The sequence below is a fragment of the Salmo salar genome, chromosome ssa02, assembly GCF_905237065.1.
Source record: "Salmo salar chromosome ssa02, Ssal_v3.1, whole genome shotgun sequence".
Classification (NCBI taxonomy): Eukaryota; Metazoa; Chordata; class Actinopteri; order Salmoniformes; family Salmonidae; genus Salmo; species Salmo salar.
The window spans coordinates 47690608-47762696 of record NC_059443.1 but is presented as its reverse complement, the minus strand read 5'-3'; the positions used below and the strand labels follow the sequence as shown (position 1 = coordinate 47762696).

At 42.9% G+C, this 72089-nt stretch overlaps 3 protein-coding genes across 8 annotated transcripts; 2 read left to right on the top strand and 1 right to left on the bottom strand.

Moving 5' to 3' along the window:
* Positions 1-13623: 13623 nt before the first annotated feature.
* On the bottom strand, positions 13624-33514 carry serinc2l (serine incorporator 2, like). 2 transcript variants are annotated; one of them, XM_014169511.2, is made up of 10 exons: positions 33414-33514; positions 29249-29410; positions 25055-25242; positions 21658-21737; positions 18448-18585; positions 17879-18048; positions 17578-17668; positions 16946-17096; positions 16426-16635; positions 13624-16096 (listed from the first exon to the last, which is right to left on the bottom strand). In XM_014169511.2, exons 1-10 carry the CDS (start codon positions 33450-33452, stop codon positions 15958-15960), a joined length of 1368 nt encoding a protein of 455 aa, XP_014024986.1. In that variant the 5' UTR covers positions 33453-33514; the 3' UTR covers positions 13624-15957. The 2 variants fall into 2 exon arrangements, with proteins under 2 accessions (XP_014024986.1, XP_014024995.1); XM_014169520.2 differs by having other exon boundaries at positions 25055-25109.
* A 19039-nt stretch (positions 33515-52553) lies between these two features.
* stmn1b (stathmin 1b) lies at positions 52554-55822 on the top strand. 3 transcript variants are annotated; one of them, XM_014169486.2, is made up of 5 exons: positions 52554-52990; positions 54361-54404; positions 54649-54815; positions 54981-55172; positions 55374-55822. In XM_014169486.2, exons 2-5 carry the CDS (start codon positions 54389-54391, stop codon positions 55431-55433), a joined length of 435 nt encoding a protein of 144 aa, XP_014024961.1. In that variant the 5' UTR covers positions 52554-52990; positions 54361-54388; the 3' UTR covers positions 55434-55822. The 3 variants fall into 3 exon arrangements, with proteins under 3 accessions (XP_014024961.1, XP_045561036.1, XP_014024971.1); XM_045705080.1 differs by lacking the exon at positions 52554-52990 and adding an exon at positions 53032-53077; XM_014169496.2 differs by lacking the exon at positions 52554-52990 and adding an exon at positions 53185-53469.
* A 2753-nt stretch (positions 55823-58575) lies between these two features.
* paqr7b (progestin and adipoQ receptor family member VII, b) lies at positions 58576-68387 on the top strand. Of its 3 annotated transcripts, XM_014169451.2 has the most exons (3): positions 58588-58774; positions 62648-62677; positions 64314-68387. In XM_014169451.2, the coding sequence occupies exon 3, from the start codon at positions 64320-64322 to the stop codon at positions 65382-65384; it is 1065 nt and encodes a 354-aa protein (XP_014024926.1). In that variant the 5' UTR covers positions 58588-58774; positions 62648-62677; positions 64314-64319; the 3' UTR covers positions 65385-68387. The 3 variants fall into 3 exon arrangements, with proteins under 3 accessions (XP_014024937.1, XP_014024926.1, XP_045561027.1); XM_014169462.2 differs by lacking the exon at positions 62648-62677 and having other exon boundaries at positions 58576-58774; XM_045705071.1 differs by lacking the exons at positions 58588-58774; positions 62648-62677 and adding an exon at positions 62777-62961.
* Positions 68388-72089: the final 3702 nt, after the last annotated feature.

Sequence of the window (72089 nt, the reverse complement as noted above, 5' to 3'; positions counted from 1 at the left end):
GCACTGAGGTGCAGTGCCTTAGACCGTTGCGCCACTAAGGTCGCTACAACGTAGAGTTAAGCTTAATGCCTATTTTCACAAACCTCTGTTCCTGTGTTGCTTTTGCGCATGTATACTCAGTGGTTGAAAACATACAGAGGAATACATTAAGGCATATTCTTTTCACCATAGTAAACCGTGGGGCAGGATTAATGACACTTTATTAAAACTGTTAAAGAGCAGCAAACTAGTCAGGTCTAGTAAATCATTTAACATTTTGATTTATGTTATCTTCCATAAAGGGGCAGACTGGGACAAGAAATAGACCCTGGCATTTCTAAATCTGCCAATTTCTTTTAATTTGAGGCCTCCATTATAAGCCATATAATTATAATTTTGATTTTAAAAAACCCAAGTTAGACAGGCCCGCTGTGATAAAAATGGACCAGCCCATCTGGCATTTGCCCAGAATTTTTAATGGCCAGTTCTCCCCTGCGTCCATAGTCAAACTGCAGCGTACATTGCCCACTGTTCTTTGGGCCATTCTTTGGAAGTAAAACTCTCCTCTCTTCTTTCTCTCTAACTCAGACTCTGAGACTCAAGAAGTGTGTGTGCATGCATGCGTGCATGCACGTTGTATGCCCAAACAGTGATTGCACATTTACAGCCTGTGTGACACAGAGATAGTCGTCAAAATAACTATGTAAATGATAAGAAAGGACCTCTGTGTGTATCACAATTGCAAATGTACATCACTTTCATTTCCTGTCAGGCAGCTTGCCTCTCTTCCCTTCATATCAATGGGACCTTAAAGTGTAACCCATGCTCCCCGTAGTAGTTGGGCACTGGGCAGTGGCCACACACTAATACTCCATACTAGGGGACTTCAGGAAGTGTGACCCATGCCGTGCTGTGAGGAACATGGTCAGTAAAGGTAGAGGGATGGCCCCTCAGGGGGCCAACCAGACGTTTAAAGGTCAGTGGACATCAGAGCTCTTAGGTGGTGAGTCACGGCATGCTTGCCCCTGTCACTTCATGTCAAATGGTGCCATGGTGACGCAGACAAGCCATGGGTGTGAGGGGACGCTTGCTTGTTTTTTCTCTCGCAGTAGCGTGCAGTCATGATATTTATATAAAAAATACCTTTGTGCACTATACACTCCTGAGCCATGTTAAGTCTATGCATCTGCATCATCTAGCGTGTTCCGCCTTCATTCCCTCAGTTGACTCCAGAACCTCAACAGAAAGAGATGGGAGGGAAGGACAGAGAGAGGAAGGGAGAGAAACAAATAGAGAGAAACAGAGTAGGAGGGAGCAGAATAGACAGAGCAAGAGACGGTGGGAGGAGCAGAAGCTGGTGCAGGAACACACTGTGGTGTGAGCTCTCCGTGCTACTACAATAGGACTCTGACAGGCTTACGTAACCAGGCTGGCCTGGCACTCAGCTCACAGCAGACGCCAGCTGCACTGCTTGTTATATAACTACATTAGCCGCTCCTCTGAGCTGGCCAGAGCATGCGCACAGCACTCACTGCCTGCCAGCACTAGAGAGAGATCTGTACTGCAGCCAACACACACACACAGGCGCACACACAAACGGGATCTACAAGGGATAGGAGTGTGAAGGATGGAAATACAGAACCAATGGAAATATAGTATAACCATAAGTATGAAATTAAAATGTATGACTTGGTACAACTCCACTTGATACTCAATCAGTATGCCTTTAGCAGAGCCCATGGTGGATGAGTTACAGTTTTGGACCAGTCCTACTGCGCCTCCCTGTCAGAGTGAATCTAGATGAGGGGGCCTGACACAGACCCTATCTACCAGGCAGCCCCCTCCCACCTCCTAACCTAGCACCAGGTTCCTCATCCTAGAGAGGCCTATTTGGGATCTAAATGTTTCCAGCATAGATATGCCAGCAGGGCCTAAACTGAATTAGCTCCCCCCCTTTGCAGTGTAATTCAATGTGCCTGGATCCCACACTTAAAATGAAATTACTCATCAGACAGGCTTTCCCAGTCATTCTGAAATTAGTGGTGGTCAGGGGTCTTATCCAAATCAATATGATATGGCTGGAGACTATGAATTATCCTTAGGAGATTATTGTTAATGGACCTGTTTTTCTGTAACATCGAAATGGAGTTCACGATGTGAAAAATTCCAACTGACTATCTTGCACAATGAATGAATGTAAAGGGTGTGTACTGGCGGCAGAGAAGTCAGGTGCAGGAGAGCAAAAACTGTGTTCCAACGAAGCAGTTTAATAATAAAAACCACTGTAAAACTAGAACAAGCAAACAATGGGTAACAAAACCCATCACACACCAGCATACGTGCACAAGCACTTACAATAAACAATTCCGGACAAGGACATGGGGGGAACAGAGGGTTAAATCCACAACATGTAATGATGGAATTGAAACCAGGTGTGTGGGAAGAAAGACAAAACAAAAGGAAAATCAAAAGTAGATCGATGATGGCTAGAAGACTGGCGGAAGTCGTGACAATGAATCCAACAGGAAAGGGTTGACATTTCAAAAAGACCGCAGAGGAGAAAACTCTGACGAAGATCCGGGATCTAATGAGGTGAAACATTATGAATGTTTAAGATAGCAATGTAATGAATAGAGCAAACAATTCCCTATGCTACCTTACAGAAAAATGTATTTGTTCTTTAAAATATACTGGAGTATACAGTGGGGGAAAAAAGTATTTGATCCACTGCTGATTTTGTATGTTTGCCCACTGACAAAAAAAGGATCAGTCTATAATTTTAATGGTAGGTTTATTTGAACAGTGAGAGACAGAATAACAACAACAAAAAATCCAGAAAAACGCATGTCAAAAATGTTGTAAATTAATTTGCATTTTAATGAGGAAGATAAGTATTTGACCCTCTCTCAATCAGAAAGATTTCTGTCTCCCAGGTGTCTTTTATACAGGTAACGAGCTGAGATTAGGAGCACACTCTTAAAGGGAGTGCTCCTAATCTCAGCTTGTTACCTGTATAAAAGACACCTGTCCACAGAAGCAATCAATCCGATTCCAAACTCTCCACCATGGCCAAGACCAAAGAGCTCTCCAAGGATGTCAGGGACAAGATTGTAGACCTACACAGGCTGGAATGGGCTACAAGACCATCGCCAATCAGCTTGGTAAGGTGGTGACAACATTTGGTGCGATTATTCGCAAATGGAAGAAACACAAAAGAACTGTCATTATCGCTCGGCCTGGGGCTCCATGCAAGATCTCACCTCGTGGAGTTGCAATGATCATGAGAACGGTGAGGAAACAGCCCAGAACTACACGAGAGGATCTTGTCAATGATCTCAAGGCAGCTGGGACCATAGTCACCAAGAAAACAATTGGTAACACACTACGCCGTGAAGGACTGAAATCCTGCAGCGCCCGCAAGGTCCCCGTGCTCAAGAATACATATACAGGCCCGTCTGAAGTCTGCCAATGAACATCTGAATGACTCAGAGGACAACTGGGGAAAGTGTTGTGGTCAGATGAGACCAAAATGGAGCTCTTTGACATCAACTCAACTCGCCGTGTTCGGAGGAGGAGGAATGCTGCCTATGACCCCAAGAACACCATCACCACCGTCAAACATGGAGGTGGAAACATTATGCTTTGGGGGTGTTTTTCTGCTAAGGGGACAGGACAACTTCACTGCATCAAAGGGACGATGGACGGGGCCATGTACCGTCAAATCTTGGGTGAGAACCTCCTTCCATCAGCCAGGGCATTGAAAATGGGTCATGGATGGGTATTCCAGCATGACAATGACCCCAAACACACGGCCAAGGCAACAAAGGAGTGGCTCAAGAAGAAGCACATTAAGGTCCTGGAGTGGCCTAGCCAGTCTCCAAACCTTATTCCCATAGAAAATCTGTGGATGGAGCTGAAGGTTCGAGTTGCCAAACGTCAGCCTCGAAACCTTAATGACTTGGAGAAGATCTGCAAAGAGTGGGACAAAATCCCACCTGAGATGTGTGCAAACCTGGTGGAGAAACAAGAAACGTCTGACCTCCGTGATTGCCAACAAGGGTTTTGCCACCAAGTACTAAGTCATGTTTTGCAGAGGGGTCAAATACTTATTTCCCTCATTAAAATGCAAATCATTTTATAACATTTTTGACATGCGTTTTTCTGGATTTTTTTTGTTGTTGTTCTGTCTCTCACTGTTCAAATAAAGCTACTATTAAAATTATAGACTGATCATTTCTCTAAGTGGGCAAACGTACAAAATCAGCAGGGGATCAAACACCTGCTCTTTCCATAACATAGATTAACCAGGTGAAAGCTATGATCCCTTATTGATGTCACTTGTTAAATCCACTTCAATCAGTATAGATAAAGGGGAGCAACTGCAACTCGCTTTTGGCTGGGCTCCCTGCCTGTGCCATTAAACCCCTACAACTCATCCAGAACGCCGCAGCCCGTCTGGTTTTCAACCTTCCCAAGTTCTCTCACGTCACCCCGCTCCTCCGCTCTCTCCACTGGCTTCCAGTTGAAGCTCGCATCCGCTACAAGACCATGGTGATTGCCTACGGAGCTGTGAAGGGAACGGCACCTCCATACCTTCAGGCTCTGATCAGGCCCTACACCCAAACAAGGGCACTTCGTTCATCCACCTCTGGCCTGCTGGCCCCCCTACCTCTGAGGAAGCACAGTTCCCGCTCAGCCCAGTCAAAACTGTTCGCTGCTCTGGCACCCCAATGGTGGAACATGCTCCCTCACGACGCCAGGACAGCGGAGTCAATCACCACCTTCCGGAGACACCTGAAACCCCACCTCTTTAAGGAATACCTAGGATAGGATAAAGTAATCCTTCTAACCCCCCCCTTAAAAGATTTAGATGCACTATTGTAAAGTGGTTGTTCCACTGGATATCATAAGGTGAATGCACCAATTTGTAAGTCGCTCTGGATAAGAGCGTCTGCTAAATGACTTAAATGTAAATGTAAATGGGAGGAGACAGGTTAAATAATGATTTTTAAGCCTTGAGACAATTGAGTCATGGATTGTGTGTGTACCATTCAGAGGGTGAATGGGCAAGACAAAAGATTCAAGTGCCTTTGAACGGGGTATGGTGGTAGGTGCCAGGCGCACCGGTTTGTGTCAAGAATTACAACACTGCTGGGTTTTTCGCGCTCACCAGTTCTGTGTGTATCAAGAAATGGTCCACCACCCAAAGGACATCCAGCCAACTTGACAACTGTGGGAAGCATTGGAGTCAACATCCCTGTGGAACACTTTAGACACCTTGTAGAGTCCATGCCCTCACGAACTGAGGCTGTTCTGAGGACAAATGTTTGGTATACTCAGTGTATTTCCTTCTGAACAGTTTGTATTGTTGCACCCTTCTGAATAAACCCCTGTCCATACTTGATCTAAATGGCAAAAATGGGAGGAGAGCTCCATGGGTTAAGCTTTGCTGGGAGAGTCTCTCTAACTACAGTAGAAAAGGACAGACAGAGTCACTCTCTGGGGGCGCAGTAACTAGGAAACACAGTCTGTAATGAACAATGCCATGAGGCTCAACCAAGCACGGTGGGGGACTACCACGGAATGGTTCGTTACGCTTTCTATCGTTCGCCTACAAATTACACCAATTATCCCACGAGGAAATTAAGGTGGGATTTATGCTGGTGAAACTAATGGCTACAGAGGGAAGGGAATATGGAGAAGCTCTCAGCCCATCTGAGATGCATTGTCATTGAGAAGACGGTTCGCCTGTACACTACAGCTCTACTAGAGTTGACATTTTAGATAGATGGAGTTTATGAGGTGATGATTAATATGTCAAGATGTTTGTGTGTGTCTGATATCTATTCTTTGGTTTAGTTTAGTTTTTCTGTGAGCGAAAGCAAGCGAGCTAGAGAGCCAGGATGAGCCATCTGAAGCTGAACTGAGTGGGAGTTTTATTCTGTGCAAGCTACGAGACGAGTACATTTTTCATTAGGGAGAATGAGGGAGACAGAAAGGAGAAACATTGTGGAGGTTTGCAGGAGGTTCCAGAACTTGAGGACATTTATTTTTAAAAACATTTGTGTGTCTTACGAGACTGAAGCATTTAGGAACGAAAAGGCCATAACAGGTTTGTAGAGGAATAGGTTATATGGTCCAGATAGACTATCCCGCAGCTATTCACATCAGAGACTGTCTGCAATGACTCTGTGTGCTCTGAGAGGGTGAAATGTAGTGAAGTGACAGTCAACAGGAATTTGTGTTTTTGTACAAGTTTGTGTATACGTGTGTGTGACAACACAGGACCTGACAGACCCCCTGCACAGATACATTACATTACATTTAAGTCATTTAGCAGACGCTCTTATCCAGAGCGACTTACAAAATGGTGCATTCACCTTATGATATCCAGTGGAACAACCACTTTACAATAGTGCATCTAAATCTTTTAAGGGGGGGGGGATTAGAAGGATTACTTTATCCTATCCTAGGTATTCCTTAAAGAGGTGGGGTTTCAGGTGTCTCCGGAAGGTGGTGATTGACTCCGCTGTCCTGGCGTCGTGAGGGAGCTTGTTCCACCATTGGGGTGCCAGAGCAGCGAACAGTTTTGACTGGGCTGAGCGGGAACTGTGCTTCCTCAGAGGTAGGGGGGCCAGCAGGCCAGTGGTGGATGAACGCAGTGCCCTTGTTTGGGTGTAGGGCCTGATCAGAGCCTGAAGGTATGGAGGTGTCGTTCCCTTCACAGCTCCGTAGGCAATCACCATGGTCTTGTAGCGGATGCGAGCTTTAACTGGAAGCCAGTGGAGAGAGCGGAGGAGCGGGGTGACGTGAGAAAACTTGGGAAGGTTGAACACCAGACGGGCTGCGGCGTTCTGGATGAGTTGTAGGGGTTTAATGGCACAGGCAGGGAGCCCAGCCAACAGCGAGTTGCAGTAATCCAGACGGGAGATGACAAGTGCCTGGATTAGGACCTGCGCCGCTTCCTGTGTGAGGCAGGGTCGTACTCTGCGAATGTTGTAGAGCATGAACCTACAGGATCGGGTCACCGCCTTGATATTAGTGGAGAACGACAGGGTGTTGTCCAGGATCACGCCAAGGTTCTTAGCACTCTGGGAGGAGGACACAAGGGAGTTGTCAACCGTGATGGCGAGATCATGGAACGGGCAGTCCTTCCCCGGGAGGAAGAGCAGCTCCGTCTTGCCGAGGTTCAGCTTGAGCTGGTGATCCGTCATCCACACTGATATGTCTGACAGACATGCAGAGATGCGATTCGCCGCCTGGTTATCAGAAGGGGGAAAGGAGAAGATTAATTGTGTGTCGTCTGCATAGCAATGATAGGAGAGACCATGTGAGGATATGACAGAGCCAAGTGACTTGGTGTATAGCGAGAATAGGAGAGGGCCTAGAACAGAGCCCTGGGGGACACCAGTGGTGAGAGCGCATGGTGCGGAGACAGATTCTCGCCACGCCACCTGGTAGGAGCGACCTGTCAGGTAGGACGCAATCCAAGCGTGGGCCGCGCCGGAGATGCCCAACTCGGAGAGGGTGGAGAGGAGGATCTGATGGTTCACAGTATCAAAGGCAGCAGATAGGTCTAGAAGGATGAGAGCAGAGGAGAGAGAGTTAGCTTTAGCAGTGCGGAGAGCCTCCGTGACACAGAGAAGAGCAGTCTCAGTTGAATGCTCAGTCTTGAAACCTGACTGATTAGGATCAAGAAGGTCATTCTGAGAGAGATAGCAGGAGAGCTGGCCAAGGACGGCACGTTCAAGAGTTTTGGAGAGAAAAGAAAGAAGGGATACTGGTCTGTAGTTGTTGACATCGGAGGGATCGAGTGTAGGTTTTTTTCAGAAGGGGTGCAACTCTCGCTCTCTTGAAGACGGAAGGGACGTAGCCAGCGGTCAAGGATGAGTTGATGAGCGAGGTGAGGAAGGGGAGAAGGTCTCCGGAAATGGTCTGGAGAAGAGAGGAGGGGATAGGGTCAAGTGGGCAGGTTGTTGGGCGGCCGGCCGTCACAAGACGCGAGATTTCATCTGGAGAGAGAGGGGAGAAAGAGGTCAAAGCACAGGGTAGGGCAGTGTGAGCAGGACCAGCGGTGTCGTTTGACTTAGCAAACGAGGATCGGATATCGTCAACCTTCTTTTCAAAATGGTTGACGAAGTCATCCGCAGAGAGGGAGGAGGGGGGGAGGGGGAGGAGGATTCAGGAGGGAGGAGAAGGTAGCAAAGAGCTTCCTAGGGTTAGAGGCAGATGCTTGGAATTTAGAGTGGTAGAAAGTGGCTTTAGCAGCAGAGACAGAAGAGGAGAATGTAGAGAGGACTGAGTGAAAGGATGCCAGGTCCGCAGGGGAGGCGAGTTTTCCTCCATTTCCGCTCGGCTGCCCGGAGCCTTGTTCTGTGAGCTCGTAGTGAGTCGTCGAGCCACGGAGCAGGAGGGGAGGACCGAGCCGGCCTGGAGGATAGGGGACAGAGAAAATCAAAGGATGCAGAAAGGGAGGAGAGGAGGGTTGAGGAGGCAGAATCAGGAGATAGGTTGGAGAAGGTTTGAGCAGAGGGAAGAGATGATAGGATGGAAGAGGAGAGAGTAGCGGGAGAGAGAGAGCGAAGGTTGGGACGGCGCAATACCATCCGAGTAGGGGCAGAGTGAGAAGTGTTGGATGAGAGCAAGAGGGAAAAGGATACAAGGTAGTGGTCGGAGATTTGGAGGGGAGTTGCAATGAGATTAGTGGAAGAACAGCATCTAGTAAAGATGAAGTCAAGCGTATTGCCTGCCTTGTGAGTAGGGGAGGAAGGTGAGAGGGTGAGGTCAAAAGAGGAGAGGAGTGGAAAGAAGGAGGCAGAGAGGAATGAGTCAAAGGTAGACGTGGGGAGGTTAAAGTCACCCAGAACTGTGAGAGGTGAGCCATCCTCAGGAAAGGAACTTATCAAGGCGTCAAGCTCATTGATGAACTCTCCAATGGAACCTGGAGGGCGATAAATGATAAGGATGTTAAGCTTGAAAGGGCTGGTAACTGTGACAGCAAGGAATTCAAATGAGGAGATAGACAGATGGGTCAGGGGAGAAAGAGAGAATGTCCACTTGGGAGAGATGAGGATTCCAGTGCCACCACCCCGCTGGCTCGATGCTCTAGGGGTATGCGAGAACACGTGGGCAGACGAAGAGAGAGCAGTAGGAGTAGCAGTGTTATCTGTGGTAATCCATGTTTCCGTCAGCGCCAGGAAGTCTAGGGACTGGAGGGTAGCATAGGCTGAGATGAACTCAGCCTTGTTGGCCGCAGACCGGCAGTTCCAGAGGCTGCCGGAGACCTGGAACTCCACGTGGGTCGTGCGCGCTGGGACCACCAGGTTAGAGTGGCAGCGGCCACGTGGTGTGAAGCGTTTGTATGGCCTGTGCAGAGAGGAGAGAACAGGGATAGACAGACACATAGTTGACAAGCTACAGAAGTGTTGTTTCTTGTATTATTGTCTCCTGTGTCTTTAGAGAACTGTTTCACTTTGATATCCTTTTTTCTTCTGTCCTGATTTTCTCTTTCTTTTCTTCTGTTAACTAGATATTCTTTGTTGTTCTTCGTTAGCTAGCTAGCTTCTTCCAAAAGAGTCCCTAGCAACTGCTTAGCAACTGGTAAACAATTCAGCTTGCTAAGATAACTACAATTTTATGAAAAATAGTTATTTTTCAAAAGCCTATCTTCTTTGTTTGTTGCTTGTTTTTTCTCCTATTCAGTCTTGCAGTTTTCTTTTGCTTTTTTCCGATGTACTTCACTCTAAAAACCATGTAAATAGTTTTTTTTCTCTGAACAGAGCCATGTGTCAAGGTCAATGTGCACTTACACTGAGTGACGACACAGAACTTCTACTCTGCCAAACACTGTGTTCACTCTGTTTTCCAGCCGTACTGTAAGTTCAACAGAGAGGGTAGGATGAGCTTCTGCCTAACAGCCCTCACATAAGTAACCTTACACATACCACAGCTTATCCAATCTACAGTTCAGCTTTATCCAAGCAAAACGCTCTTTTCATACCTCGTGTGTCTGTCTATAGTCGTCTAGCCTTGATTATCTGGCCCCACTCTTTACTTATTTGGGAACTCTTTTCCCAATGTCAGCCTGTGACACAATGCATAAACCTTGTGACCAGTTGAAAGCTGAGGGAAGCCAGCCAGGGAGAGGGGCAGTGACGAGAGGCAGAATGTCCTAAGGACTCATAGGCTGTGCCAACTGGAGTCTGTGATAGGAGCAGCCAAAGTCAACATGCCCCGTCTGCCAGTGAGACCAGAAGGAAATAACACAGAGGCAGGCAGCTGCATGGAGCCCTGTCTCAGTCTCTGGTTGGAAAATAGAGCACCAAGACCAGCCAAATCTCTATATCCATCATCTAGTGAGCCAAATGGGTTAGATCTACAGTACTCTAGATAGACCCACTTAAAATCTTACAATCTAAAACACACAACACACTACTGTGTTTTATGGGAATATTAATAATGCTTTGTTGGCAATTAAAGTCTTACAGTATGGGATAGATTTCATTCTCAGATGCTTTGGTGGCAATGAAAAGGCTATGAGAAGGGAATGTCAATTTAAAAGGCCCAGTGCAGTCAGGTTGGAATAATACTGTGAAATTGTGAAAATGTAATGTAAGAGCTGTTTGAAGAGAATGCCTGAAATTTCAGCCTGTTTTGGTGGGATGGAGTTTTGGCCTTCCTGGTGAATTAGTTAACAGACAAATAAGAAAGAGAGTTCCAAACCTCTCTGCCAATAACAGCTAGCTTTCAGTTTTACCCTCCCCACTCAGACCACTCACTCACTCAGTCCAAGAAAAATTCTTGCTTGAGAAATTGCTAAGAAGCTATTTTTGTTTCTTTTAGACCATTTTAAAGCTGCAATATGTAACTTTTTGGGCGACTTGACCAATTTCACACAGAAATGTGTGTTATAGATCTGTCATTCCCATTGAAAGCAAGTCTAAGAAGCAGTAGATCTGTTCTATGTGCGCTTTTTCTAGCTTCCTCTTCAAAAGTTTTGTTTTTGCGTCTTTTACTTTCGGTTTTGTATACCAGCTTCAAACAGTTGAAAATACAATATTTTTGGTTTTGGAAAATATATTGCACAGTGGTAACAATGATTCTCTACAATATACTTGCTTGTTTTGTCACGGAAATGCGGCAAACTATTCGAATTTTTGCAACAAACAGTGCATCTTTAATTGAAAATAATCACAGCAAGGTACTTAATTGTTACCCAGAAATGATTTGAAATCATAAGGTGAATGCACCAATTTGTAAGTCGCTCTGGATAAGAGCGTCTGCTAAATGACTTAAATGTAATGTAAATGTAAATTTGATATTGAGATTAAAAAAAAAAAATCTGTATTGGACCTTTTATGTTCTTTACATTTTCCAGTTTAGTTTGTCAATATTTTTTTTCTTCCATAAACGTTATTTTTGGTCTCTACATTTAGAACTTTCACGTAGAAATTAAATGCAACAAATGCTTGTCATAGTGCGTTTCCATTGAACTGTGGTGTCGATGAAAACAGCTGGACGTAATGACATCACACCTTAGAAAAAAGGTTTGCGCAAAAAAACTAGAATGTGGAATAAAAATGTGCTTGAAGTGTTCCCATTATCCTACTAGGCAAATTGCTCATTAATAAAGTGGTGACAGCCTGTATGCCCTCCCACCTATCTGTTTCATGTCTCAGGTAGCCCGCAAAAACCTGCATGGATAGAATGCAAGAATCTTCTAATATTTGCCATATTCTAATATTTCTCACGTGCCTACTTATTGCCATAGTAACTTGTACTCACCTAGATCTAGAGCTAAAACAATTTGATGGTGAAACTTAAAATTGCAATTTGAAGTAATTCAGACATTCTTGAAAGTCAAGACAAACATTTTCCAGCAAAGAAACATTATTTTATAGTTGAACAAATGGATTTTGCAAGCAATAGGCATTTAGAATCAAATGTGGAGTGGAGTGTTATAGTTACGGGATAACATCACGTGCCCTGTGTAGACCTACCTTCAAAATTATTCGGCAATAATAATTTATTTGAAAAACACTGTTTCCATGATCATTTGCCGCAATAAAGTTAGACAAAAGAAAAATCCACCCCTGCCGAACCGATCAATGTATTCAATCTTTTGAACATTTCTACATGTGCTGTTTCCATTACGTCGCAATGATTTTTGTTGTTGTTGCAACATTGCTTTTGTCGAATAAACCTGGGTCATTAGATCCCTTTCCAGTGCACAACACACTGACGTCAAGCGCGGCAGTAAGAACGCCATCTGCACCCATTCAACATAAATCTAGGCTATGTTATTACTTCTAAACAAAATAACTTTTTAGGATTCTCACATGCTTACAATGTTTTGATTCTTGCTTGAACAGTCGCTAAGATTATATTTGGTTGTTGTAATATTCATATGTGAATACATACTGAATTATAATTGGATGCATTTTACCGCCGTATCATACTGTGCGGTGATTGGTTAAGACCACCCAGACGGTTAGGTCATGGGCAGTTGATCGTGGTTGGAGATAGGCTAACATGTAGTTGTAGCTAGTTAATAAAGAGTTATGTTAAGAAACATCCTGTAGTTCTGCGTTTTATTATTTTGTACAAAGTGTACAAAACAAAACAGTTGTGATCTTTGCAAAATAACTATTTTGGATGCAGCAGTTGTTAGCTAGAATGTTAACGCTGTAGCAAAAGGTAGCCAGAGCCATTTTACTGTTTGAAGTCTTTTTAAAGAATAATGCAGTTGATTTGCGACGATGACACATACATTATATTAAGCAGGACATTCATACAAGCCTTAAAATCCAATTATAATCCAAAAGTAGTGTGAAATGCACTCATAAGCAACATGCAAAGTCTTTTTGCTGGCATTCTAAACGAACTCCTTGTTCTGCTACCAACTTGCGCGAGTCACCTTTGTGCGGCAATGTTTGTAAACACAGAAAGGGGTCTATGGAAACTTGCCTAGTGTCACCCCATACACCTGAAAAGCAAACACCCTTTAAAACTAGAATTAGGGTTAACCAAGCATTCAAGTCATGTGCTTGGCATTCTGTCATGGACATAATCAACATTTCCACAGAGGCCATACCACAATAGTTAATGTATGAAGCATCACCGGTCAGACAATTGTCATATTTAAGGCATAGGTTTAACTGAAACTATCAATTCAAAGGTGTTTTAATTTGAGTAATGCCAAAAGAAGTCTTTACATCAAGGGAAAGGGATCAAAAATTGGGACTACTTTTACACAACTGGTACCTAAAAACAAAATATTATATCTATGGCAGTGTAACTTAGTCCCATGTTCCTCAGAAACCTTCAGTGACTTCAGGTTCTGTTTTAAATAACATGATCAATGAACATCAAACAAGTGCAGGTTTGATTTTGTACATGATAAATAGACCCTTGGATAGGCTACAGTGAAAAACAAAAAGTTGCAGTGCCCTCTTCTGTCCCCATCCATCCCCAGTTCCTCCTCAGTCTAATCTCTGATTGTGCTGTGAGGACTGTGGGGTCCCCTTACAGTAGCAATCTGATGGAAATGCTATCATAAACCCAGCAAATAGATAAGCTTTCTCTCTCCGGTGAACTTCCCAAAATAAGAGTCCTTTGGTGTCAATAAGGATCAACAGCATACTGTACAATCAACATCCACAGAGGACAGGTTTATTGGTCACATCACGTTCACTCTTCGCAGTTCTCAAGTTTCTCAGAGCACAGGGTAAAGCTCTGAGCAACCTCAGTCCGTTGATTAGAAAATATCCTTAACATTTCTGTAGTGTCTCCTGTGTAGTGTTTTCTTTACTGTTATCAGATACCAATCATATTTAAGGAGCTTCAGTTCCACCTAGTGGGCAACATGAGCACTAATCTTACTGCAATTGTGAAGAAAGCATTATAGATAGTATACTATCAATTTTTTTTTTTAATACCTTCATGCGATTATGTTGAGGATTTTATTGAAAAAGAGAATTTGCAGATACTGTACCTATATAACCAAACTATGAAATTAGCTGAGACACTCCTTGTGACATGCTAGTCTCGCCATCATTTAACACAAAATGTGGAAGCCACTTTAGTGCAGGTTTGAATTTGTATCTACCAGTAGCTCTTTTTGAAATGCATTAATATAAAAAGGCACTCAATGTTGTTGTCCTCAAAAACACCCTTGATAATTCTTCATTCAATACTGAAGGATCATCACTTGAAATCATGCTTGGGTTAATTCATCTGTATGGGCAATGAACCATAATACATTATGCTCACATGCAACATATACTGTACAATACACTGAGTTTCCATGACAGACTGACCAGGTGAATCTAGCTGAAAGCTATGATCCCTTAAATCCACTTCAATGTTTATCAGAATTTAATTATTGTCTTCAATTTCACTTTTAAACAATCGAATTCACAATACTCAAATGTTTCCACTGGGTCAGCAGGTAGCCTAGTGGTTAGAGCGTTGGGCCAGTAACTGAAAGATTGCTAGATCGAATCCCCAAGCTGACAAGGTAAAAATCTGTCGTTCTGCCCCTGAACAAGGCAGTTAACCCACTGTTCCTAGGCAGTCAATGTAAATAAGAATTTGTTCTTAACTGACTTGCCTAGTTAAATAAAGGTTAAATATTAAATTTTTATAAATTACTATAGTTCAGTCAAGATTCTTCAATAGACCACCAATTTAAATATCTTCTTAGTCCAGGACTACGCTTAATCTGTGTCCGGAAAACTGCTCCCAAGCGATTGACTGTATCGGATCAGAATACGTCGCCTCGCTGCAGATACAAGCATGTACTAGCACTGACCCATGACTATGGCTATAGAAGACCCAGAAACAGGGCTAGAGATGGAGCAGAAACAGAGATGTCTTTAGGGACAGGGCATGGTGTAGCACCAGAGTTAAATGGGCTAAGGTTGGGGTTGAGAGCACTGTTGTACCATTTTCACACTCCTGAGCCAAACCAAGCCTGAGCTGTACTGACCTGAATATGCCTCCACCATAGTTTCTGGAACCGTGCTGGAAAGGATCATGTAAAATAAAATATCTGAGCCAGCACAGTACGGTTCAGATCGGCCCTACGTGAATCAGGCATAGTTGGGGTAGAGAGCTAAGCCTTAGGGTGGGGTAGGTAGGAGGTATTACAACTGACCTCCAGGGTTCAGAAATATGTAGTTAGAGCAGGGGGTAGGTTGATACTTCACAGTCCAGTGAGCTTTAATCAGGATGTGGACATATTAGATTATTTCAGTAAGAGGGCTCAGACTCGGAGAACCCCCTCGAGGGTGTGCCCCCCTGGTTTATCTCCCTCACACACCGTTTCTCTAGGGTTCTGGAGAGGGTCACTCTTAAAGCTCCAGAACTGCGGGAGCTCAGCCAATGAGGGGGAATCTCCAACCTCGGGCACACACTTAATACGTTGTGAATGTATTGTAATGTTTAAAAAAAATGCATAACTGCCTTAATTTTGCTGGACCTCAGGAAGAGTAGCTAATGGGGATCCATAATAAATACAAATACAATCAACTGGAACCAGGCCTACTTTAACAACATGGGAATCCCAACTAATATATTATTGTAATTGTGAGGTAATAAGTGCCTGTTATCAAGTGTTTGCTATAGTTCACTAATGTGCATTCTGGGACAAACCGATGCTCATCTCAGAAGATTGTGTTAAGGTAGACAGAGTTAAGTGCAGTTTTGCATATAGGCAAATAAAATAATTGAATGGCTAAATCAATAAAACATTCTCAGTATGGATATTAAAAGCCCCTTAAAAGCGTCCAATAATACCAAACAATGTAGTGATAACCATACCCCATGCAGCCATGGTAGATAAAAGACCTAACATGTAAAAAACAAGATTAAACACACCAACAGAGACCAATGCAAAAATGCTGACTCGTATTTAAAAAAAATTATAAACTTCCACACAACATCTTACAAGCCCATGGTGACCCCATGGGGGGCTGTTTAGCTGAAGTCTCGGTCGGGAAACATGAGAGGGGCGAGCAGGGTCCAGAGGTAGAGGCCCAGGCCCAGCCAACTGGAGCTGATCTTCACCCACACAGCTGGCATACTGCTCTGCATGGCCTGGGTGGTGGTGTCAGGCCTGAGGAATGAAGGGAGAAGGTGTCAGTTTAAAGTGTGGATCTTTATAGTAGATTTCTATCCTTGTCTCACCCCCTTAATTTAGACTGATCTGAAAACACAGAACAGGTCATTGCAACATGGTGGATTAATGCTGCCTATCAGGGATTTGCTTTCGCATAGCTTTCACACAAAGGCTATTAAGATTCACCCAAAGAAATATCCCTCCTGATCCCATGGCTTTCAAACTGACAAGGAATACATATCCAATATCACACCTAGAAATATTGTAAAATGTTCTAACATTTCTATAGAGGAGTGGCTCTGATGGTCAGCTGTTGCTGTACTTACTGGTACCAGTTGGTGAGTGTCATCATGATGTAGAGGGAGGCCAGGCAGAGGTGGAAGTGGAAGAAGGAGTAGCTGTAGGTGACCCCTTCCTCCTCATTATCCACGGCCCGTCGCACACCGTCCTCCCCTACCTCGCCCTCTCCTCCATAACCCCCGCCCTCCTCGGTCTGCATCAGCTTGTTCACCTGGGTGTTGCTGGACGAACGGATACTGGGGGAGGGAGTCAAATCAAGCTTTATTTATACAGCACATTTCAGACATGGAATGCAACACTATGTGCTTCACAGGAAAAGAATAAGAAAATAATAACAGAAATATTTACTACACAACAAACATAAGAGGATAAAAAACAAAAGCATAGCAATAAAAACTGACTAAAAAGCACCCTAAGGTAAAGCAAAGCTAAAAAGGTGTGGTCGGAAAGGAAAGAGAATGGAAAAAGTGAACGAGACAGACAGAGAAAGGGAGAAAGAAGAGAGAAGGGGAGAGAGCATGGATTCAAATTGGAGTAGCTAGCTACCTGGCATAGAGAGTGCAGAAGAGGAAGATGACCAAACCCACAATGCTCTGCGCGTCCCACCACTGCACCTGTCCTGGGGCACTGGTGGGTGTGGGCTCGCTGGAGCTGACATTTGACACCAGACTCAGCAGGCTGGGGTTACACTTACGGTCTGAGAGAGACAGACACAGCAAATCAGCCATAGAATGCAGGATAGTTATGGGGAAGAAAAAAAAAAACACAAAGTGACCTGCAGTCTTGAGGAAAGCAACAGCCAGGGCTCTAAACCAACTATCACAACAGATATGCCAAGTGTCTCTTAATTACAACACTTGAGTGCAGGCTCTTGCAGAGACACCCCAACACCTGTCTGAGCTTATCCACGGACCCACTACAAGCACGGGCCATAAGTAGGACCAGGAGTTTTTCCTGACAATGTGACTTAACAAGAAAACAACTCCAGGCCCTAGTAAATGTAACGAGTTGGGGAAGGTGAGTGAACTACCAAAGTCTGCCAAACTCACCAGTAGGAAACACTCATAGTGCTGCAGTGGTTTGGAAAGCAAAGATAAACAACTGGAGGGAGAAAGTCAAAATGACAACAATGGCAGAAACTCTGTTGAAACTGGAATGGGAAAGAGGCTGAGACTCACTTGGGTTGTTGGTCATGGCGGACCAGGTGACATACATGGTGTAGAGGGAGATGAGAGAGGCCTGGAGCAAACCAGACTGGGGCTGGGCTTCCTGTGACACACAAAAACATAGGCACTGGTAAACACATGTATGCAGTGAAACAAATTCATCATCATGCAATGCATACAATTGTCAACATCGTTATCAACAAAAACTGACTAATAAAAGCATTCCCTTACCAAACAATGCATCAATAATTACTGATAATTGCTAAAACTGCCCTCCTTCTCAAATGAAGGAACAATGAAACCGCCACAATACCTGTACTTTGGGCAGGATGGAGACGATGGAGATGATGACGCTGAAAATGAGGTTGAGGCTAATGAAGACTTTGTGCTCGGTGCAGTCGTTAGGCTGGGTGTAGTAGATGTAGAACAGCACCCCTGAGGTGAAGGTCAGTGCGTAGTGGAGGAAGGTGAACGACAACAAGCCTGAGGGAGAGAGGGGCAACATGGAGAGGGTGGGTAAAAACAGTCATGTATGACAAACACCCCCATACTCTTCAGATGCATATACTCATTCTATGTTCTTCTAGAGCAGCAGGGTTCTTCAATCATGGTCCTGGAGAGCCACAAGGTGTGCAGGCTTCTGTTCCAGTCCATTACTACTAACACCACAATCAACGTATCAAGGTTTGATGATTGGTTGATTGGCTAGTTAAATCAGGTATTAGTATATGGCTGGAACAAATGTATGCACACCCTGTGGGTCTCCAGGAGCAGGGTTGAAGAACCCTGCTGCTCTAGAAGAATTAAACACAGTCATGGTAGTATAACTTCTTGAGCAGCATTAAGGTACTGTGTCCTCTGGAGAAATTACTGTAATTGTACCTGCAAACCAGCACTTTGAGTTGCCCTCTTCGGCATTCCCCACCCATATCTTGTTCCAAGAGTGGGCAAAGTCGATGAGAAGGATAAGCTGGATGACGATGAAGATGAACGAGCCAACCACACCAAAGTAAAACCACACTGCCGGGGGAGAAAAGAGATCAATAAACAAATACAACCAACTTCCTGGAACCCATAGCATGTTGATTGACATCAAGTTTAACTAACACTACGGTATTGTGAGGGGATGAAATGTGAGTTTTCCATTGTTTATAAAAGTATACACCACATGACCAAAAGTATATGGAAACCTGGTCGTCAAACATCTCATTCCAAAATTATAGGCATTGATAAGGAGATGGTCCCCCCCTTTGCTGCTATAACAGCCTCCACTCTTCTGGGAAGGCTTTCTACTAAACTCAGCAAAAATAGAAATGTCCTCTCACTGTAAACTGTGTTAATTTTCAGCAAACTTAACATGTGTAAATATTTGTATGAACACAAGATTCAACAACTGAGACATAAACTGAACAAGTTCCACAGACATGTGCCTAACAGAAATGGAAAAATGTGTCCCTGAACAAGGGTTGGGGGGGGGGGGGGTGTCAAAAGTAACAGTTAGTATCTGGTGTGGCCACCAGCTGCCTTAAGTACTGCAGTGCATCTCCTCCTCATGGACTGCACCAGATTTGCCAGTTCTTGCTGTGAGATGTTACCCCACTCTTCCACCAAGGCACGTGCAAGTTCCCGGACATTTCTGGGGGCAATGGCCCTAGCCCTCACCCTCCAATCAAATAGGTCCCAGATGTGCTCAATGGGATTGAGATCTGGGCTCTTCGGTGGCCATGGCAGAACACTGACATTCCCGTCTTGCAGGAAATCCCGCACAGAACGAGCAGTATGGCTGGTGGCATTGTCATGCTGGAGGGCCATGTCAGGATGAGCCTTCAGGAAGGGTACCACATGAGGGAGGTGGATGTCTTCCCTGTAACGCACAACGTTGAGATTGCCTGCAATGACAACAAGCTCAGTCCGATGATGCTGTGACACATCGCCACAGACCATGACGGACCCTCCACCTCCAAATCGATCACGCTCCAGAGTAAATCCGACCATCACCCCTGGTGAGACAAAACCGTGACTCGTCAGTGAAGAGCACTTTTTGCCAGTCCTGTCCAGTCCAGCGACGGTGGGTTTGTGCCCATAGGCGACGTTGATGCCGGTGATGTCTGGTGAGGATCTGCCTTACAACAGGCCTACACGCCCTCAGTCCAGCCTCTCTCAGCCTATTGAGGACAGTCTGAGCACTGATGGAGGGATTGTGCGTTCCTGGTGTAACTCGGGCAGTTGTTGTTGCCATCCTGTACCTGTCCCACAGCTGTGATGTTCGGATGTACCGATCCTGTGCAGGTGTTGTTACACGTGATCTGCCACTGCGAGGACGATCAGCAGTCCGTCCTGTCTCCCTGTAGCGCTGTCTTAGGCATCTCACAGTACGGACATTGCAATTTATTGCCCTGTCCTCATGCCTCCTTGCAGCATGCCTAAGGCACGTTCACGCAGATGGGCAGGGACTCTGGGCATCTTTCTTTTGGTGTTTTTCAGAGTCAGTAGAAAGGCCTCTTTACTGTCCTAAGTTTTCATAACTGTGACCTTAATTGCCTAACGATCAGCAGTGCTGTTGGTGTCTTAACGACTGTTCCACAGGTGCATGTTAATGAATTGTTTATGGTTCATTGAACAAGCATGGGAAACAATGTTTAAACCCTTTACAATGAAGATCTGTGAAGGAATTTTACGAATTATCTTTGAAAGACAGGGTCCTGAAAAAGGGCCGTTTCTTTTTTTGCTGAGTTTAGATGTTGAAACATTGTTTCGGGGACTTGCTTCCATTCAGCCACAAGAGCTTTAGTGAGGTCGGGCACTGATGTTAGGCAATTAGGACTGGCTCGCAGTCGGCGTTCCAATTCATCCCAAAGGTGTTTCTGTATGGACCTTGCTTTGTGCACTGGGGCATTGACATGTTAAAACAGGAAAGGGCCTTCCCCAAACTGTTGCCACAAAGTTGGCGGCACAGAATCATCTAGAATGTCATTGAATGCTGTAGCGTTAAGATTTTCCTTCACTGGAACTAAGGGTCCCAGCCTGAACCATGAAAAACAGTCCCAGACCATTATTTCTCCTCCACCAAACTTTACAGTTGGCACTACGCATTGGGGAAGGTAGCGTTCTGCCAGATGGTGAAGCGTGATTCATCACCCCACTGTTCCAGAGTCCAATGGCGGCAAGCTTTACACCACTCCAGACCATTTTTTAAATCACTTCAGCACTCGCCGGTCCCGTTCTGTGAGCGTGTGTGGCGTACCACTTCGCAGCTGAGCCGTTGTTGCACTTAGACGTTTCCACTTCACAATAACAACACTTACAGTTGACCGGGGCAGCTCTAAGCAGTGCAGAAATTTGACAAACTGACTTGTTGGAATGGTGGCATCCTATAACGGTCACTGAGCTCTTCAGTAAGGCCATTCTACTGCTAATGTTTGTCTATGGAGATTGCATGGTGGTGTACTTGATTTTATACACCTTTCAGCAATGAGTGTGGCTGAAATAGCCTAATCCACTAATTTGAAGGGGTGTCCACATACTTTTGTATATACAGTGTATAACATTGTGATTATTGTGCTTTGCCTATAGGTTCACTTCTGGCATATTCAGAGTAAAATTACTTTCCCTCTCCTACTTCCTTTATCAAATATCACGTGGCTATTTTCGAATCCATTATAATTTTTAGCTTGGTAATAAATAGGATAAATATTTTAGTTTATATAAACACAGTGCAGACTATATAAAAAAGTAATTGCTTTCTTTCTTGCAGTAAACAATGTGCTAGTTCAACAGAATTAAATTGGCTTCTACATTCTTTGATTACTTCCCAGTAATTGGCTAAAGATAAATATCAGGTTTGGTGAGCCTTCAAAGGCAATTTTTTTGATTTGTCTCATTGTGTTTGTTCACAAGAGCATAAACAGCATACTTTACATATAATAACTCAATCACTATAGCTTGAGGATCTTTCAGAGGTAAAATGTTTTTCACCGATGCACTGTACCTTGAACATGATAATGTTCCTGTTTTGCTAGTCATTTGCCAATGATTATGCCAGTACTGTCAGACGTCACTTGACAGTCATTTAAAGTTGAATCATCAAAGTACCAGTATGGAAGGTTCCATCCGGGATGAAGAAGGCTCCCACAGTGATGCCGACCAGGATCAGAAACTTAAAGAACCAGAAACTGGGGATAAAACACAGGTTTCATCAAAAAAAGCATAGTACGTAAAAACAAAACTGAGTATTTTCATGAGTCGTCTCTAAGAGAAGCCAGTGAACTTGATCCTGAAAGTTATTAAAAGGTCTTATATATGATTTAAATCGGGTACTTTTTTTATGGGGGCAGTATTTGCACGGCCGGATAAAAAACGTACCCGATTTAATCTGGTTACTACTCCTGCCCAGTAACTAGAATATGCATATAATTAGTAGATCTGGATAGAAAACACTCTAAAGTTTCTAAAACTGTTTGAATGGTGTCTGTGAGTATAACAGAACTCATATGGCAGTCAAAATCCCGAGACAGATCCTAACAGGAAGTGGAAATCTGATTTGTGGAATCACCTTCAGCACTTTGCCTATAAAACACACCATGAGTTAGGATTCATTGAGCACTTCCTAAGGCTTCCACTAGATGTCAACAGTCTTTACAAAGTGGTTTGAGTCTTCTATGGTAGAAACTGACCCAAAGAGAGGCTTGGGAAGTTGGTCACAGGGGGAGGGCCATTACTACTATGACGCGGGCGCCCATGGGAACCCTTTTGTTTCCGAAACGTTTAGTAAGACAATGCAATCGTCCGCCTTGAATATTATTGAAGCTCTGGTTGAAAAAGGCCCAAAAGATTTATGTTATACAACGTTTGAACGAACGTAAATATATTTTTTTGCACATTCGTGACGACAAGTCCCGCGCGCTTCAGTACATTATGAGTAGCCTTCGGAACGGGCTAACAAGAAGGAACTATTGGGACATAAATTAACTTTTTCGAACAAAACTACATTTGTTGTGGACCTGGGATTCCTGGAAGTGCCTTCTGATGAAGATAATCAAAGGTAAGGGAATATTTACAATAGTATATTTGATTTGAGATGGTTCCAAGATGGCGCTAACATGTATTGCCTAGCCTATTTTTCTGAGCATACCACGTTGTTTATTGCAAAGTGTGATTTCCCAGTAAAGTTATTTTTAAATCTGGCAATGCGGTTGCATTCACGAGATGTTAATCTATAATTCTTTGAATGACAATATTACATTTTAACAATGTTTTCGAATAGTAATTTTGTAAATTGTAGCGCTGATCCACCGGAAGCATTTGAGGGAAAATATTTTCTGAACATCACGCGCCGATGTAAAATGCTGTTTTTATATACACTGCTCAAAAAAATAAAGGGAACACTTAAACAACACAATGTAACTCCAAGTCAATCACACTTCTGTGAAATCAAACTGTCCACTTAGGAAGCAACACTGATTGGCAATACATTTCACATGCTGTTGTGCAAATGGAATAGACAACAGGTGGAAATTATAGGCAATTAGCAAGACACCCCCAATAAAGGAGTGGTTCTGCAGGTGGGGACCACAGACCACTTCTCAGTTCCTATGCTTCCTGGCGGATGTTTTGGTCACTTTTGAATGCTGGTGGTGCTTTCACTCTAGTGGTAGCATGAGACGGAGTCTACAACCCACACAAGTGGCTCAGGTAGTGCAGCTCATCCAGGATGGTACATTAATGTGAGCTGTGGCAAGAAGGTTTGCTGTGTCTGTCAGCGTAGTGTCCAAAGCATGGAGGCACTACCAGGAGACAGGCCAGTACATCAGGAGACGTGGAGGAGGCCGTAGGAGGGCAACAACCCAGCAGCAGGACCACTACCTCCGCCTTTGTGCAAGGAGGAGCAGGAGAAGCACTGCCAGAGCCCTGCAAAATGACCTCCAGCAGGCCACAAATGTGCAGGTGTCTGCTCAAACGGTCAGAAACAGACTCCATGAGGGTGGTATGAGGGCCCGACGTCCACAGGTGGGGGTTGTGCTTACAGCCCAACACCGTACAGGACGTTTGGCATTTGCCAGAGAACACCAAGATTGGCAAATTCGCCACTGGCGCCCTGTGCTCTTCACAGATGAAAGCAGGTTCACACTGAGCACGTGACAGAGTCTGGAGACGCCGTGGAGAACGTTCTGCTGCCTGCAACATCCTCTAGCATGACCGGTTTGGCGGTGGGTCAGTCATGGTGTGAGGTGGCATTTCTTTGGGGGGCCGCACAGCCCTCCATGTACTTGCCAGAGGTAGCCTGACTGCCATTAGGTACCGAGATGAGATCCTCAGACCCCTTGTGAGACCATATGCTGGTGCGGTTGGCCCTGGGTTCCTCCTAATGCAAGACAATGCTAGACCTCATGTGGCTGGAGTGTGTCAGCAGTTCCTGCAAGAGGAAGGCATTGATGCTATGGACTGGCCCGCCCGTTCCCCAGACCTGAATCCAATTGAGCACATCTGGGACATCATGTCTCGCTCCATCCACCAACGCCACGTTGCACCACAGACTGTCCAGGAGTTGGTGGATGCTTTAGTTCAGGTCTGGGAGGAGATCCCTCAGGAGACCATCCGCCACCTCATCAGGAGCATGCCCAGGTGTTGTAGGGAGGTCATACAGGCACGTGGAGGCCACACACACTACTGAGCCTCATTTTGACTTGTTTTAAGGACATTACATCAAAGTTGGATCAGCCTGTAGTGTGGTTTTCCACTTTAATTTTGAGTGTGACTCCAAATCCAGACCTCCATGGGTTGATAAATTGGATTTCCATTGATTATTTTTGTGTGATTTTGTTGTCAGCACATTCAACTATGTAAAGAAAAAAGTATTTAATAAGATTATTTATTTCATTCAGATCTAGGATGTGTTTAAGTGTTCCCTTTATTTTTTTGAGCAGTATATAAATATGAACTTTATCGAACAAAAAATGCTTGTATTGTGTAACATGATGTCCTAGGAGTGTCATCTGATGAAGATTTTCAAAGGTTAGTGCTGCATTTAGCTGTGTTTTGGGTATTTGTGATGCATGCTAGTTGCTTTGAAAATGGCAGTGTGATTTTTTTTGGCAGGGTACTCTCCTAACAATCTAATGTTTTGTTTTTGCTGTAAAGCCTTTTTGAAATCGGACAACGTGGTTCGATTCAGGAGAGGTGTATCTATAAAATGGTGTAAAATAGTCATATGTTTGAGAAATTGAAGTTATAGCATATAGAGGTATTTGTATTTTGCGCGACGCGATTCCACTGGCTGTTGACTAGGCAAGCGTCCCACGTTCCCAGACAGGTTAAGCAAGGCGCTTAAGCCACCACAACACCTATTCTGCAGGCGCCCAGTGTTGCAGCCCCCCGCTCCAACCTGTATATGTGTCTTTCAGAGAGGCTGGGAAAAAGCCAAAGTCAAATTTTGGTTGGACCTTGTGTACAATTGATGAATAAAGTGATCTAAATCTTAATTGGAGCTCACCCATTCTGAATGTCTGCACGCGGATCTTTGCTGCTCTGGACGCGGACCATGATGGCTGAGAAGAGGAAGAAGAAGCAGGTCATGGCGAAGCACATGCGGTACACCGACTTGTAGCCCACAATGACATCACAGTTAAACTGGTTCTCCATGCCTGGTATGGTGCTCGCACCCTGACAGAAGCCTGGGATCTAGAAGGGGAAAGGACAAAAAGGGCATTTCAATGTCATTTTGAGTAGCGTTTCTAAAAAGACATCGTCACAGAAAGTGCTAGAAGAATTTTTTGTTTTACTCATAGGAAATGAATTCAGGTGTTACGCTCTTAAGTCACACATGTTGACATTGTCCGACAAATACTTACGCCACACACACTAGTGATGCACAACCCGCAGTCCCCACGGTTATATACACGGGGCAGGCGGGTTTAGGGTCATGAAATGTTGTGTAGATAAAGGGCAGGTGGGTGGAGGTCAGGGCATACAATTTTTTTGGTCCACCAGCCACTGCGGCAGGTAGATTAAAAAAATCTACCGACCACTCAGATTTTTCACCAGCCCCCCCCCCCAAAAAAAAACTAATTGCACCAACAAAACACACAAAAAATGATGAGCATGCTTTGTAATGTTTCTAAAACAAATGTATAACCAGTAAGAAGTAATGTGGTATATTGTTTAATTTAACTTCAGTGTTCGTACAGACAGTGGCAAGTCAAATTCAAGGACTTAAGTACTTTTTCAAGCACTAGTATTTATTTTCAAGGACCATCAATTTGTAATAGTTCCTATTATGCAATTGTTTCTAGTCGCCACAAGATCGCAGTATATCGCCACAACCTCATGAAAAAACCCAAATTAAGTTAGTATTTATCACGCATTTATATTTCTGTTCAGTGTACATGATAACATTAATTTGTTTTTATATTTAAATTGCCTTAATATTTGACAAAATGTTATGTCCCACAGACTGTCCCAACACATAATGACATGAAAGTGAAATCTGACAGTGTAAAAGGCACTTAGAATATCATTTTAGAGTCAACTATACCCATTTGAAGAGAAACAGTTTATTAATGTGTTTAATAAGATTAAAGATTCTTTCAGGGAACCCTATTTACATTTTAAGGGACCCCACATGGGTCTCGGATCCCAAGTTTGGGAACCACTGTCCTACTAACCTCTCCCTGCTTGCTTCAATGCTTCCTCTTCCTTTGCATCTCATTTGCCTCCTTCATTGCAGCCTGACTCACCACTGTCTGTCTCACTACTCTCTGTAAATAAAAGGTATTTTGTTATGAGAAATTATAGTAGCCCATCTTTTGATTATAGCTAGCTTAATTTCAGTCAACTTCTCCTGCTGAGGTCAGGCTCCATTCTACGTTAGCTTCTAACTTCATCCTTCTGGCCAGCTAGTTATAGCTAGCTACCTGGCTAATAGCCAGAGCCCTTGAGCTACCTAGAAAAACAATTTAAATTTTTTCAATTGAACCTTTATTTAACATCTGACTGAAATATCAGTGACTATTTACCAGTTGTACACTCATTCTCCAAGAGTTAGGGGGTTTTTGTTTGGGGGATGTCTGTTGACACGGCATGAGTCGATGGATGTTAAAAAATTCCCACTGTCAGCGGCGTCTCTCTGCCACTTGCAGGCCTGGACTGAGGTAGTTCGTTTCACCTCTCGGCCCATGTCGTGGGCGGAGTTTCCCGTTGGACAGTGGTGAATGAATGCACTGCTAAACAAGGCAAATCCGGGGTAGCAGGCGAACATTACGAACAGACATGAATCATTCATGATTCCACTCGTTCGCAAAGGTAGGCATGATTAGAACTCAGATCAAAAAGCCTTTGAGCATTGATCAATGCAATAATAAATGGGTAAATGATAATTAACAAAATAAAAAGATGAGTAAACCCAATTTCACAAATAAAAAGATGCGTAAACGACATTTACCCTCCACTAAATCCCTGGTTGGGTCTGGTAAAACCCATTCATAAACATCAATGCCAGGCAGGATTAAATTTGCCTGGAAGTTTAGCTATCGATGTTACATTTGGCAGCACTTCAGTCAGTTCTGTACCTGCCTGGCTGAGTGCCAGTGTGTTTGGAATGAGCAAGCTTGCAAGACCAATACATTTTTCTAATATTTCTCATATTAACGTATTTGATCGTTTTCTGTTCTCCTCACATTTTAATTCAGTTACTTCTCAAGTACAAATTTGAGACAATGTCAGATTTTCAAGGTATTCCAGTACTTGAATTTCAGCGTGCCAAATTCATTAAGCACCTTGTGCGAACCCTGACATTTTTTGTGTCCTTTAACCAAAATATCACAGATGAGACAAAAAAATGTCAGGGTTCGCACAAGGTGCTTAAAGTACTTGAATTTGGCACGCTGAAATTCAAGTACGGGAATACCTTGAAAATCAGACATTTTCCTCAAATTGGTATTTGAAAAGTACTTGAAATAAAATCAGTGCCAGATTACCGTGGTAGCGACTCTAATCATGTTTGTGTCTGTGAGATTGAGTCTGACTAGTAGAAGAAGCGTTGTATTCTCTTCCCGAGCAGTTGAAACTCAAACAGAAAAACAACCTAGCTTGTGAACAAAACTATGTATACTAAACAAAAATATAAAACGAAACATGTAAGATGTTAGTCCCATGTTTCCTGAGCTGAAATAAAAGATCCCAGAAATGCTCTATACACACAAAAAGCTTATTTCTCTCTAATGTTTTGACCAAATTTCTTTACAGCCCTGTTAGTGAGCATTTCTCCTTTGCCAAGATAATCCATCCACCTGACAGGTGTGGCATATCAAGAAAATGATTAAAACCACTACGGGATCGGTCCCCCCCGCGGGACGGTTGAGCTAACGTAGATTGTAAGTATCAAAAATAAATAGCCTAACTGCTTTTGAGAACAGGCAGAAAAAAATTATGTGGATCCACTGAGGCAAAAAGGACAAAGTTAGAGTTTAATTCAATAAGAGAAAACCTGTGAAATGGAGTTGAAAATTAAGAAGGGTAGGCCAGAAAAGTAGGCTAATGTTTGGGAAAGATTGTTAAGAGGATGATAGCAGTGCCTATGTTGTGTGTGATGATTGTCCTATACAAATTTGACAGTCACAAGACAGGGACTTCAATCAAATAGGCCTAGGGAACCATAGCCTACTGTTCAGATGGGTTTAATAGAAACTGAAATCTGGACCCTGACTGAAGGGCTATAACCTCTCATATAGTCTTAATATTAACTCCTGTAGAATTAAGAATTTATTGCAGTAAAATTATACACCAAATGTATATTTTGAATGGGGAGTGGAGAATAGGATTTCTTTCTTTCAGCATCTTGAGAAAATACAAATGCGTAGTCAGGGACCATCTGTAGAGGTGCTATCTTTATCAGCATTATAAAAGCTGATAGCATTTCAACCACATAAAATATGTATACAAGCTGAATTGAAATCTTATCAGAAACATTCTGGGTTGTTTTCACAGCTTCGATTCCTTACACCGATCAAACTTATGCAATTTTGCAGAGAAAATTGCTCCCATTTTCTTTTGTTAATGCACTTTCTCCCCGGTCCCTAAATGCATGTGCTCCGTGAAAGAAGTAGAGATGACAGAACACTTTACCGATATCAACTAGATTGAAGTGTCCATTCTATAATTTATGACATTATTCTGGTCTAATTTGACAAGTTCACTTACAAATAGCCTACCAAATTGTTGGAAATTATAAGCAGAAACATATCTAAATTAGGCAACAACAAAAAAATCCTGCACCCCCTGTCAAAAAATCGTTACACCATCTTGGACTGTAGCCAAAGCACATTTTCGATATTTGCAGGATAGGGTCGGGTGCGGGCCTCAGACATTCACTTAATCACATATAGTCGGGTGGTTGCGGATGGTTTATTAGCAATTGCGGATGGATTATCACTACAGTCCCTGGTTCGAATCCAGGCTGAATCACATCCGACCGTGATTGGGAGTCCCATAGGGCGGCGTACAATTGGCCCAGCGTCGTCCGGGTTTGGCCGGGGTAGGCCGTCATTGTAAATAAGAATTTGTTCTTAACTGACTTGCCTAGTTAAATAAAGGTTAAATAAAAAAATGTAACTGTGTAATTGCAGGCAGGTGCGGTTGAACAAACAGCTGAACAAACAGCACCACTAACACACTGACAGGAGTGTCTTACTTTTTGGAGCTGTGCCTCCATGCCAGGGAGGATCATGATGACAGACACCAGGGTCCCTAGGAGTAGAAAGAAGGAGAACACCAGCCGGGTGACGGTGGAGTTTCTGGAGGAGGGACAGCAGCCACATAGCAAACACGGAGCGGAGCCACACAGACAGGAGGCCTAGTGGAGAAAGAAGTGAGAAAGGAGAGCACACATTGAACAGTAGCCTGGTGGAGGTTCCAGAATGAATACATCTGTACAACGTTGTTAGTCACTTGTTTTATGAACAGACTGTATGCTAATGTCTTGGTGGAATCTCAGCAACAAGACAAAATTATACATGGAATCATATTGAAGGATTGAAGGAGGAAGTCATTCCAATCCAAGATGGTATAGCAGTCGGGCGTGTGTTTGTCTTGTCCCGTGTTAATTAGTCTGTAAATAGTCTGTTTTTCGTATACATTTTAATCTCACTTTCCATCTACGGACTAAACATACTTTCCTGCAACCCGCCTCACCCAATGTGGTACAGATCTGGTATTTGTTTTATACCTTATAACTGGAACCTCCATTAGAAGCTAGCCAGCAAACTAGCTACTAGTCATTGCTTGCCACTGCTAGCGGTCTTCACCTTCAGCTCGGACACCACCCAGCTTTAGCTCAGACAATTACCTGCCAGTCTGCACAGCGCAATATCAACCCAGAGCATATCAGACTGCTTTTCTCCACCACATCACAGGATTCCTGCCGCACGCTCTGGACCATTACACCGGATTATCGCAGCTAGCTAGCGGCTACAGTTGTAACCGAGTGGCTACTGTTGGCTAATGCCTTTGTCCTGAAGCAAGCAGCATTAGCCTCGAGCTAGGCCCATCTCCCGGCCAGTCGACGGAGTACACCAGCTAATTCTTGGGCTACAATACCTCTTTTGCCAATTGGCCTGGACCCTTTATTGTCAACACGGAGCCCCGCCGATCCATCACGACTGGTCTGCCGATGTAACCGCCCGATGTGGTTTCAACAGGCTTTTCTGTTGCTATGTCGCTGAAGACCCATCTGCTAGCCCCGGCCCGCTAGCTTTCTGAACGCCGTGTCTCCCGCTCGCCTAGCGTAGAAGCGACTACCGAACGGCTCCTTGACTCACCTATTGCTGCTCATTGGACCCTATGATCACTCGGCTACACAGCTGATGCCTGCTGGTCTGTTCATTAACACTGTAAATCATCATGTTTATCTGTCGGCCCCAGCCTCAAACTCAGGTCCTGTGTGTACCTAACTGACCCTCTCTACCATTCATCGCCACTTACGCATTGTTGTCTTAGCTCACCCGACCAACACCCGTTATTGCTTTATGCCTATCTCTAATGTCAATATGCCTTGTCTACTGCCGTTTCAGTTAGTTATTATTGTTTCATTTCACTGTAGAGCCCGCAGTCCTGCTCAACATGCCTTAGATAGCTCTTCTGTCCCACCCCCCACGCATGCGGAGGCCTCACCTGGCTTAACTGGTGCCTCCAGACACAAGCTCTCTCATCGTCACTCAATGCCTAGGTTTACCTCAACTGTACTCACATCCTACCATACCCTTGTCTGTACATTATGCCCTGAATCTATTCTACCACGCCCAGAAATCTGCTCCTTTCATTCTCTGTTCCCAACGCACTAGACGACCAGTTCTTATAGCCTTTAGCCGTACCATTATCCTACTCCTCCTCTGGTGATGTAGAGGTTAACCCAGGCCCTGTAGCCCCCAGTTCTACACCCATTCCCCAGGCGCACTCATTTGTTGACTTCTGTAACCGTAAATGCCTTGGTTTCATGCATGTTAACATCAGAAGCCTCCTCCCTAAGGTTGTTTCATGCACTGCTTGAGCACACTCCTCCAACCCTGATGTCCTAGCCTTGTCTGAATCCTGGCTTAGGAAGGCCACCAAAAATTCTGAAAACTCCATCCCCAACTACAACATTTTCCATCAAGATAGAACTGCCAAAGGGGGCGGTGTTATAATCCACTGCAGAGATAGCCTGCAGAGTTCTGTCTTACTATCCAGGTCAATGCCCAAACAGTTCGAGCTTCTACTTTAAAAAATCCACTTTTCCAGAAATAAGTCTCTCACTGTTGCCGCTTGTTATAGACCCCCCTCAGCCCCCAGCTGTGCCCTGGACACCATATGTGAATTGATTGCCACCCATCTATCTTCAGAGGTCGTACTGTTAGCTGACCTAAATTGGGATATGCTGAACACCCCGGCCGTCCTACAATCTAAGCTAGATGCCCTCAATCTCACACAAATTATCAAGGAACCTACCAGGTACAACCCTAAATCCGTAAACATGGGCACCCTCAGATATCATCCTGACCAATTTGCTCTCCAAATACAACTCTGCTGTCTTCAACCAGGATCTCAGCAATCATTGCCTGCGTCCGTAATGGGTCCGCGTTCAAACGACCACCCCTCATCACTGTGAAACGCTCCCTAAATTATAATCGACCTGGCCCGGGTATCCTGGAAGGATATTGACCTCATCCCGTCAGTAGAGGCTGCCTGGTTGTTCTTTAAATGCTAGTTCTGAACGTCACATGCTAATGTAAAAAGCTGGTTTTTGATATAAATACGAACTTGATTGAACAAAACATGCATGTATTGTATAACATAATGTCCTAAGATTGTCATCTGATGAAGATCATCAAAAGTTAGTGCTGCATTTAGCTGTGGTTTGGGTTTATGTGACAGTATATGCTAGCTTGAAAAATGGGTGTCTGATTATTTCTGGCTGGGTACTCTGCTGACATAATCTAATGTTTTGCTTTCGTTGTAAACCCTTTTTGAAATCGGACAGTGTGGTTAGATTAACGAGAGTCTTGTCTTTAAAATTATGTAAAATAGTCATATGTTTGAGAAATTGAAGTAATAGCATTTCTAAGGTATTTGAATAACGCGCCACGGGATTCCACTGGCTGTTACGTAGGTGGGACGAAATCGTCCCACTGGCCCTAGAGAGGTTAATCGGTAGCGACCTTTTTTGGGGGTCCTACAATAATCGGTATCGAAAAATCATAATCGGTCGACCTCTACACTCTACTCAGCAAATTGGATGTAGTCTACCACAGTGCCATCCGTTTTGTTACTAAAGCCCTATATACTACTCACCACTGCAACCTGTATGCTCTCGCTGGCTGGCCCTCACTGCATATCTGTCGCCAAACCCACTAGCTCCAGGTCATCTATAAGTCTTTGCTAGGTAAAGCCCCGCCTTATCTCAGCTCACTGGTCACCATAGCAACACCCACCCATAGCAAGCGCTCCAGCAGGTATATTTCACTGGTCATCCCCAAAGCCAACACCTCATTTGGCCACCTTTCCTTCCAGTTCTCTGCTGCCAATGACTGGAACGAATTGCTGAAGCTGGAGACTTAGATCTCCCTCACTAACTATAAGCGTCAGCTGTCAGAGCAGCTTACCGATCACTGCACCTGTACACAGCCCATCTACCTCATCCCGTAGTATTTTTGCTCTTTCACACCCCAGTATCTCTACTTGCACATCATCATCTGTACATCTATCACTCCAGTGTTAATGCTAAATTGTAATTATTTCGCTACTATGGCCTATTTATTGCCTTACCTCCCTAATCTTACTACATTTGCACACTGTATATAGATTTTGTTATTGTGTTATTGACTGCACGTTTGTCTATCCCAAAAACAACTTCTTTTTTTTGTCGCAATGCTTTGCGTTATCTTGGCCAGGTCGCAGGTGTAAATGAGAAGTTGTTCTCAACTGGTCTACCTGGTTAAATAAAGGTGAAATAAAATAAATAAAAAATTAACACATTATGAGACAGAGAAACTATGGAGCCTATGGATCAAACTGAAGGCGAATAATCAAAACATTACTGGGTAATGGTAACTGAAGCAAAATACTAGTTATCTTCGTATTTATGCCAGCAAGCAAACATGTCTAGCTAGCTATAGGACCAGAATATGGGTTTACAGGAGACGTTGAATATGGCGATAAAGGAGAAGCGCCATATTCAACGTTTCCTGTAAATCCAGATTCTGCTTTCGCTAGCGATACGACGTTCTAGCTTGCTAAGACCATTGACCAATTGCTAGCTAGCTAACCCCGATGTCACCAAACACAGAAACGGCAGCATGAAAGGATTTTGTTGTGCTACTTACACAGCTAGCAAGGGAACACAAGGCCATGCAAGCCCCCATTTTCTAAGCGATGTCCTCTTCTTCTCTGGTATTATGGCGGTCCACAAACAAACGTTAAAGGTGCATGCCGCCACCTACTGTACGGGTAGTGAACGAATTAAAATCCATTGCTGGGAAAGGGGAAAAAATATTCATAATTCAATACAAAGATGTAATACATCATCAGGGGTTTCAGCCATTACATTCACCACATTTGGCTCCATGTAAACTACAATTCCGACGCTGTATTAACGTTTAGAAACGTCAATCATTGCTTTCTAAACGGTTTTCTAAACATGCTAATATGCTCCCCTTAAAAAACATTGCAGTTTTGAAACTGCAGTAAAAGTGCAGTAACTGCAGTCCACTGTGGTATTTTAGATGCAGTAATTGCAGCATACTGCACTCTAACTACAGTTATACTGCCCTCTGACTGCATTTGTTTTGTGTGTAAGGGCCTTATCTTTCATGTCAGCGAGAAATAAGCTTAATTAAATAGAAAAATACACTTACTGTAGGAGTTTTGCACAGATCCATACACTGTGTGTTCTAGGTGACCCCAGTTGACGAACTACAGTTCATCCCCAATTGACTTACACACAGGTGTGCGGAGCACACTAGATAGCTAATTAGCATAGGTCGTGGCCTATGTCTTCCATAAACCAGCGCTGCAACATGGAGATAATGGCAGTGTGTGAACACTAACCCTAAACCAATAAAGGTGTGTAGTAATTTACCTTTAGTTTTTTTTTATTACTTCTCGCTGATATGAAAGATACTTTCCTTGTGTTTCCAAAACAGTACCGCAAGCAATGCATGCTACTGTTTAGAGCAAGTTTTGGGGCTCTTAACGAAACTCCCCCAGACAGAAGATCCTATGACAATAGGTTCTATAGTAATTAGCGTCTATGAATGGCGTAGTCAAGACCCTGTTGGCGAGTAACATTTACCGGTGTCTCTAATCCAACTACCATGATTTCTTCAACATTACTCCCTTCTTCCACTCTGGAAATAAATTCCAGAGGCTCCGTAAGGAGGGTGTGACAAAATTGCGGAGCCTCTGGAGGCTTGCAGAGGCCAAATCAAGTTCTATACCGCAGCGCCTCCAAAATTTTGTAAAAGGCTCTACATGGTAAATCCAACATCCGCAGTTGGCGTACAGCATTTACTGTGATGTGGCCTTGCAGAAGTCAGATCATTCATACTTCTTGCGCTTCTGGGAGCTGTCATATGCATCCAATTAAATTGGTCTGCACTGCACCACTCAAAGTGATTCAGGGCTAATCCCTATAGCCATCCAGCTAATTACAAGCAGCTGGCTAAATGAAAAGACAACACCTACCTCTTCTCAGATGTTGGAGTCCGTTTCCCAGTGCTTGACATAGGAGCTCAGCCAAGATAGCATGAAGTAAAAAATCTCCATCCCAAATCTCCCCATTGCCCCCCAACAAAATGTGCCTACGTTTGCCAATAACGTTTTTAAGCAGCTTTTTTAAGTCTTAACGGTCAGTAAACATTAACTGCATGCCTCTGAAATATTTTCCTCAGGGTATTTATTTATTTAGCCTATTGTTTATATGTGTATTTCACACTATGTTGAGGTAAAAATCTGAGCATAATGCTTGTCTGGATGTAAACCCCAATACATGCACGTGCTTCTACCTCTGCATTGCTTGCTGTTTGTGGTTTTAGGCTGGGTTTCTGTACAGCACTTTGTGACATCGGCTGATGTAAAAAGGGCTTTATAAATACATTAGATTGATGTTCATGTCATCATCAATCACCTGCATTACAGTAAAAAAATATAATGTATGTTTTAATTGAATATTAAAACATTCAATCTACTTGCAGTGAAGCCACTCAACATGTACATTATTCAGTCATCTAACAGACTCCCATCCAGAGCGACCCACAGAAGAAACCAGGGTCAACGCCCTGCTCAAGGGCACGTTGACAGATCACCCACAAGGTCAAAAACTGGGACCTGAATCAACCCCCCCCCCCCCGAAAACAACAATGCAATAAACAAAAGGCACCAAGGAAAACAAAATTCATAACAGCAAGGCCATGTATGTGTGTGCAAGTATGGCACTTATTTACATGTGTGTATGTGTGTGTGTCCGTGTATGTGCACGTGTGTGTTATAGTTAAAAACTACTTTGACTACCACCACTGATTTTTGTATGCTAGCTATGCTACCAGCTTATACGAACAGGAGTTAGCATTTAGTAGGCATTTTTCTTAACCTGAAAAGGGACATTTTATGCAGCGAAATAGTTTTACTGGTCAAAAGTTTTAGAACACCTACTCATTCAAGACATTTTCTTTATTTTTACTATTTTCTACATTGTAGAATAATAATAATAATAATAATAATAATGAAGACATAACTATGAAATAACACATATGGAATCATGTAGTAACCAAAAAAGTGTTAGAACAAATCAAAATATATTTAATATTTGAGATTCTTCAAATAGCCACTCTTTGCCTTGATGACAGCTTTGCACACTCTCAACCAGCTTCACCTGGAATGCTTTTCCAACAGTCTTGAAGGAGTTCCCACATATGCTGAGGCTTCTTTTCCTTCACTCTGCGGTCCGACTCATCCCAAGCCATCAAGGCAAAGGGTGGCTATTTGAATAATCTCAAATATAGAATATATTTTGACTTGTTTAACACTTTTTTGGTTACTACATGATTCCATATGTGTTATTTCAAAGTTTTGATGTCTTCATTATTATTCTACAACGTAGAAAATAGTTTTAAAAAAATAGAAAAACCCTTGAATGAGTACGTGTTCTAAAACTTTTGACCGGTGCTGTATCTAAATTGGATTTTAGTAACCACATTGTGGACCTGTTACATCAATCATTAAGGATTTGACAAATATCCACTTTGTTAGATCAAATTTGTTGAATGTGTCACATGAGAGGACGCTGGAGAGGAATGGGGAAATAAAACATTTAATAAAGACAGACATGGAACGAGACAGGAACAGTGTCAGCAAACTAATACTAAAGACAAAAACAACATAATGCAGCAGCGGGGAACAGAGCTGGGGAACTGACAAATATAGGGGCGGAAATGAACAGGTGATAAGTGAGTCCAGGTGAGTCCAATAACGCTGATGCGTGTGACGAGGGAAGACAGGTGTGCGTGATGGATGGCAGGAGTGCGTGATGCAGGGCAACCTGGCGCCCTCAAGCTCCAGGGGGAGGGAAGAGCGGGAGAAGACGTGACAGTACTCCCCACCCTCTTGGGGCGCCACCCGGCGTCCCACCTCGGCAAACCGGCCGAGACATGGACGCTGGGAAAGCCGGTTGGGGCGTGGAAGCCCGACGAACCGGCAGGAGCGTCAGAGCCTGGCGAGCCGGCTGAGGCATGGGAGCCTGACGATCCGGCTGAGGCAAGACACCTGTCGATCCCGCCGCAGAGAGGGAGCCAGAAGATCCGGTGGAGAGTGACTTGGGATGGGAAGCCGCCGAGCCAACCGAGGCAAGGAAACCCCTCAAGCCAGCCAGAGCGTGGAAGCCCGACGGGCTGGCTTAGGCACCCCATTTCCATCAGTGGCGGAATCCACCCCGACGTCACCAACAAAACAAAACAAAACAAAAAAACTCCTGGACTGTCACGTCCTGACCAGTAAAAGGGGTTATTTGTTATTGTAGTTATTGTGGTCAGGACGTGTTTGTTTTATGTGTTTCGGGGTTTGTGGTTAATGTTCTATGTTAGTATATTTCTATGTTCGTTCTAGTCTTTCTATTTCTATGTGCAGTTTATTGGGTTGACCTTCAATTGGAGGCAGCTGTTCCTCGTTGCCTCTAATTGAAGGTCCTATTTAGTAGGGGTGTTTTTTCATGGGTTTTTGTGGGTAGTTGTTCTTTGTATAGCCTAGTAGCCTTACAGGACTGTTTCGGCGTTGTTTTTGTATATGTGTTTATTTTTGTTTTCCTTCTTCAATAAAAAAGAAGATGATGCGTTTTGGTCCAATCCGTACGACGCCCGTGACATGGACCGGCTGGGCGAACAAGAACTGACGATCTGGCTGAGGCCGGACGTGGGATGGGCGCCATCCGAGCCAACCCGGGCAAGGAAAACTCTCGAGCCAGCTAGGGCGTGGAAGCCCGACGAGCTGGCTAGGCACCCCCGGTTCCATCGGTGGCGACCCAGAGTCGATGCCACCATACCAACGGGAACGCCAGTTCTCCCCGATGCTTCGTATGTTGGCTGCTGTATTCTGTCACATGAGATGACGCTGGAGAGACGAAGCAGGTATGGGGAGTAAAACATGTATTAAAGACGGACATGGAACGAGACAGGAACAGTGTCAGCAAACTAATACTAAAGACAAAAACAATACAATGCAGCAGCGGGGAACAGAGCTGGGGAACTGACAAATATAGGGGAGGAAGTGAACAGGTGATAAGTGAGTCCAGGTGAGTCCAATAACACTGATGCGCGTGACGAGGGAAGGCAGGTGTGCGTGATGGATGGCAGGAGTGCGTGATGCAGGGCAACCTGGCGCCCTCAAGCACCAGGGGGAGGGAAGAGCGGGAGCAGACGTGACAGAATGTGTGCCAATCCATCGTCCTTCTATCACCCACGGTCTGCATTCTATTGACCTCTACCGCATTTGTCACCATTACCACCTCGATCTCTTTCCAGGAGTTCAAACACATTTTGCGTCTTTGAAATCTCTACACGAGGTACATAAATGCTAACTCCCATTTGTATAACCTGGTAGCATAGCTAGCATACAGAAATTGATGGTTGTTCTCAAAGTATGTTTTTAGCTGTAATGTTGATGATGATTGATGACGATGACTTGAACATGTATTGGAGTTGACTCCGATGTTTACCTCCACATAGGGTGAAATACACATAATAACAATAGCCTAAATGTAGGCACATTTTGTTGGGGGGCAATGGGGAGATTCAGGATGGAGATGCTTTTTACATCATGCTATCTTGGCTGAACTGCTATGTCAAGCACAGGGAAACGGACTCCAACATATCAGAAGAGGTAGGTAATGTAAAATGGCGCCGGAAAAGAAGGCTGACGTTCTACGTGTCCCCAACTGATTGTGTTTTTTTGTATCTTTATTTGCATTGTTAGTAACTTTTTTGTACATAATGTTGCCGCTACCGTCTCTTATGACCTAAAATAACTTCTGCACATCAGGACTGCGATTACTCACCACGGACTGGCAGAATCCTATTTTTTCTTTAACGAGTCTGATGAGCCTGACACGTATAATATACTGTTTTCTCGGGAACAGGCCCAGATCCCTGTGATTTGCGTGAAGAGGAGGCGGAGAAAAAGGGGCCAGAAGGCGGGCTGCCTTCTGAGAATTCATAGGCGATAAAATAAACCCCCACTTCCTTCCATTCTGCTAGCAAACGTGCAATCTTTGGATAAAATCGATGACCTACACGGAAGATTAAACTAACAAAGGGACATTCAAAACTGTAATATCTTATGCTTCACGGAGTCGTGGCTAAACGGCAACACTATCAACATACAGCTGGCTGTCATAGTCCGTGTATGTAGGTGGCAGGGAAGTCAGGCGCAGGAGAAAACAGAGTGGTTTAAAAAATTGAATATTTATTCCCAAAACCAACGTAGAAAAGAATCCGGGTAAAACAATAACCCGTCGCACACCGATATAGAAACAACACGTACATCACAAACAAACAATCACCGACAGAGAAATGAGGGGAATCAGAGGGTTAAATACACAACATATAATTACTGGGATATGAAACAGGTGTGTAAAGAGACCAGACAAAACCAATGGAAAATGAAAAACTGATCAATGGTGGCTAGAAGGCCGGTGACGTCGACCGCCGAACACCACCCGAACAAGGGCATTAACTTCAGTAGAAGTCGTGACACTGGCTGGTTATACGCTGTACCGGTAGGATAGAACAGCGGCGTCTGTTAAGACAAGGGGTGGCGGGTTGAATTTTTGTAAATAACAGCTGAAGCACGATATCTAAGGAAGTCTCGAGCTATTGCTCACCTGAGGTAGAGTATCTCATGATAAGCTGTAGACCACACTATCTACCTAGAGAGTTTTCATCTGTATTTTCGTAGCTGTTTACATACCACCACAGACAAAGGCTGGCACTAAGTCAGCATTGAATGAGCTGTATTTTGCCATAAGCAAACAAGAAAACGCTCACCCAGAGTCGGCGCTCCTAGGACTTTAATGCACGGAAACTTAAATCCGTTTTACCAAATTTCTATCAGCATGTGAGGGGAAAAAAACTCTGAAACACCTTTACTCCACACACAGAGACGCATACAAAGCTCTCCCTCGCCCTCCATTTGGCAAATCTGACCATAAGCAAAAATTACAAGCAAAAATTAACCTCTTACATCTAGACGTTCCGCTAGCGGAACACCTGCTCCAATATCCAATGATGGGCGTGGCGCGAAATACAAACTCCTCTAAAATCCGAAAACTTCCATTTTTCAAACATATGACTATTTTACAGAATTTTAAAGACAAGACTCTCGTTAATCTAACCACACTGTCCGATTTCAAAAAGGCTTTACAGCGAAAGCAAAACATTAGATTATGTCAGCAGAGTACCAAGCCAGAAATAATCAGACACCCATTTTTCAAGCTAGCATATAATGTCACAAAAAACAAAACCACAGCTAAATGCAGCACTAACCTTTGATGATCTTCATCAGATGACCCACCTAGGACATTATGTTATACAATGCATGCATGTTTTGTTCAATCAAGTTCATATTTATATCAAAAACCAGCTTTTTTACATTAGCATGTGACGTTCAGAACTAGCATACCCCCCGCAAACATCCGGTGAATTTACTAAATTACTCACGATAAACGTTCACAAAAAACATAACAATTATTTAAAGAATTATAGATACAGAACTCCTCTATGCACTCTATGTCCGATTTTAAAATAGCTTTTCGGTGAAAGCACATTTTGCAATATTCTCAGTAGATAGCCCAGCCATCACGGCTAGCCATTTAGACACCGACCAAGTTTAGCCCTGACCAAACTCCGATTTACTATTACAAAAGTTTGATTACCTTTGTTGTCTTCGTCAGAATGCACTCCCAGGACTGCTACTTCAATAACAAATGTTGGTTTGGTCCAAAACAATCCATCGTTATATCCAAATAGCGGCGTTTTGTTCGTGCGTTCAAGACACTATCCCAAGTGTAAATAAGGGTCACGAGCATGGCGCAATTCGTGACAAAAGATTTCTAAATATTCCATTACCGTACTTCGAAGCATGTCAACCGCTGCTAAAAATCTATTTTTATGCCATTTTTCTCGTAAAAAAGCGATAATATTCCGACCGGGAATCTGCGTTTAGGTAAACAGAGGAAAGAAAACAAAGCATTCGGTCGACGCGGGCACGCGCCTGAGTCTCACAGTACTGTAACCAGCCACTACCCAAACGCGCTACTTTTTTTCAACCAGAGCCTGCAAAGCCACGATTCAGCTTTTTGCCGCCTTCTGAGAGCCTATGGGAGCCGTAGGAAGTGTCACGTTATAGCAGAGATCCTCAGTCTTCAATAAACAGAGGCAAGAAAAACGACACCTTGTCAGACAGGCCACTTCCTGCATGAAATCTTCTCAGGTTTTGGCCTGCCAAATGAGTTCTGTTATACTCACAGACACCATTCAAACAGTTTTAGTAACTTTGGAGTGTTTTCTATCCAAAGCTAATAATTATATGCATATTCTAGTTTCTGGGCAGGAGTAATAATCAGATTAAATCGGGTATGTTTTTTATCCGGCTGTGAAAATACTGCCCCCTAGCCATAACAGGTTAAAGCAAGAAGCACCATTGACAAGATTAATAAAGAAGTGGTCAGATGAAGCAGATGCTAAGCTACAGGTGTCACGCCCTGACCTGAGAGAGACGTTTTTTCTTTGTTTAGTTAGGTCAGGGTGTGATATGGGGTGGGCATTCTATGTATTTCATTTCTATGTTTTGGCCGGGTATGGTTTCCAATCAGAAGCAGCTGTCTATCGTTGTCTCTGATTGGGAGCCATACTTAGGCAGCCTTTTCCCACCTGGTTTTTGTGGGTAGTTGTTTTCTGTTTTGTATTATGTGACCTGGCAGAACTGTTGGCTTTCGTTTTGTTTCTTTTGTTAAAAGTGTAAAGTGTATTATTAAATAATTATCATGAACACTCACCACGCTTGCCCTTTGGTCCCCTCCTTTCGACAGCCGTAACAACATACAAATCATTAAAATCCAGACGGAAAATATTTACACAAGAAGCAACCTAATATCACACAGTCAAACTCTCAGTCATTTAGTAAGTTCACCATTCTGCCATTCTCACTGTTAAACATCGCACAGTGTTCAACACAACACAATCAGTAAACATGACGAAGACAGACAGCATTTACAAGTCTCAGCATACATTCCAGCAAGCCAGAAACGAGAGTAAACATCTTTAATTTAACTCCACATTATTCAGGGGGTAGACCTCACACGTTCATCAGTATAATATAGTCGGGACAGTCATACAGTCGGGACAGTGCGTCTGCCTTAACGTTCTGGGAACCTGGTCTGAAAGGGAAAAAACTAAACGGGTGAAAAACATGGCCCACCTTGCCTGGCGAGGGTTCAGTCTCCTCGCTGCCCGGATGTACTCCAGATTGCGGTGGTCAGTCCAGATGAGAAAAGGGTGTTTAGCCCCCTCAAGCCAATGTCTCCACGCCTTCAGAGCCTTGACGACAGCCAACAGCTCCCGGTCCCCCCACGTCATAGTTTCGCTCCGCCGGGCTGAGCTTCTTCGAGAAGAAGGCACAGGGGCGGAGCTTCGGTGTGGTACCCGAGCGCTGAGAGAGCACGGCTCCTATCCCAGCTTTGGACGTGTCCACCTCCGCTATGAACGCCAAAGAGGGATCCGGATGGGCCAGCATGGGAGCCGAGGTAAACAGAGCCCTCAGGTGACCAAAAGCCCTGTCCGCCTCAGGCGACCACTGCAAACGTACCGGGCCCCCCTTTAGCAGTGATGTAATGGGAGCCGCCACCTGACCAAAACCCCGGATAAACCTCCGGTAGTAATTGGCAAACCCTAGGAACCGCTGCACTTCCTTTACCGTGGTGAGAGTCGGCCAATTACGCACGGCTGAAATGCGATCACTCTCCATCTCCACCCCCGAGGTGGAAATGCGGTACCCTAGGAAGGAGACGGACTGCTGGAAGAACAGACATTTCTCAGCCTTGACGGTCATGCTCCAACAGATTTATCGCACAATCCCCCGTCGATGGGGTGGTAATTGAGTCGCCTTCTTTTTGGAGAAGGCGAGAGCCAAATCGGCATATTCGGGGGGGAATGCGCATGGTGGAGACCTGGTCTGGACTTTCCACCATAGTAGCACCAACGGAAACCCCTAAACACCTCCCTGAGCACTCTCACGACCACCCCGTGAGAGCCCTCTGTTGCCATGAAATGGTGGGGTCATGGCAAGCTAACCAGGGAAGGCCTAGTACCACAGGAAACGCAGGAGTGTCAATGAGGAAGAGACTGATTCTCTCCTCGTGACTCCCCTGCGTCACCATGCCCAGGGGAATGGTAGCTTCCCTAATTAACTCGGACCCTAATGGTTGACTGTCCAGAGCGTGAACTGGGAAAGGCCTAACCACTGGAACAATAGGGATCCCTAATCTATGGGCGAATGCTCTGTCGATAAAATTCCCAGACGCGCCTGAAACGACGAGCGCCTTATGCTGGGAATGCGGGGAAAACTCAGGAAAATAAACATGCAAAAACAGGTGTACAACAGAGGGCTCTGGATGAGAGTGGTGCATGCTCACCTGGGGTGACGCCAGAGTGCCCTGCCTGCTGCCTCGACCCCTAGAGGAACCAACACGGCACCGACCAGCAGTGTGACCACAGATGGTACACGTGTAAGCCCCTCCTTCGGCCTCCCTGAGCGCAGCACCTCCCAGCTCCGTAGGCACCGGAGCGGTTGTGCTGGGAGAGGGAATCGATAGAGCCCTCTCTGGACGTCCGCGGGTGACCAGCAGGTTATCCAACCGAATGGACAGGTCCACCAGCTGGTCGAAGTTGAGGGTGGTATCCCTGTAGGCCAACTCCCGACGGACATCCTCGCTCAGGCTGCAACGGTAGTGGTCGATAAGGGCCCTGTCGTTCCATCACACTCTGGTGGCTAGGGTCCAAAATTCCAGGGTGAACTCCTGGGCGCTCCTCGTCCCCTGCCTCAGGTGGAAAAGACGTTCACCCGCCGCTCTACCCTCGGGTGGGTGGTCAAAGACTGCCCGGAAGCGGCGGGTGAACTCCGTGAAGTCGTCCAGAGCTCTCCCTGAGAGTCACGAGACGAGGGCGGACACCCTCTCGCTTCCCGAGGGAGCCGGGTAAACGGTGCCCAGGTATAGGTCCAGCTGTAGCAGGAAACCCTGGCACCGTGCCACCGTCCCATCATACTCCCCGGGAAGGGCGAGACGCATCCCGCTGGGACCGGGTACAGGAGGGACGAGTAGTGGGAAACCCTGTTATGCTAGTGGAGGTGCTGGAGGAACTCCCTGTCTTTCCCAGCGGTCCATGGCGGCGCCGAGATGGTGAATCAACACCGTGTGCTCCTGGACGCGCTCCTCAACTCCGCTACCATAGGTACCTGCTCCTGCTGACTACATTTGGTGGTGTGGGATTCTGTTAGGTATGCGTAAATGGCTGGAAGGGAGTCAGGCGCAGGAGAGCAGATTTTGGGTAGCAAACGGAGCCTTTAATTTAGGCGACCCAAAAACACACGGCACAACGAACACTAAATACAAAAAGGAGTTGACATAAACATGCGCAACCAGTCTAATGTGCGCATACATGAAACAATAAACAATCCCACACAAAGACATGAGGGGGAACAGAGGGTTAAATACACAACAAGTAATTGAGGGGATTGAAACCAAGTGTGAGGAAAACAAGACAAAACAAATGGAAAATGAAAAGTGGATCGATGATGGCTAGAAGACCGGCTACGCCGACCGCCAAGCGCCGCCCAAACAAGGAGAGGACCCGACTTCGGCGGAAGTCGTGACAGAGTGAGAGAAGAGAGCGAGATCAGGTGTGTGTGTGTGTATGTATAAATCCATATGTGTAAGCAAGCATGTAGTTGAGTACGTGTGTGTTCATATCCACTTCATAATGTTCAGATATAAAGAGTTTGTCCACAATGATAAAGGCACGCCTACCATCCTTCCTTTGTTGTCTTTGTACCGGATACAGTCTCTTACGACGTTCGTTTATCTCCTTTGGAAATTGGTCATCGAGACCGAATTTGGTCCCTTTAAGCTCCCTTCCTCTGCTTTTGTTGGTAGTGTTCAAATTTTGCGATGATCGGTCGGGGACCCTTGGTCTTGTCGCTCCGAACTCCAAGTCTGTGTACTCGGTGGAAAGTCACCTTGTTTACAATCTCTATAGGAAGTTTCAAGGCGGATTGCATGAATTCTCTGATCGCGCCCTCTGGATTATTGGACGCGTCCTCAGGAATACCGGAAAAAAATAGATTTTCAGTATGCTACGACTTTGTATGTCTAGTAGTGTCTCCTTCATCACCCTGTTTTCCCTGAGTAGACAATCCATGTTGGAATCGTGGATATTTACCTTGGCTGTGAGTGTCTTGTTTTCTCTTTGGAGCTTGAGAATTTCACTCTGGCTGAACTCCAAACTCCCCCTCAGCCCTGCTACCTCCTCACACAACTTTTCCATTGTTGCATGGATTTCAGCCAGCGCACTAGCCTCTACCTCAATGGTAAGTAAATCGTCTGTTTCTGTAGATGAATCTGTTTTTCTTTTTTTTGTCGGGTTAAAGTTATTTTGTGAGGTGGTCGGATCTTTCAACGAAGGAGTATGTTGTTCCTCCATAGCGTAAAGCTGTTGGTACTTGTTGATTTCCCTCAGGATCTCCTTGGTATCCAGATTGGCTCTATACTGCAACCAGTTGTTTTATGAAAAGATAACAATGAGTCTTTCCCACGACGACGACAGGTGTCTGTAGTACAGCCAGCTAGCACTCACGGAATCCACGGCAAAAAAAAGGAACACAAAGTTGCAGTCCCAGCCGTAAAGGCTAACCGCTTTGTGGAATCTTTAGTAACAAAACTTTAGTTCGGATTAAAATCGATTTAATGAAAATGTTTTAATGTAAACAAAAAACTGAGTGTAGACAGTACAGTGTCCTGTTGCGCACTCTGTGAAACCACTTGGGGAAGGAGTCTCCAGTCTACGTAACAGGGATTCCCTCTGGACAACAAGTCCGCTCCCACATTCAGTATGTACGGCACATGAGTCGCGGTAGCTAGTCTGGCTGTTGATGCATGGCCTTAGTCGGGGTTTCAAATTACTATTGAGAGTAAGAATAGTAGAATACACAAGGTGCAACATTTGATTGTGCATCAGCAGTTTTTCTGTTGTTCTGTCAGTCTCTGAAAGTCACTCAATTAGCCATGCCCGCTAACAATTTTATGATTGGTCTAGCCAGGAGCCCTGACCTCCAGAGGGCCTCCATTGATGTTGTTAGTTATTCTCACTCAGATATCATATTAATATGGCATAAGTCATTACAAAATGTGTAGAATTGCAGGAAATTAACTGTAAAACTGCAAATGTTTTCACTCTGCCCCATGGCAAAATGAGTAGAATTGCATGAAATTTGTTATAAAATTGCAATGTTTTCTCTTCGCATCGTGGCAAAATGAGTAGAATTGCAGAAAACCTGTCTTTAAAACTGCAACATTTTCTCTACGCCCATTGCAAAATGTGTAGAATTGCAGGAGAGGTACTTTAAAACGTTAATTTCATCAAGCGGAGGTTCACTAAAATCCTTGTAGTGCTCGTACCGTGAAGTCTTGGAGCCGCAAAAACTTCTCGGCTGCAGATACAATGATATCCAGCTTCTTGGACTTCTTGGACACTTGTGCTGTACAATTAATCACTGTGGCTATAAATGCCACAAAATCTACCTTCTTCACAAAGAGTGTATCCAGATCACCCGATTGACTTAAAAAACTAGCAACTGGTTGCAATGCATCCACCGCCATATCTTCAACACAGTTGCTTCTTGCCCCTTCAACTGTCTTCCCCGCCTCCACATACGAGATCCGCTGTGCAGCCCTGATCCTTGACACCTCAACCTCCTTCACCCTAATAGGGCACGCAAGGAAGTTCGGAGTATAATTCCCACCATAGTTGCAACATTTTACATTCACAGATTCTTCAATATCATACTTCTCTCGTCAGCAAACATTTGACACGTGACCATATCCTTTACAATTTCCACATTGTAGTGGTTTGGACACAAACCTAACCTAACCTCACATATACAAGCTTCACATATTCAGGTAGAGTCTCTTCACTCCTCCCGAGTGGTGCAGTGGTCTAAGGCACTGCATCTCAGTGCTAGAGGCGTCACTACAGACACCCTGGTTTGATTCCAGGCTATATCACAACTGGCTGTGATTGGGAGTCCCATAGGGCGGTGCACAATTGGCCCAGGTTTGGCCGGTGTAGGCTGCCATTGTAAATAACAATTTGTTTTTAACTGACTTGCCTAGTTAAATAAAGGTTAAATTAAATAATAATAACATACGCACTATACACACACATGGATTATGTAGTAGTAGAGTAGGGGCCTGAGGGCATACACTTAATGTGTTGTGAATATTTTGTAATGTTTTAAAAATTGTATAACTGCCTTAATTTTGCTGGACCCCAGGAAGAGTAGCTGCTGTCTTGGCAGCAGCTAATGGGGATCCATAATAAATAAAAATACAAACGTTAATGAAGATAGAGCACCTCATTTGTCCACTCCCAGTTCTAGAATCTTTGTAAGAGCTTGTGACAATCAAGAGTGGCACTGTGAAGAGGTTACTGTGCATTTTCCAGTAACTTAATGGCAGTTGGTCACCAGTTCATGTTTATTTTTTCAATAATTTACTGTCAGTTTGCTGGAAGTAGTTACTGTAAAATTCCCAGTAATTTACTGTGGCTGATCTCTGTCACGCTCACTGGCCTGAAGGTGTGGGAGAAATGTCATTTTGCTGTCAACCAAGAGGTTGAGGCCAGGTGAGGCTGAGTCCCAAGTGTGCTCACCACAATGAATGCTTAGTTGTCAACTAATGTTAAGCTACCTTGTAATCAGAAAAGTTCAGTGAAAGTACAGTCAAAGGCAGCTAGTAGCACGTTAGTTACTGTGAATTTTACAATAAGTCACTGACAGCTGGTTGCCAGTTAGGTAATGCAAAATTCACTGCAACTTCCAGGCAACTAACCTGCCAATAAGTTACTGTGAAATGCACAGTAACCTCTTAACAGTGCAGCTCTTTGTCACATGCTCTTACAAAGATTGAAGAACTGTCAGTGTTAAAAGAGGTGCTCAACCTTTGACAACATAAACATCAACTAAAACTGGTACAACACAAATACACAATACAGTAACTTGTTGTTGTTTACCATACTTTCACTGCAACCAGTAGCCTGTAGTATACCATAAAATTACAATAAATATTTAACAGTATAACATTTCATGGCATAAAGGAAAATATGGTGGAGAGGTAATGAACAGGATGGTTCTTCACAACCATCATAGCAGTAAAACAAAACTTCCTGATTTGGAAGGAATCACTTGGTGAAAATGGTTACACATACACTATATATACAATAGTATGTGGATACCCTGCTATTTTAGCCACACCCGTTGCTGACGGGTGTATAAAAATCGAGCACACAGCCATGCAGTCTCCATAGACAAACATTGGCAGTAGAATGGCCTTACTGAAGAGCTCAGTGACTTTCAACGGGGCACCGTCATAGGATGCCACCTTTCTAACAATTCAGTTCATCAAATTTCACCCTGCTAGAGCTGCCCCGGTCAAATGTAAGTGCTGTTATTGTGTAGTGAAAATGTCTAGGAGCAATAACGGCTCAGCCGCGAAGTGGTAAGCCACACAAGTTCACAGAATGGGACCGCCAAGTGCTGAAGTGCGTAGCGCGTAAAAATCGTCTGTCGTCGGTCACAACACTCACTACCGAGTTCCAAACGGCCTCTGGAAGCAACGTGAGCACAATAACTGTTAGTCGGGAGCTTCATGAAATGAGTTTCCATGGCCGAGCAGCCACACACGAGCCTAAGATCACCATGCGCAATGCCAAGCTTCGGTTGGTGTAAAGCTTGCCGCCATTGGATTCTGGAGCATTGCAAACGCGTTCTCTGGAGTGATGAATTACGCTTCACCATCTGGAAATCCGAAGGACGAATCTGGGTTTGGCGGATGCCAGGCGAACGCTACCTGCCCCAGTGCACAGTGGTGGAGGAGGAATAATGGTCTGGGGCTGTTTTTCATGGTTTCGGGCTAGGCTAGTGAAAGGAAATCTTAACGCTACAACATACAATGACATTCTAGATGGTTCTGTGCTTCCAACTTTGTGGTAACAGTTTGGGGAAGCCCTTTCCTGTTTCAGCATGACAATACCCGCGTGCACAAAGGGAGGTTCATACAGAAATGGTTTGTCGAGATCTGTGTGGAAGAACTTGACTGGCCTGCACAGAGACCAGACCTCAACCCCATCGAACACCTTTGGGATGAATTGGAACGCCGACTGTGAGCCAGGCCTAATTGGCCAACATCAGTGCCTGACCTCACGAATGCTCTTGGCTGAATGGAAGCAAGTCCCCACAGCAATGTTCCAACATATAGTGGAAAGCCTTCCCAGAAGAGTGGAAGCTGTTATAGCAGGAAGGGGGGGGCAACTCCATATTAATACCCATGATTTTGGAATGAGGTGTTTGACAAGTAGGTGTCCACATACTTTTGGTCATGTAGTGTGTCACCCTCACTCCTGCAAATAAAAAATAACAAGAGCCTTTGTTGTTTGATTGCACCTACAACTTCTTAATTCATCAAACCCCGGCCCTTTTTGCGCCACCGCTAGCTACTGCACCCATTATTCCAGGTGTTGAAAACAGGAAAAAAATGGATAACACTGAACCTATAGAGCTACCGCTAGTGCTAGGATTTACAATGGTGCTAGTTTTGTTAAAATGGAGAGATTTCGCATCATAGCATACGTATCGATGAATCGTTGTGACATATGAAATACGAGTGATAGTGTGTGTAATTAACTCCGTAAATAATTAACTAACCGTTAAATTATTATGTGACATGCAGTCATATTCAGATCCGGATTGGTCAACAAGCTTATTTGACACATCCAATAGTTTTTTTGACACATATCTTTTTTGACACTCAAAGGCTTTTGCCATAAAAATCCTGGTTGAGAATTAAACGACTGAAGAAATTAACAACGAAACAGCACAGTAAGTAAGTGAAATAAATAGTTTTTGATTATGTTTTACTGGTAATGGGGACATACGTAAATGCCAACAAAATAATTTTTGGGTCAGTGTGGTGTGTGTGTGTGTGTGTGTAACTTTTATTTAACTAAGCAAGTCAGTTAAGAACAAATTCTTATTTACAATGACGGCCTACCCCGGCCAAACCCGAACGATGCTGGGCCAATTGTGCACTGTCCTATGGGACTCCCAATCACGGCCGGATGTGATACAGCCTGGATTCAAACCAGGGACTGTAGTGATGCCTCTTGCACTGAGATGCAGTGCCTTAGACGGCTGCTTCCATGTGCGTGTGTTAACTATTTAACTCTACTAGAATGCCTAAAAAGCCGCTAAAATTTTAAATAACGGTTATCGATATCCTTTTTTTGGCAAGGACAATATTGGATATTGGTATCGGCCAAAAATGTAATGTCGGTGCATCACTAGTTTTCTGCTCTCTCCACCACGTGTTGATAGCCAGAGTTTGAACCACTTTACACGCGCAGCTGCAGCCCGGCGATGTTCTGGTCTAGTCTGGGAGGTGAGTTTATTTTCTTCACCTCATGTTGAGGTTCAAAGTTCCAACCATTTCCAACATGTAGAGACCACTCCACGCTTTTCTGGTCTAATGTTAATCTCTCTACCAATCCTTTTATGCACTCTGGCTGAAGGGGACAGTTCCATCAGTCCGACACGTTCTCTGACCTCACTCGGGGTGTGGCTACTTACTATGCACAGTTTATAGGAGATAGATTCTCTTATGGTTCCTAAAATCACATTATTATTGTAACAAAAATACTTTCATAATTTTTTATATTATATGCACAACGTATTGGATGGAAACTTGACAGATAAAGGGGATATACTTTCCAAGTTACAGTATTTACTTTATACCATTTTGAATGACATCACAAAATAAAACCCATATGAAATTATTATTCTTTAGATCACCATTGACCATTCCCCACATTCTTATGTTAGAAATATTGTTCCAGTATTCACTTTTGTGAATGTTGTTAGAGTTTCTGCAGGAAAATCCTGTAACAAAGACATTCCGTTGGTTCATACTAGAGTGGACAAGAGAGTCCTCTTCTCCTGTAATTTACAACAGGGTGTGAACTGTCCAACCGGACCAGTTCCCTCCTCCCCTCTTCTGAGGGTGAGAGAAGGTCTGGTTACTGTCATCGATTGCCAAGCTGATCTGACCCATTCCAATCCTCACAGGACAGTCATGACACCCCCCTCCCCTGAGCGCCATCTTGGTCTCGAACCAGGTCTCTTAGAAGAGAGATTTTATCTCAATGAGACACAACCTGGATAAAAATATATACTCAAAATAATATAAAATATTATATCCAAAATATAATATAGAAATATACACTATTATTACCAAGTTACAGCTGTTTTTGCACAAATACATTTGCGCAGGAATCCTTACTTGGGTGGATGCTAACTGATGTCTAAATAACATAGGAAGTTCAAAGATACAAGTCTGTGACATCCTTCATTGCATGTATGTAGAGAAGTACAACAAACACATGTTAGGATTGGATTAACTCACCCATTCAATGATGCTTTTACTTTTGGGTGTCAGAGAAAATGTATGGACCAGAAAGTACATTCACTCCTTTAGGAATGTAGTGGAGTAAAAGTAAAAGTTGTCAAACATGTAAATAGTAAAGTAAAGTACAGATACACAAAAAAACTGCTTAAGTAGTACTTTAAAGAATTTATACTTAAGTACTTTACACGACATCTTCTATGTCTATGTGGCCATGTATGGAAATTGTCTTTCTGGGCCAGCGTCCGTTATACTGCAGTACTGTAGCAAAATTGCAGGAGCAGTCAAAACTGTGCTTCTTGACCGGAACCCTAGCCCCTTGTGTCTGCCTGGTCTGTCTCACAAGCTTTCCAGGAAGTCTAGCAATGTTTGCGCCAGTGGGTTTAGAAGACTGAGGGATAGGTTTAGAAAGGCAACTAGAGTAACTATTTATGTTGATGATGGTAGGCTACTGTATCCATCCTGGGAACCCTGTCTCATGCTTTTGTTTTCATTCCAGCTGAGAACATCGATTCATTATGGTCCATTCCTAAATGCATTTATATGGGGTCAATTTCACGCCATATGTATTGAATTCAAAATAAAATAAATTGTGAACATGAAATATAAAGTGGAGAATGTAAAGATTATATTTACGAGGAAGGGTGAAGTAATGGATGTTGAAATCAAAAACCAAACAACTGAAAGCAAAATGTATACAATTGTAAACAAAAATAAGACATCAAAAGAAAAACCCCAAAACTTGTAAGCAAATCATTTTAAAGCGAGAGCAAAACTCTGATTTAAATGATTAAAAAACATACTTGAAAACGAATGCAAAAATCATTTTCGGTTAAACTTTCCCAGCAACCAATCCTATTGAATACATTTTGCCTACGCTCTTGCCTGCATGTACTACCATTTGGTTACGCTACTCGTATCTTTGCTTTCGACGTCTTGTTTCTTTTCTTTGCTTTGCTTTCACTGCCAGTGTTTTCAATTGCGAGTTTTGGCATTATTTTTCCGAGAAGGGCGGGGTTTAGGGGGAGGCGCAGACAATGAGTCTCCATTGGTCCTCTAGTTTTGGAGTGACGGTTCGTCTTAACCCAATCAATGAACACGATAGACATAATTTTTTCTGTTGCCTACTTAACTAGACGGTCTGATGTCACCACTACGAGCCAACCCCCCCCCAAGCGCCCAAGCTAACTGGCTAAAGTACCTCCAGACACAAATAAGATAACGCCTCACTCTGACCATTTTACTCACCCTAGCAGAGCTAGTTAGGCTGTTTTCATGCTATCTAGAGCGTTGGTGACTAACTGTGCTGCTAGCAACAATTGCATTCCATTTTCTGCCAACCTTTACTGACACCTGTCATATTCAACGGTGTTGCACGTTCGTAAATTCATCAGTTATTCTGTGCTCTGGCACACTCAAAAGAGTGCGTTTTGGAAATCGGAGTATAGACAAAAGTAATTTACGAACGCACGCTAAATCGACATTATTGATTGGACGATTAGGACCAATGGGAGTAGAGAACGAGATGTGACGAGTTGACTTTAGTGCTTCGATCCTTTTTGTTGTTGCGCGAACGGTGCTGAGGCAGGCAGTGAAGAAGGCGCGACCACACCGCTTTTTCACCATTTAAAGGTAGGTTTAAAAATGCTTTTAACGGTAATCATTGGAGATATATTGATGGCAGTCATTACGCTTTCAGTGATGTTTGTCCTTTTTGGGGTAAGTAACTTAGTTGTCATTACAAATGTATAGCACTTGAGCATCCTATAATGCCTTGTACATAGTTAATAGCTGTTCAGATAGTTAACGTTAGCCAGCTACGCAGCGCATTACTCTGGGGATGGAGACTAGGTGGGAGTGATCACACTGTGCCTCGGTCTGCGCTTTTTCTCAATTCTTATGTCGTCAATCGACGATTAAACATTGAATTTCGACACCACTATGGACAAATTGCTGTGCTTTAACTTAAATGTGAAGAGGGGTTTCAGCCTGCAGTAGCTAGCTAGCTAATATATTCAGGTTGTCTGCCTGTGTCTCTGCCCCTGCTGAGTTGACAGTGTAGCCGAGTCCATTGTCTCCTCAGCACCAGTTTGCTAGTCGTGCATTTGCAGGTGGGTTGAGATGGATATCAGTGTCGGTGGTATTTGTCTAGCTATGTCAAGTTAATGTGTGATATTGTATAATCTTAAATAATGTACTGATTCATAATCGTGTATTATTTGTTTTTAGTTTTATGAAATTTAAATCTGTCATGCTGTCATCGACATGAATAGATTACTGTTGGTCGTTTGTATTCAGTCTTTGTTAGTGTTGGTGTCTTGTTTTGAAGCTGGTCTTAGCGTAGGAACGCGTCTGCCTTTAGCTAGGAATTGACTTTAACTCAATAATTGTAATGATTGAATTTGAATGCTCTCCAATCTGACTGTCAAATCAGACCACACCTAGCTAGCCAACTAAGTTCATATTGTTCTCTGACCTGTATTTACAATGGTGCTCCCTTTATTGTCTTCGTGTAATAATCAAATCCAACTCCGGGAAAGAAAACGTTCTCTGCTGACATAATATTACCATGACAATGGCAAGGTAGAATAAATTATATTTTAGTAACTTCATTTATGCTCTGGTATTTGTTCCTGATAAACAAGGATGGGAATGACTTCATATCCACACCCATTTTGTCTCCATTGAAATAAACAATTTTTTAACATTTGTCAGCTGTTGTTTTGAACAGGTGCAGTAGGGGTACTGTGAAATCTATTCTCAATCATTTGCTGTATCGCTAATATTCATGCTACATGTCTAACATGAATACAAGTGATCCATCTCCAACGGTCATCTTATAGACAGCAATACCCCCAATTGAATTCTTACTAGGCACATATCATGGCTTGCCACCTTCAGAATCAATAGTTGTCATTGCTTGTATCAATCTGTGTTTCTGTTCATTCCTGATTAGTGCATGGATGCACAACCTATGGCTTTGTCTGTATTTTTCCTCCCAGGCAAGGCAACCCTCGGTACTCTGCTGAAATGGCGTCCTCTGGAGGTAAGTGTTAACATGACAGGCCTTTATTACACTATTACAATGAGCCCAAACATATTGGGACAGTTACACATTTTTTGTTGTTTAGTGCCCAATAGAAATTAATGGTAAATAATGTATTGTGTCATTTTGCAGTCACTTTTATGCAATTAGCGTCACTATCGTATTGTTTAGGTGTTATAACTCTATGCTATTATCAGTTTGATACCTACTTGTATCAACATTGATGGATTCCCTATTTTCACAGAGATCCTGGTCAAGGAGTTGGACAAGCGTGCTTCAGGTCAAGCATTTGAGGTAATCTTGGCCCCCGATGCCAAGGGTGAAATCCCCCTACCTCCCCCAAAGGAGAAGAAGGAGATGTCCCTGGAGGAAATCCAGAAGAAACTGGAGGCTGCAGAGGAGAGACGAAAGGTACCTACAGTCAGATATACACAAATAAGTACACAAATCAGGAAATGGAGCCGCATCCACCTTACAGGTTTAGTTAATTTATATTTTATTATTTTCTAGCTCAGGTTTGGTCCCACTAGCCTACCACTAACTTCCTGTGTGACTTTGATTTTCTAATTTGATCAGAGTCATGAAGCAGAGGTGCTGAAGCACTTAGCTGAGAAGAGAGAGCATGAGAAGGAAGTTTTGAAGAAAGCCATGGAGGAGAACAACAACTTCAGCAAGACAGCAGAGGAGAAGCTCAATCAGAAGATGGAAGCCAACAAAGAGAATCGCACAGCACGAATGGCAGCTCTCAATGAGAAATTCAAAGAGAAGGTTGGTCTCACTGCTCAGCCTGCCATTTTTCTCAGACATCTTGACGTAATTTTCTGCAATTCTGAACTTGAGAGAATTTCAAATTGAAAGGCCCAGGTTATGGAAATGGGATGTTGGTTGAAATGCCATGCACACTGTTCAAAGTTATACTTAACTAATCAGTTTAACTAATGTGATTTTCATGTTTTTTATTCATTCTAGGATAAGAAGCTTGAGGAGGTACGAAAGGCCAAGGAAACAAAACCAGAGGGGGAGAACTGATTTCCTTTTGTAATACTTTTAAAAAAACCTATATCTTTTTGTTCTGTTCATTGTTATAGTTTTGTTCACTTTGTTAGGGTTAGTTAGGCTGTCCATTGTTGCTTTCGTTGTGGATGTGTAAGTATTTCTTCCCCCACCTCCAGTAGATTTGTGTATTGTAGCTTATGACCTTTGAAATAAGCAGTGTTTTTACCTATAAGGAAGCATGCCACTGTTACACATTGGTCCTTAACATTGTGAATTGCATAATGTAAGTAAATCCTTGTACCTTGTAAAACTGCGGTTATCTGAGCTTAATAAAGTTGCAATTGTTCTTCAAAACCTCTAAAAGTCTTAGCCGTTGTGGGGTGTAGGGTACTAAGCTAACATATTAAATTGTTTTAAAGATGGTCGTACCCTGGTTCATTTAGCTATTTGATTTTGAAAAAATATGTTATAATTATTTGATATAATATTTAATTTGTCCTTTACTACTATAGCCTATAGAAACACCTTGAATAACACATTCATAAATGGCAAAACAAATGAATCATAAGGAATAAGGTTTTGAAGTGTCCTATATCTAGGAGATATATGAAAGCTCAGGAAATATATATATATATATTTGAACACATTTAATCCATTATTTCTGTTGGCATAAAACGGCCTCCATACTTCGTTTGTATGGGTTACATTCAGAAGAGTCCTGTGACAGACGAGTCCCGTGGGAGGCGTAGAGCAAAATGGAGAACACCATCGTGTACGTGAGAGTCTACCATTTCCATAGAGTGGTCATAATAGTTTGCAGGCGCTACATACGTTTGGACGCTACATACGTTTTTGTGAGAAGATTTTCGGGATGTCTCATGGTCTGACGAACACAACTAGCTCCGCCACCTTCCACCGCAGATGCGGAAGGCCCACAGGAGGATGCAAAAAAACCAACTGATCTCTATCTTAAATTGACGGATTTTGATGGGGATTTTTGTATTATGTTACTTAGATTGACCCACGGGTGCGTCAACAGACTCCGTAAGGATTATTAATGGTGTTAATTTATTTGTGGCTTTTGGGTTGCAGACTCAGTTACCTACACACCTGTATTGGTGCACACCTAGACTACACTCTAGTATTTCCATTTTGGTAATTCACATTTCGTCATGCAAATTTGATAGTCATTTTCAAATGGATCCCACAACAGTAGATGTAGCATTGTGAATGAATAGTGTAATGGTATCACCCTCAGTATTTCAATGATGTTATCTTCATCTTTTACCTAAAGATTGGATAGAGCTAATTGCCATGTTTGTTTACTTGTTATCATCATTTTTATCTAGATGTTCCTTTTATTCAATGCATATATTTTGTGATATAAGGCCTTGATAGTGGTATTGGGAAATATAATGAATTGCTACATTAAAAAAAGGCAAGTCATTCCTTTGACTCTACTGACACCTAGTGGTAATAGCGCAAAGCTATAATGTAGAGCAACAGTACCTGGAAAATGAAATTAAGATTTCTCTTTCACACATTTTGGCAGTGTATAGACAGTGTCTTTTGTGCATATGAGTAATATTGTTTTATCATTATAAACAATTAAATGAACATAATGTGTTTTGTTGAATTGTTTCACTGATCAAGTGGACCTACAAATGCCATATTCTATTAGAACTGGGAGGCTTGCCGATCAGGCCTAAAATTTGGTTGAATTAGTGCTAACGGTTAAAGACCGAGTGCTGGTATGTAGCCTACTGCTGATATGGCCACAGATGGTTAGACCACAATGCCAGCATGGTGACGAACAGCTCCTCTTCAACCTCAGGAGGCTGAATACATTTTATTTAGAGAAGTCTCTGTGGTCAGCCTCCATTCTTGGACATCATGTTCTGGTCCCTTTATAGTTCACCTACCTCACCTCTATAGCACCTCTATATAAGCTATGTTTACAATCATTCATGTCATGTTAATCATTAATGTTATACTAAGGAGGTATCGGCAAATGTGATAAACAACAGATATTACGGTATAAGTCCTTCCAAGCAACAAAACATATTTTAATATTTCTCCCATGTCATCTGTGCTTCGACAAATATGAAACGACCTGCACTTTGAGCAAGTTCTAAAATAAGCCATACATTTCTAGAGTAATATAGAAAGCAACGATGATGAGGTCCTGGACCATTCATCAACAAGGGCCCCCTCCCACGGGAAATGTACATGATACAAATGTGTGGAAATACAATAATTACATAATTGTAACACATAGATTTTTAATATGCTAAATATGCATTCTACCCTGTCTTTGCTTAAACAAACACCTGAAAAGCTAGTTTGGAGTGCATTTTTGGTTCCTAAATACATTTGAAATGTATTGGAAACAGGTTACCAAGTCACATACCAGGCATGGAACATGTTCAAATTGCAAACAGAATGTGTTAATCTTGTGTGACATTTCTGGTTGGGCTCTTGCCTATATTGTTTTATGTGCACTTTATGTAATTGTACAATAACGTTTTTGTAGTGTACAATACCATCCACATAAAGAGGTCTCAGCAGGTGGTACTGTCAGGGGGAGATAGCTGAGACACCTCTGTGAATTGTTTTGAAAGTCTGGGCTGAGTCTGACTGAGTATATACAATGCAAGCCTTTCACAGACACATCCACAGTGTTTCATACAAAGACACATTGTCAATGCTACCCCCAGCATGGGAGGAGGGAGAATGTGAGCCTTTATACCTTTATTTAACTAGGCAAGTCAGTTAAGAACAAATTCCTATTTACAATGACAGCCAAGGAACAGTGGGTTAACTGCCTTGTTCAGGGGCAGAATTACAGATTTTTACCTTATCAGCTCGGGGATTTGATCTAACAACCTTTTGGTTACTGGCCCAACACTCTAACCACTAGGATACCTGCCGCCCGCAAGGCAGGCAGGCGCAGGCAGGCAGGCAGGCACCTCTCCAGTAGACATTCGAATCAGTAAAACAAGTACATAATTTATGGGGAGTGGGTGTTTCTTCATTTTCAGAGCAGACACTGCATTTCATTCCCTGACAGTGTCCAGTCAAATAAGATCTACGCTATTGGTGACCATCTAGTGAAAAGACAGGAACGTACACCATATCTGACCGCTGATTGGTTAGAACATCTGCTTGTCAAAGGCTCGTGGCTCTTTGACTACGGATAGCGTCTTGTTAAAAATATATATAAAAAGCCGACAGGCGCTCCACCCGCACAAGAATAATCAAACTTTACTAATGTTATTGATGAAACAATGTTATTCATATTTGATGTATTAATGAATAATTCAAAGGTTTCACTATTCAAGGTTTTGCACTGATACTGCGTTTGCCTTCGTCAGGTAGGTTTATTTCTTATTTTTTATTTTTTTTTAAATGGTTTTCAGCACTGATGGCCACGCCAGAACATGGTCGCATAAAATGTCAATGTGCATGCCGATAGACCATTTTAATCTTGCATTTGTATAGAAGGCTCTGTTTTAGTAAATCTCGTATAACATGTAATAGAGCAGCTGTTAGAATGGGAATGTAAGCCTATTCTGCATGCAGTTTACCCATCCCTGATCATGTGTCTGCTTAATTCGAATGTCTTTTTACAGAAATACCAAATTTGTGTTCATATTTGGCTATGTCGATAATTAGGATAACATATTGATCAGCCGTTTCCATGCAAATATCGATTGTTAGCTAGTAGGCTAAAATAGGCCTCACTGTTGGATGCCTTGACTAAATAATTTATATTAGAATATCGTTCCACAGTCTCAAAGCTTCTGGATTCGTTTATACTCGAGCAATTCTTCACCTATGAATATTTTAAAGACAGCTATACATGCAACCAATGTAACATCTGAGGGTGGAGACCGGCAGGATGGGGAATATGTTACATGATTCTCTTCCCATTCAACGATCACTCTATGATACCATTTTTGCTTAGACTCAATCATTTACGTGGCCTCCTCTTCTTGTCCCCATACTGAATATTATTATATGCACTACGTGTGTAGGCCTAGACTACAGAATTTACATCTTTGCGCTGCTGACAAGGCAAATATACATAAGTAGCCTAAAGTACACTGCTTTATTTCTTATATTTTTTTGTAAGATTTTATTTAGGATTTTAGACAGTAGACATAGACAAAAGACAATAGACAACTTAACATTTCAGACATAGATCCACTAAACTAGACATTACATTGGCTGGGATGTAATGCCCAACCTTCAACATAAAGAAAAAATACAAAAATCACCAACTCAGACATACAGTACCAATCAAAAGTTTGGACAGACCTACTCATTGAAGGGTTTTTCTTTATTTTGACTATTTTTTACATTGTAGAATAATAGTGAAGACATCAAAACTATGAAATAACACATATGGAATCATGTAGTAACCAAAAAAGTGTTAACCTCTATGGGACCGGCGGGACGAATTCGTCCCACCTACGTAACAGCCACTGCCAGCCTGTGGCGCGATTTTCAAAATCTTCAAAATCATATTACTTCAATTTCTCAAACATATGACTATTTTACAGCCATTTAAAGATAAGACTCTCGTTAATCTAACCACACTGTCCGATTTCAAAAAGGCTTTACAACGAAAGCAAAACATTAGATTATGTCAGCAGAGTACCAAGCCAGAAATAATCAGACACCCATTTTTCAAGCCAGCATATAATGTCACCAAAACCCAGAAGACAGCTAAATGCAGCACTCACCTTTGATGATCTTCATCAGATGACAACCCTAGGACATTATGTTATACAATACATGCATGTTTTGTTCAATCAAGTTCATATTTATATCAAAAACCAGCTTTTTACATTAGCATGTGACGTTCAGAACTAGCATACCCCCGCAAACTTACGGGGAATTCGCTAACATTTTACTAAATTACTCACGATAAACGTTCACAAAAAGCATAACAATTATTTTAAGAATTATAGATACAGACCTCCTCTATGCACTCGATATGTCCGATTTTAAAATAGCTTTTGGTGAAAGCACATTTTGCAATATTCTAAGTACATAGCCCAGGCATCACGGGCTCGCTATTTAGACACCCGGCAAGTTTAGCACTCACCATAATCATATTTACTATTATAAAAATGTCATTACCTTTTGTTGTCTTCGTCAGAATGCACACCCAGGACGTCTACTTCAATAACAAATGTTGGTTTGGTCCAAAATAATCCATCGTTATATCCGAATAGCGGCGTTTTGTTCGTATGCGTTCCAGACACTATCCGAAATAGTAAAGAAGTGTCGCGGCTGGCGCAATTCCTGACAATAAAATTCAAAGTATTCCATTGCCGTACGTCGAAGCATGTCAACCGCTGTTTAAAATCAATTTTTACGTCATTTTTCTCGTAGAAAAGCGATAATATTCCGACAGGGAATCTCCTTTTCGGCAAACAGAGGAAAAAAATCCCAAAGGCGGGGGCGGTCGGGGTCACGCGCATAAGCTAGTGTCTCTTGATGGGCCACTTGAGAAAGGCGATAATGTGTTTCAGCCTGGGGCTGGAATGACGACATTCTCTTTTTTCCCGGGCTATGAGAGCCTATGGAAGACGTGGGAAGTGTCACGTTAGAGCAGAGATCCTTAGTAAATGATAGAGATGGCAAAGAAGTTCCAGAAATGGTCAGACAGGCCACTTCCTGTAAAGGAATCTCTCAGGTTTTGACCTGCCATTTGAGTTCTGTTATACTCACAGACACCATTCAAACAGTTTTAGAAAATGTAGGGTGTTTTCTATCCATATGTAATAAGTATATGCATATTCTAGTTACTGAGTAGGAGTGGTAACCAGATTAAATCGGGTATGTTTTTTATCCAGCCGTGTCAATGCTGCCCCCTAGCCCTAACAGGTTAAACAAAGCCAAATATATTTTATATTTTGTATTCTTCTAAGTAGCCACCCTTTGCCTTGATGAAAGCTTTGCACACTCTTGGTATTCTCTCAACCAGCTTCATGAGGTAGTCACCTGGAATGCTTTTCCAACAGCCTTGAAGGAGTTCCAACATATGCTGAGCACTTGTTGGCCGCTTTTCCTTCACTCTGCAGTCCAACACATCCCAAACCATCTCAATTGGTTTGGGGTCGGGTGATTGTGGAGGCCAGGTTATCTGATACAGCACTCCATCACTCTCCATATTGGTAAAATAGCCCTTACATAGCCTGGAGGTGTGTTTTGGGCCATTGTCTTGTTGAAAAATAAATGATAGTCCCACTAAGTGCAAACCAGATGGGATGGTGTATTGCTGCAGAATGCTGTGGTAGCCATGCTGGTTAAGTGTGCCTTGAATTCTAAATAAATCACAGTGTCACCAGCAAAGAACCCCCACACATCACACCTCCTCCTCCATGCTTCACGGTGGGAACCACACATACGGAGATCATCCGTTCACCTACTGGGGTCTCACAAAGATACGGTGGTTGGAACCAGAAATCTCAAATTTGGACTCATCAGACGAAATGACAGATTTCCACCTGTCTAATGTCCATTGCTCGTGTTTCTTGGCCCAAGCAATTCTCTTTTTCTTATTGGTGTCATTTTAGCAGTGGTTTCTTTGCAGCAATTTGACCATGAAGGCCTGATTCACACAGTCTCCTCTGAACAGTTGATGTTGACATGTGTCTGTTACTTGAACTCTGTGAAGCATTTTTACAGGCTGCAATCTGAGGTGCAGGTAATTGCCGATTTCTGAGGCTGGTAACTCTAATGAACTTATCCTCTGCAGCATAGGTAACTCTGGGTCTTCCTTTCCTGTGGAGGTCCTAATGAGAGCCAATTTCATCATATCGGTTTTTGCGACTGCACTTGAAGAAAACGTTTTTGAAATGTTCCGTATTGACTGACCTTCGTTTCTTAAAGTAATAATGGACTGTCATTTCTCTTTTCTTATTTGAACTGCCATAATATGGACTTGGTCTTTTACCAAATAGGTCTATCTTCTGTATACCAACCCTACCTTGTCACAACACAACTGATTGGCTCAAACACATTAAGAAGGAAAGAAATTCAAGAAATTAACAAGGCACACCTTTTAATTGAAATGCATTCCAGGCCTTATGAAGCTTGTTGAGAGAATGCCAAGAGTGTGCAAAGCTGTCATTAAGGCAAAAGGTGGCTACTTTGAAGAATCTCAAATATAAAATATTGTCACACCCTGATCTGTTTCACCTGTCTTTGTGCTTGTCTCCACCCCCATCCAGGTGTCTACAATCTTCCCCATTATCCCCAGGGTATTTACACCTGTGTTCTTGGTTTGTCTGTTGCCAGTTTGTTTTGTGAAACTTTTCCCCTTTCTCCTGTCTGTTCTAGTTCCTGTTTTCTAGTTTTCCCCAGTTTTGACCATTCTGCCTGCCCTGACCCTGACACTGCCTGCCGTTCTGTACCTTGCCACACCACACTGAAATATTGACCCCTGCCTGCTCTGACCCTGAAACTGCCTGCCGTTTTGGACCTTTTCTACCCTATCTGGATTACTGACCTCTGCCTGCCTGTCGTTTTGCCTGCCCCTGTACTAGTAATAAACTTTTGTTACTTTGACACTGTCTGCATCTGGGTCTTACCTGAAACGTGACACATATGTTTTGATTTGTTAAACAGTTTTTGTTTACTACATGATTCCATATGTGTTATTTCATAGTTTTGATGTCTTCACTATTGTTCTACAATGTAGAAAATTGTACAAATAAAGTAAAACCCTTGAATGAGTAGGTGTGTCCAAACTTTTGCTTGGTACTGTACTTAGATTTTAACAAACATTAATGACATCATACTTGCTCAAACCTTCATGTTCCTACAGTATCCATACCCATCTTGTTTGTTCTCATAATAACATACTTTCTTATTTTTCATAATTTTGATATTTCTAGGGCTTGTAATACTTTATGCCATATGGCTTCAAATCGTTCTATTTTATTCTATCATTAGGCCAAATTTTTTCAATATTTTAATAATAATGCATTTGATTCATCTATTGATGGAAGATCATTTGATTTCCAGTTTTTAAGTATTTTTTCCCCCTCAAAATTATTGACGAGAAAATAATGATCCAACCCATCGGATATCTCACTTCACCCTCATATGCCATGTCTTGAAATATGCAGATAGATGGATTAAAAGTAAACTTACATTGTAAAACTTATGATAGCCAACTTTCTAACTCCGCCCATAACTTTTGGACTTCATAGCACTCCCAGAATGCATTAATTATTGAGGAATTGTTTGTTTTACATTTAAGACATGACTCTACCATTGTGCTGTAGAATTTGTGTATTTTGTCTCTTGTATAATACATTCTATACATTAGTTTATACTTGATTAAGCATACATTTTTGGTAGCTGTAATTTTGTTATTTATGTTCCAACACTTCCATCTTGTGCCAATATCAGTTGTTTTTATGTCTTGGTTCTAATATTTTATATATTTTTTCAAATAGATTGTCAGTTGGATAGGCTCTCTGCAAGGTTTTGTAGGCTATATCTTACCTATCATATGAGTATCCTTTTCTGACTCAAATAGGATATCCTCAACATTGCTTTGATGTCCAAAAAATATTTTAGATCGAAAGTTCGTCATATAAAACTGTTAAATTGCATATATTCGAGAAAAAAAGTACACTGCTTTATTTCCAATGTAGACATTATAAAGATATCTGTTAAATGAAATAATCTAACAAGCTAATCTACCCCCTCCACCCACCCCCATTACTAAACCAAAGCCAAAAATCTAAGCATTGTAATATCATGCACACATAGACCTAATGCATATGGATTAGGGTCTAAATCCTCATCAGAAATTACAGCTCATGGCCAGATAGATATTATTGACTGACTGTGAACTCATTCTCTGCTCTCATCTCCTGTATCTAGTTTGCCATGGCGACTGTGGTGATGGAGCAGATTGGTCGCCTGTTCATCAATGCTCAACAGTTGCGTCAGATTCCTCAGCTGCTCGAGTCGGCCTTCCCTACTCTGCCCTGCACCGTGAAGGCCCATGACGTGCCCTGGGTATTCCGTGAGCCTCACATCATTGGAGGCTACAGGCAGCCGGACCACAGCTGGCGCTACTACTTCCTCACCCTCTTCCAGAGGCACAACGAGGCACTCAACGTTTGGACCCACCTGCTGGCCGCCTTCATCATCCTGGTCAAGTGCCAGGAGCTGTCCGAGACAGTGGATTTCCTCCGTGACCCCCACGCCCAGCCCCTGTTTATCGTACTCCTCTCAGCCTTCACCTACTTGTCGTGCAGTGCGCTGGCCCACCTGCTCAACGCCAAGTCCGAGCTTTCCCATTACACCTTCTACTTCCTGGACTATGTGGGTGTGGCCATCTACCAGTATGGCAGCGCCCTGGCCCACTTTTACTATGCCATCGAGGAGGGCTGGCACGCCCGGGTGCGAGGGATCTTCCTGCCCACCGCAGCGTTCCTGGCCTGGTTCTCGTGCTTCGGCTGCTGCTACGGCAAGTATGCCAGCCCGAGGCTGCCCAAGTTTGCCCACAAGCTGTTCCAGGTGGTTCCCTCGGGCCTGGCCTACTGCCTGGACATCAGCCCTGTGCTGCACCGCATCTACAGCTGCCACCAGCAGGAAGGGGGCTGCTCCAACCAGGCCGTGGCTTACCACCGCTACCAGGTATTCTTTTTCCTGGTGAGCGCCTACTTCTTTGCCTATCCCCACCCAGAGTGCTGGCTGCCCGGGCGATGTGACTTCATTGGCCAGGGCCACCAGATCTTCCACGTGTTCCTGGTGCTGTGCACCCTGGTGCAGATCGAGGCGACACGCATAGACTACATTGAGCGGAGGCCCCTCTACGAGCGTCTCCACGGCAACCTGGCCCATGACACAGTGGCGCTCTTTGTCTTTACAGCATGTTGCAGCGCGCTCACTGCCTTCTACGTGCGGAAACGTGTGCAGGCGCAAATGCTTGAGAAAGTGGAGTAGGAGCTGTCAGGACAGAGGGATAAATTAGGATAAGGGAGAAAGACTTTAATCTGATTTACACTGGAAAGCTAAAAAGACAAGAGATTAAACAAATCAGACTGTTAATTTTGTAAAAAGATGATAAAAACAATGACCTGCTGTTTTTTTTCTGTTATTGTTTTGTGGCCTGCCAAATTACATTTTAAACTGGCAACATAGACTTTGTCTTGCGATGTTGACCTTCCAGGAAGACAGAAAAACCTGGTAGTTTCTGTCTGTCACAGCACAAGCAGTACCTGTAACACTTCACATAACATAGTTTCACTTCACAGAGAGGGTAAAATGAAGGTTGGAATTGAGACTTTTTTATTGTGTTGATTTTCCTCTTAATTTTACACTCTCTACTGTGAGATCACATGTCATGGCCTAGCTATCTACTAAATAGTCAGAATGACTTTTTGACTATATACAGTATTGACTGACCAACTCCAAGCATGACACAAACCATCTCAATAGAGGTATGTAGGAAAGAATGGAAAGTATACCCACGTTGCCCTTAAGTGGATAATCAAATAAATAATTGGAATAATAATTTAATAATAATAATTTCTCACCAGCTTTTATTTCTTAAAAATACAATGTGAGTTTCAAAGTGATTTGACTCCCAAGTCAAATGTTAGTGCTTAACAAAGATCAGTATTATTATTTTTTATTCACTGGTTATCCCATGATATTCCAGCGAGCTGCAGTCAACACTGCCAAATGATGTCTCCCCTACTCATGCTCTGTGTTTTATCTACCATTTTCTCTGCCTATTTTCTCCAAAGCTATGTTTTGTAAGTGATTGAGATGCCTTTACGGGCTGTCAGATATAATAGACTGGCAGTTAGACTTGGCTAGAGGCATAGAGCCCACAATTTGCAAACCAAACCGAACATTTCTCCTCTAAGATACATAAATTGGCCATTTTACTAACATGCGGATTGATCATGTCAAAGAACAAAGCTGGCACTCTTAGGATAGTTGGCGTAAGAAATGGATGGAATTATGTTCCCAAGATTACAATGATGTCTCTTTGTCGTTGTGATAATATTCCTTTTGTATTCAAAGGGCTGGAACTCCAGCTTTTGCTTTTTCACACCCGATGATGTCAATGCCTTTGTGTGTATTGTTCAGTCTTTTCATGGACTTGACTTTATTCACAAAAGGGCTGTCTGAGTACTGAGTATGGTGACTTACTGTTTGTATATTTGTATATGTATGGTTGGGTATGTATGTGCCTTGAAGCATGTCTCTTTGCGTGTATATATGTTTGTGTGTGATTCAGATGTGAATGTGTTTGAAAGCCTGTCTTTGCACTGTTTTGTTATATTTGAGACCCTCCTCAAGAACATTGTAGTCCTTTAACGTCCTCTCAAGTCCCTTAGGGTGACATTTTAAGTCTGTCACACAGCAGTGAAAGGTGAAAAAATTACTCACAATAGAGCTGAATTTATTTTAAAACCTATTTTTATGATGTCCATGAAACTGTGGCAATAATATATTTAGAGCTAAAGTAAACAATGCATTTATTACACAGGTATTCAAATCAGGACCTGGAGACAATAATTCCAATACTCATTTTGAATGAAATGCCATTTAAAATGTTCATTTTAGATGAATAAGATAATATTGCCCTAGTGTTCTTGTTGTGAGATGCCTCCTAAAATGTATGTCATTTTATATGTGCTGATCAGATGGAGGTTTGAGTTGGCATTGAACTTTACAGACCTGAGAGCACTGACGGGTTTGGGTTCAGCCAGTCACTGATAATGTCACCTACAAAGCTTAGACTAATATCTAACAGGTGACGAAAAGGTTAAATCATGACTGACTTACAGGTAACTGCCAAAATAAAGGAAACACTTAAGGAAATGAGGGATACATAGTATATTGAAAGCAGGTGCTTCCACACAGATGTGGTTCCTGAGTTAATTAAGCAATTAACATCCCATCATGCTTAGGGTTATGTATAAAAATTCCCAGTTGCCCATTATTTTGGCTACCATGGCTCGAAGAAGCCCTCATATAGAGTTCCAGATACTTGTAGAATTTAAGCCAAGGAGCATTGACACTGTTCTGGTGGCTTGTGCTGGCCCAACGTCCTATTAAGACACTTTATGTTGGCGGACCTTTATTTTGGCAGTTACCTGAATTTGAATTGTTATGGTCTCACTGATAAAGGGGTTGCAATGCTTCTACACCTTCTACACCTGCATTGCTTGCTGTTTGGGGTTTTAGGCTGGGTTTCTGTACAGCACTTTGTGACATCAGCTGATGTACGAAAGGCTTTATAAATACATTTGATTGATTGATTGATTGCAATGACAACAATACAATGATTGTGACCCCTAGTATCCAAACTACCACTGTACGCGCCATTCCTAACACAAACCAACCCTGAGTCATATAACTGTTAACCTTGATACTACTGACTCTCACTGTCCTGCACGGAACCTAATTCTAACCACTGTATCCAGTTCTACCACTGTATCCAGTTGCAGGTTACTGTTTTTTTGTCAGGAATCTTGTTCTGTAGGCAGCTTTGCAGGGTGGTCACTAGATGGCACAGCCACAAAGTCCTTCAATTTGATTTTAACCTTAACCACACTGCTAACCCCAGAGGTGGCACCACAGGTACCAGAGTGGTGTGACGGAAAAACAATTCTGGGGCCCGTAGTCTTTCCTGATCTGATAACCTAACCAGATAAAACTCATTACTTTATACAGTATGACGTGATTAATCTGTTGTAAAAAGGCTGAATATGGGCTATGATGGGACCAGAGTTGAAAACCATGTCAAACTGCAGCAACCTTATAGTTGTTCATATTACTAGAAAGACTAGGGGGGGTTCCTATATACATACACAAAGAAAGCAACGTTATTGGACATTAAAACTCACAGGACTGAGCTTGTTTTATGCAGGTTTGCAATGTTTAGTCCTGCCCTATGCAACTGTAGGCCTAATTAAACATTTACTCACAGTCTATGTCAACAATTGTGTTTATTGATTAATAAGCCCTGCATAAATACATCAAACAAATACAATGTACAAAATTACAAAACATATTAAGAAAAACAGACACATTACTCTGAATTGAGCAAGGGGACCAGAACATCTCATTTCAGAGAGCTCCGTAAGTTGTTCCACATAAACCACTAGATGCCGTTTTCCATTGTGCCCTTAGGTTTATTACTGGTGATGGTTATAGAACTCACCATTTGTTTTTTTTTAACAAGAACTGTGTTGGGCCTCTTTGTATGTGTAAGCGGTGTGTAACTGGCTGCAGGGAAGTCAGGCGCAGGAGAGCAGAAATGAGTTAGCCGGAGCACTTTAATGATGTAAAAACCAAACTGCACCCAGAACAGCAAAATACGGGTTGAAATAACCCGTCGCAAACCAGTCTAAATACACAAAACACTTACAACAAACAATTCCACACACAGACATGGGGTGAACAGAGGGTTATATACACGTCAAGTGATGAGGGAATGTAAACCAGGTGTGCGGGAAAACAAGACAAAACAAATGGAAAATGAAATGTGGATCGGCGATGGCTAGAAGACCGGTGACGTCGACCGCCGAACGCCGCCCGAACAATGAGATGAACCATCTTCGGCAGAAGTCATGACAGTATGTAAGGAGAGAGCAGCATTTTCTTGTGTTTATCTACAAAGCACTCATGCAGAAACTTACTATGTACAGTGAGGGAAAAAAGTATTTGATCCCCTGCTGATTTTGTACGTTTGCCCACTGACAAATAAATGATCAGTCTTTAATTTTAATGGTAGGTTTATTTGAACAGTGAGAGACAGAATAACAACAAAGCTCCTGACTGAGCTGGTGAAACTCAGCTCAGTCAGGAGGTTTGTAGGCCTCCTTGCTCGCACACGCTTTTTCAGTTTTGCCCACAAATTGTCTATAGGATTGAGGTCAGGGCTTTGTGATGGCCACTCCAATACCTTGACTTTGTTGTCCTTAAGCCATTTTGCCACAACTTTGGAAGTATGCTTGGGGTCATTGTCCATTTGGAAGACCCATTTGCGACCAAGCTTTAGCTTCCTGACTGATGTCTTGAGATGTTGCTTCAATATATCCACATAATTTTCCATCCTCATGATGCCATCTATTTTGTGAAGTGCACCAGTCCCTCCTGCAGCAAAGCACCCCCACAACATGATGCTGCCACCCCGTGCTTCATGGTTGGGATGGTGTTCTTCGGCTTGCAAGCATCCCCCTTTTTCCTCCAAACATAACGATGGTCCTTATGGCCAAACAGTTATATTTTTGTTTCATCAGACCAGAGGACATATCTCCAAAAGGTACGATCTTTGTCCCCATGTGCAGTTGCAAACCGTAGTCTGGCTTTTTTATGGCGGTTTTGGAGCAGTGGCTTCTTCCTTGCTGAACGGCCTTTCAGGCTATGTCATTATACGACTCGTTTTACTATGGATATAGATACTTTTATACCTGTTTCCTCCACCATCTTCACAAGGTCCTTTGCTGTTGTTCTGGGATTGATTTGCACTTTTCACACCAAAGTACGTTCATCTCTAGGACACAGAACGCGTCTCCTTCCTAAGCGGTATGAAGGCTGCATGGTCCCATGGTGTTTATACTTGCGTACTATTGTTTATGCAGATGAAACATGGTACCTCCAGGCATTTGGAAATTGCTCCCAAGAATGAACCAGACTTGTGGAGGTCTGCAATTGTTGTTCTGAGGTCTTGGCTGATTTCTTTAGATTTTCCCATGATGTCAAGCAAAGAGGCACTGAGTTTGAAGGTAGGCCTTGAAATACATCCACAGGTACACCTCCAATTGATTCAAATTATGTCAATTAGCCTATCAGAAGATTCTAAAGTCATGACATAATTTTCTGTAATTTTCCAAGCTGTTTAAAAGCACAGTCAACTTAGTGTATGTAAACTTCTGACCGACTAGAATTGTGATACGGTGAATTATTACTGAAATAATCTGTCTGTAAACCATTTTTGGAAAAATTACTTGTGTCATGCACAAAGTAGATGTCCTACCCAACTTGCAAAACTATAGTTTGTTAACAAGAAATTTGAGGAATGGTTGAAAAACGTGTTTTAATGACTCCAACCTAAGTGTATGTAATCTTCCGATTTCAACTGTACAAGTGGCCTGGACAATTTCCTTCCTATTAACAAAAGTCAGACATGCTTTGTTTCTGTAAAAGAATCCAACCTTGAACTTCAACTTCTTCACCAGCTCAGTAACATGTTTCATAAATGACAGTTTGTCATCAAGCCAGATAGCAAGATATTTGTCGGAAGGAACTCACTCAATTTGTATACCATTCAAACTAGTCAACTACAAATTCATTTATATCTGCCTTATGGGACCTAGAAAAAAGCATGCGTTTTGTTTTGTTTGCATTTAGTTAATACCCTTACACAAAAAGATTGCCGTTTTGAAACTGCAGCAAAAGTGCAGTAACTGCAGTCAACTGTGGTATTTTGAACACAGTAATTCCAGAATAACTGCAGTGTACTGCTCTTGAACTGCAGTTATACTGCACGGTAACTGCAGTTACACTGCGAAGTTACGGCTGTGAAAAAAGCCGTGTTATTTTGGACTCTGCAGACTGCAGTTATACTGTGCTCTAACTGCAGCTATTGTGCAGTGTACTGCAGTTATATTGCACTCTGGTTGCAATCTTTTTTGTTAAGGGAAATTTTCTTAAGGGTAATTTTAGATTGTAAAATCTAGGTAGTTTGAATATTAACCAAATTTGATTCCATTCACATTTTCTCACAAACAAATGGCCGATAAATAAACAACGCTACCACTTAATTTACCCTGGCCAGAGAGACAGTTTGCATAATAGGCTAGACAGTTGTTAGTAGCCTACAGTAGATCAGACTGACGTGTCTACACTTGACTATCACATCCTGACCAGCAGAGGGAGCAATTGGATTAGTTTTGGTCAGGATGTGGCAGGGTTTTTGTGTGTGTGAATGGTGGTGTTGGTGATTAGGATTCCCAATTGAAGGCAGGTGTGTTGAGTTGCCTTTGATTGGGAGTCCTATATAGGAGTGTGTGTTTTTCTTTGGGGTTGTGGCTAATTGTTTCTGTTCAGTGTGATATGCTGTCAGTACTGTTTAGCTGTCGGTATTTTCTTGTTTTTGTAGTGTTCCAGTGATCTTTTTTTTAAATTAAATGATGCTGAACACTAACTCTGCTGCATTTTGGTCCACTTCTTCTCTCCATGACGACAGTTGTGACATTGACAATTACATGCGACTTCTGCTATCAGATTACGAAGATTGCATTGAAAAGTCTGGTTGAGTGCTTTGCTTTTGTGGTCTGATTGTGTTCCGATCTGTCTGACCACTTCAGGAGGTGGTCAAGGATGCATTGTGTGTGGATTTCTCCTCAGTCTGGATGCAATCAGGCTATGGCAAGCGCATACAGTGGGCTAAGTCTTCAGCACTCATCCTGCAATTCTCCAGAAAACTTGTTTTTTGGGACCGAGAGCCACCTTTTCATTATAACATTGGAGGAAATACGTTCCTAGCGCGTGAGGAACGTATTTTCTGGCCTCAAATGCTAGCCAGCTAGCTAATATTTAGAAAAATATTGTTTTTGTTTGGCTAGCTACAGAGGTTAGCTGGATAGTTAGCTAAAGCAGTTAGCTGCTGCCATCTGTTTTTGT

What these genes read in the sequence shown, in the direction of transcription:
- serinc2l (XM_014169511.2), bottom strand. Translation starts at nt 33,452, where the DNA reads ATGGGGGCTTGCATGGCCTTGTGTTCCCTTGCTAGCTGT. An exon ending in GGATGGAACCTTCCATACTG is followed by an intron (nt 18,586 to 21,657) that starts GTACTTTGATGA and finishes CTCCCCCGGCAG; the next exon opens with TGTGGTTTTACTTTGGTGTG. An exon ending in CTCAAAGTGCTGGTTTGCAG is followed by an intron (nt 18,049 to 18,447) that starts GTACAATTACAG and finishes TCTCTCCCTCAG; the next exon opens with GCTTGTTGTCGTTCACCTTC.
- stmn1b (XM_014169486.2), top strand. An exon ending in CTGCAGAGGAGAGACGAAAG is followed by an intron (nt 54,816 to 54,980) that starts GTACCTACAGTC and finishes TAATTTGATCAG; the next exon opens with AGTCATGAAGCAGAGGTGCT. An exon ending in ATGAGAAATTCAAAGAGAAG is followed by an intron (nt 55,173 to 55,373) that starts GTTGGTCTCACT and finishes TATTCATTCTAG; the next exon opens with GATAAGAAGCTTGAGGAGGT.
- paqr7b (XM_014169462.2), top strand. Translation starts at nt 64,320, where the DNA reads ATGGCGACTGTGGTGATGGAGCAGATTGGTCGCCTGTTCATCAATGCT.